This window comes from Lupinus angustifolius, chromosome LG20, assembly GCF_001865875.1.
Source record: "Lupinus angustifolius cultivar Tanjil chromosome LG20, LupAngTanjil_v1.0, whole genome shotgun sequence".
In the NCBI taxonomy this organism is placed as follows: Eukaryota; Viridiplantae; Streptophyta; class Magnoliopsida; order Fabales; family Fabaceae; genus Lupinus; species Lupinus angustifolius.
The window spans coordinates 19514921-19587009 of NC_032028.1; the positions used below are offsets into that span (position 1 = coordinate 19514921).

Here is a 72089-nt window from a genome sequence, read left to right on the forward strand (position 1 = left end):
CAACTAATTAACCCCCTCTCAATTAGCATGTTAAACTTACAAATTATGTATTCAAATTAGTTGTGACAGTTTGTTATAGTGAAATTCTCTTTATTTATTGTTTAATTGGATATTTATATAATAATAAATTTTTATATTTGTGATAAAAAATATTATATTATTAATTTATTAGATTTTTTAATATAAACTGAATCAAATAATCCAACTACTAACTTACTAATCCAATTACTAATCCATTAACCAAATATATTAACAATTTGACATATTAAATGAATGATATGAGTTTAATAGCAGTGTTTTTAATAGGGCTTGAAACAAGCCGAATTGAGTCGAACCAGAATTCAGCTCGGTTCAGCTCGATAAGGATTGGTTCGGCTCGAAACTCGACTCGAGTTCAATATGAGTTATTTTTTTAGTTCGAGTCCGACTCGGTTGAAGTTCACAAACTATTCGGTTTAGTTCGAATTGGTTCATTTGTACAACTTAAATAGTTAATTAATTTAAAAAAAAAATACACCAAAATGTAAACCAAGTTTATCGAGCTAAATAACGAATCGAGTTTTGAACGAATACCGAGTTGGTTCGGTTCATTGTCGGCCATAGTTTTCAACCTCTTCATAACTACTTTATAATCACAAAAACAAAGTAGCCAAGTAAAGCATGAGGGATATAATGAAACGGTTTCTTGAATACATAAGCAATGGATTACGTGGTGCTTGCATGCAAAATAATGTGAAGAAAGCAATTTTCGATCAGTGGGACCCACACTATATGTTTGGACATCCTTGTATTTAACTTCCTTTTTCACATTAATACAATAACCAAAAACTTCTGTTTCCAAAAAATTTTGTTTCCATATTTCAATTATTCATATTCCATCAAATAAAATAAAAATATTATTTTATAATTTTTATTTTATTTTTAAATATATGACAACTTTTCATTGAACGAAGACACTTGATATATAGACAATTTATTCCCATTTATTAATACAAGGATATCATAACTCTTAACTCATTTCTTGCTGTTTTCACTCCTCTTTTTCCTTCATCTCTATCTTTTTCGTTTATTTTCTTCCACAAATGCTCCCCTGTTTAAGTCATTTTCTTAAAAACTTTTCTATATGAGTCCAAGAATCACAGAAAAACTCCTAAATCACAACTCATATAGTGTGAAGTTTTCTTGAAAATAGAAGAAAAAATGTTTGTATGAACAATAAGGACATAAGACTTTTTATATACACACGGTACATGTTGTGTCTTTTTATTGAGTTTTATTATTTCAACATCAAAATTTTATCATTATATATTTTTTTTACTATAATCAAAGATATCTTCTACACTATAGGTAGAAAATTAATCTTTTTTGGACATGATTATCTATTTCAACAAATATTATTCACATGAATTAAACATTTAATATTTGACCTAATACGATACATGATGATCCAATGAAACCTCATATCACTATATTAATGTTTATTATATTTAATATCATATATTTATATCTTAATTTCGTTTATTTTTTTCGTTTTGTCTATACACATTTCATATAAGAATGTCATTTTTAACACACATCAGCCACTTTCCTTGAATAATATTAAAATAATATAATATCTATGCACTATGGGTACTATAATATATTATCTATTATTAATTTATATTAATTTAAAAAAATCAATAAAATTAAACATAATAATTGATAATGTAATGACAATGTATAAAACACATATAAACTGTGATTATACATTTTTTCTCATATTAAAATGTTTGTTTAATGAAAATGTAATAGTAAGTATGCAACAATAAAAATAAAGTATTAATGTATACCAATATAAAGACATTATATATTGTATGCAAATATAAGTGAATTAGTCTAAAAACATTATATATTGTATGCAAATATAAAGAAAGTAGAGAAAAATTGTATATATTAACAATATATGAGTTCTATATATTATCATAGCATCGTTCATATTTAACCATTGAATATTAAAAAAAGTAATATAAGTGAATAGTGAATGATGTAGTAACTATGTAATAATCTTTATACTATCAATACATAAATATTATACTCAGTATCCATAATAATTTTTAACTATTCAATATCCACTAGAAAATGAATTTCTTTATTTCAACATTAAAATCTAAATTAGTAAAATGTTAAAATAGTAGTCTAAAACCTTACTAAATCCTTCATACTAGGCTATCAATTCCTTAATCAACACTTGTTAGAAGAAAAATCACATACTTCAAAAAAGATTAATCTTTTACCAATAAAATAATAGAATTACTCCATTATACCAACATCAGAATTTAATATCCTAAACAATTATTTATATCTTTCACTTATGATTTATCTTCTTTACCCATGTTTATTACTAACATGGAAAAGGCAAAAAAAAAATAAAAAAAAAGAACACCATATGTTTAAATATAATGAAAGTTTTTACTTTTAGATACAAATACAAAAACATTAATTTGCCATATTAAGAGGTTTCTTTCCCCCATATTATTACATTATCTACAATAAATAAAGCCTCATATACAGTTTCACCTTATTTGTAAGTATCATCTTGGTCTTTCTTTCACACTACAAATGAAGAGATCCAGAACTAACATCTCCTCATACTCATCATACTCTTCCTCCTCCTACAATAATCTCTGGAAAAAATTTGCATTTGGGGTTGAAGAGAGCTCAAAGAATGAAAAGAAAACCACAAAAACACACCACAAGATAGTGCAGAGAGAGAATGGAAGATGTGAAATTTGTTACGAGATAGAGAAAAAGAAAATGAAGTTGAGCTTTGAGGCGCAAAAAGTTAAGGAAGAAGAGAAGCAAGAGGTCATGGAGAAGAATGTGAAAGTGATCATTGATGAAAATGAGGATAAAAAAGTGATTGAGGGAAAGAAAATGGAAGAAAATGTAGTGTTGGGTATGGACAAAGGTGAGTCCAAAGAAGTGAAGAGAAAGAAATTGGAAGAAATAAAGGTGGAGAATGGTGAAGTTGAAGAAGGGAAGATAGTGATAATAGATGAAGGTGTTGATATGGAAGCTTTATTAGGTTATAGTGAAGCTGAAGAAAATGGTGATGGTGGAAAAGTGGTGGGAGATTTGATTGAAGTGAAGAATGAGGATATGTTTTCAGCTGAAATTACTAGAGAATGTGACAAATTTCCAAGTTGGAATCAATGGAAGTTTGAAGCAGAACAAGAATGGGATTGTAGTTATCCTTTTTGGGAGACTGAGAATGGTGCTTTCAACTTTTGGGATGTTGAACTACCAACAAATGACTGGGTTGTAAGCTTGTGGCAGCTTTGAATCTTGTGGTTCATGCATGGCTTCCATCACCTTAGTTTCAAACTTTAAAGTTTTCAAGTTTTAGGTATGATTTGGAGTCAATTTGTGCTTATTTTCTGTAAGAGAAGTCATGTTATTTAATCAGTTTATTGCATTCAAACTTTATCTTATGTTATGAAGCGGTTTCGCATCTTACATATTATCCTTTTCTGAATCAAGGTCGCGATTATATTTTGTTTATTGTAATTGCAAAAAATTACGATGAATGATGATCGTGATTGATTGCAAAATACAATTTAGATTATAGAACGGTCATTTTATAATTTAGTTATAATGTAAGATGAATTGTTATGTTGATCGATGACCTACAAATTCAACTCCACTTAAACTAGGTTTTTTAAAACTTTGTTTGGTTGTGTATAGAATACCTTGTTCAAAGCAAAAACATGGCAAACCCTAGCAAGATTTGTAGTCATTTTTTCTCAATTTTGTAATTCAAATTGCTTTGCTACTCATGGGTCAGATGGTAGAGAAATAGGAAGTTGCATATACAAACCAAATGATTCTATTCCAATTGAAAGAACATATATTTGTTTAAGTAAAAATAAGAAATATTGGATTATCATTTAATCATTTTGGAGAAGGTAAAGTCACTTTTTTCTCCATAAAATGGAACACATCACAATTTGTATTGTTCTTCGTTTGGAGAAAATGGCTTTTCTGAAAGAAAAAATTAATTTAAAAGCCAAATGATAATTGGAAAAGCCAAATGAGTAAAAATAGGATTGAGAGCAAATAACATAATATGTAATATCTATCCTCTTTCAATATAAATATTTCAACATAATCAATTCACATACTATTCATTTGTATTTTTTTGAATAATTAACTATACTTAAATATGAATAGTAGATGATATAATGATATTTATAAAACTCTTGTATTGTCAATTCATTTTTCTCATATAATATTCAAAATAAATAAATAGAAAAAAATCAAATAAGTATATAAAAAACACCCCTTAAAAAACAAAGTATATAAAAAACATCACTAAAAAAACAACAGAAAAGAATATAAAACTCTATCCTTGTACATGAACATGGATTCTATGTCTCAATGGGACGTTGTCTCCATATACCATCTAATAAAATTACCTCAAATAATATAAAATATTATTTTATGTTTCCGTAAATTTTCTTTTAATTAAATGACAATTTTTTATTGATCCAAGATTCCATTGAGATACTAAAAGATATAACATATCTTCATTTCCTTGTATATAGTCCTTGAGTACCAACAGATATCCCCTATCCCAAAATGATCATATCTCCATATCTCATTCAATAGAATTACAATAAATAATATAAAATATTATTTTATATTTTTATAATTTTTAGTTCTCAATTAAATGATGACTTTTAATTGATTCCATAAGAGACATCAAAAAGGACAACTGATCTTCATTGCTTATGGATATAAGAGGCATGAGCTTCATATATATGCTATTACATATTTATTCATTTAATTGTAATAAAATAATATTTTTGTTAGTGAAGATAACAAGAATTCATCTTCCTAATAAAGGATTCTGGTTCATAGCACTTGCAATCACTAACCATGTCTAACATAAAAAAAAAAAAAAAGTTTATTCAACTAACACCACCGATCCTAAAAATAAAATCAAAGTAAGGAATCTAAAAGATTGCCACTTCTTTAGATTTTTGCTCTACTTTTGTGTGTGGCTGATTATATCATTAATTTTTCATAATTCTTTGTCTGAATTCTTCTAAACACATCTTAAAATTAATAAAATTATTATTAATTGCAGACAACTTTGCAATTGAAATTCAAGTCTAACTTTTAAGTTTTAATATTTTGAAAATTAAATTTACTAATTATTTTGTATTATTAATTATGGTGAAATTGACATATCAATTTAAAATCTATTTACTATTTCATCTCAGCCCTTATTCATTTATTTTTTAGTGTCTGGGAGGTATTTTTCAATGTAATTTTATTGTGTTCTTAACAGCAAAATAAATAATGATTTATTTGTGTCTAAAATTTATAATTAATCTAAAACTACATATAAAATGTATATCCAATTGTAGTTTATGACTCTTTTTTTTTTGATAATTAAAATTGCATTAAAGCAGCACAAGGGGTGCCCACCTAATACAAGAAAGAAATCGATAGTTGTTCTTTAAAATTATAAAGACCTTAAGCGTGTATCACACTGATACCAACTTTTACTATTAACTCTGATCTTTGAATTAATGAAGCAGGAAATATAATATTCTAAAACTAAAAATTTCTTACACACAAAAGTCTTTTATTTGTATGTGTAACAAATAAAGAAGAGAAAAATTATACAAAAGACAACACAATTATATTTGTCCTTTTTTGTAACACAAGAGACCTTTTGTTTCTCTCTCTTACTCCTTACTTCCTTTTTTTCACACATAGAACTAGAGATGACAAAACAGATTGTCCGATCCATTTTGTCAATGCCCATAAAATTAAAGTGGGCATGGGCATGCCCGTATTATCTTAATGGACAAAAATGGCATACTTTATCCTTTTAAAATGGGATAACGGGCATGTGGGTGACTCACGAGCATTTATAAATAAAAAAGATAAAAAATCACATTATAATTTTTTTAAATAAGGTAGTTGAAGATAATTTTTTTTAAAAAACTTTGATATTTATATGAAATTAAACATTATATCGTATTATAATTTTTGAGACATTATCATATTACATCATAAATTATTTGAATTTTCATATTTTTTCTCATAGAATATGCCGCGGGTCGCCTACATTGCCTAATAGAAATGTCTGCGAGCATTAAGGGCAAACGAGTAGAGTGAAATAGGCAAATGGACAAAATCTCTATACCCTACCCACAAAAATTATGGACTATATGTGTTGGCTCACGTTCTTTACTCATTTTGCCAGCTATATAGAGAACCTAGCATAGCCATCAATATATATATGTGTGTGTGGGACACATGCACAACTTTGTTTGGTTGAGGAGTGAAAAATGAGAGAAGGGAGAAAGGTGAGAAAGAGAGGGGAGAGAAAGAATGATATGAGAAATAGAGTAGATTGTTGTATTATTTGGTTTGATAGAAGTAGAAAAGAAAGAGAGGAGAAAGTGGTAGATATAAATTTTTAAATTATACAAATATTCACACAATAAAAATAAAAAGTAGCTTAAAATATACAAAAGCTTAGGGATAGTTTTGTCTTTTGATACCAAAACAACTTTGCCCCCTACTTTCTTCGCATCAATGGAGAGAAACAATTTTTGTGGGACCCATGCCACTTTTCTTCTCTCATACCACTTTCTTTGCTAAACCAAATAGGAGAAAATTCATATTTCTCTTCAAAATTTCTCCTTCGTTTCTGTTTCTCTTATATTTGTTCTATTCAACCAAATAGAGGCATAACCTTTCTTTGGTAGATGAGAATGAGAAGGGAAAGAAAATGGTGAGAGTAAGATTGAAGAGAAAATGAGAATTTCTCTTGTTTGGTTGAGAAGTGAGAAAAGAAGGAGAAAATAAAAAGCATGTGTGAAACCTACACAAAAATCTTTGTCTTCTCCTTTGGTGAAAAAATGAGAGGAGGTGAAAATTTTGACATAAATGCTCTTCCATTTTTTTATATACTTCATAGTTTTAAATACTACTAATATAAATAATTATTTTTTAAATATAAAAATATCAATTAAAAATGTTAATTGAAATTATAATAAAATATATAATTTAAAATTATAATTTTTATTTTCAGTTAACAATAAAATAATATTTATCTCTCTCATTTCTTTATTTAGGGATATTTTTATCATTTGAATCATAATATCATCTATTTCTTCTCATTTTCTATCCAACCAAACAAAAGAGAAAGAGAAGAAAATATTTATTTCTATTCATTTTTTCTCATTCTTCTCTTATACCAAACATTACTAAAATCTACTTTATTTCTCCTCTTTCTCTTTCTCACCTTTTTCTTTCTCATTTCTTTCTCTCTTCTTATTTTCCCTTTTGCAACCAAACAAAGCAGTAAACTTATTGCATGAAAAAAATTCCTTCCACCTTTTATACATGAAAATACATTTTTTTATTTTATGTGTATTGCATCAGTATTGGTTGAAATGTCATAAATCAAATACCATATATTATTTCAAAACAACACAATAACTCTTCTTTATTTTTCAACTATAAATAAATAATTTTAAAATTTGTTTTATTTATTATTTAATTCTTAGTGCTAGTATATAATTAAATTAATACTCCATAAAATTATTTATTTAATCAAATTAAATTATCTAATATAATTAAATTAATACTCCACAGTAAAGATTAGAACACATGTTAGTATATAATCCTGTAGGTTCTATACCAAACTAGTAGTAAATTAAAAAATTAATTTACTAATCAATGTTGACATCTACCAACAATCCTTAATGATAGTTAGCATGATGTACCATATATTTTACTTTGAAGAACCATTAGAAGATTAATTAAAATATTTCATCTATCTTTACAGCTCTAGACTAACTTTTAAGTATGTTATAATTGTCAAACTTTAATAAATTGTCATAAATACTCAAAGAAACTATTTTCTTTATTCGTTTTGATACCTTGGTCATAGTCTTATTTCATTATAGAGCTCAAACTCATTACTAAGAGTTTGTGAATTCCTTCTTAATTAATCATTAACTGTACAAACATTTCATCATACTCAACAGTACATACTCAACAGTACGCCATAATATCAAAACAACAACGCTTAAAATTGTCATTTAACAGCGTTTTTATGGCGATTTCTATGTGAGCGCAGTAGTACATAAGGTTATATTCAACAACGTTTTTTGTAGCGCTATAGAAAATAGACATTTAACAGCACTCACTGAAGCAAACGTTGTTAAATGTCTACTTTCTAAATAATACAATATATCTCCCAGACATTCTATCAAACACATGACAAGCATGTCTAACTCCACCACATTTATAATAGGTTTGTTAAATCACCAACAACTTCAACTATATTCAACCTTAACAGATTTCAATATTATAAAATAACACATGAGTAATGAGATCTTACGCAAATTGTTTATTCTTTCTTCTCCAATGCTCACCATAGGCAAAAACCAAGAACATCATAGCTACATAACTTCACAACAAATAAAGATCACACTATTATTAAAGAGAGAAATAGATGAGTTAAAATAAGGTAACGATTTACCTTATGTTTGAAGAAGAGAACAACCAAAAATCAATAACTTGCTTGAAGAGATAAACTAAAAACAAAAGAGAAAAATGTAACTTATGGAGAAGAAGAAATGTAAGAGAAATAATAAACTTAGTGAAATGTATTATTGTGTGAGGTTTTGTTTTTGAATTTGAAAAGATCCCCGCTCACTAAAACAAGCACTTATTGAAGAAGTGCTGTTAAATATATGAAGCTTTAACCGCGCTTAATTGAAGAAGTGATGTTAAAGATATGAAGTATGGTCTTTAACAACGCTTTCTTTAATAAGCGTTGTTAAAGATAACACCTTTAATAGTGCTTGCTTAAATAAGTGTTGTTAATTCTCTTCCGCCTAACATTTAATAGCGTTCAATACATAAGCGTTGTTGAATGAACGTTGTTAAATACCAATTCTGACGTAGTGAATATTCATTCCAATAGTGTCCTAAAACATTATATGTCCAAAATCAAAATATAATAAATAACATGTTAATTACTATGATAATCTTAGATAAAAGGAAATCACTACATTTCTACTTGAGAATTTCCTATTGACAACTTAAGGTAATCTTTAACCTTTAGGAATTTCCTATTACAAATGCATCATCTATATTAATGTGTAATTTTAATAAATGAGATATATTAATGTTTATACAATAAATATTGTCATACATATATTGATCTATCTAAGTCATTGATATTTTATTCTCAATGATTCTATGATCAAGGATAATTTAGATTAAAAATTATAAAAAATATGATTCTCATTATTATAACATCTATTATAATAACAAGTCTGCAATTTTTCTTCAATATTTTGTCATATAATATGTTTAATTAAATAAGATAAATTGGATATTAAGAATAAATATATAAATTTACAAATATATTTCCAACACTTTTAGCACTAAGACACTACACTTCCCTAATTTTTTTGCAATCACAACAATCTCCAAACCTAGTTTCAATAATGTTACATCAAAACAACGTTCCTTGCATTTTCCCTATCATCCACATTCTCATCCTTTCACTCATCTTCCAATATGTTAGATGACTAATATATGATTTTCTTCATTTGAGTGTCATGTAATTTACTATTGTTCTTGATTTTCTTCTTTCCCTCAGGTAAGTACTCATTATGCAAATTTTAGTAATTGTCATAGTATATGCCAGATATCGTAACAAACAACGGTCATTCAATAGCGCAATTTTGAACGATTTTGTTGAAAACGAGGCGGAAGAACATCAACAATGCATATTAAAGCAAGCGTTGTCAATGTATGTAACTTCAGCAGCACATTCTTGACACAACGCTGTTGAACATCAGTAACGTTAGCGCTGACTTGAATGAGTTATGTTTAACAATGTATTTGATATAAAGTGTTGTTATTGTTAATCAATTCCACAATGCATAAATAAGAAAGCGATGTTGAAGATGACATAGTAACAACGTTTTCTTAATTATGCGCTGTTGATTTTATACCACTTTTTAAGTTGTTATGCGTCTCTTCATTTGTTGAAATATTAATGGTTGAATGATTATGCGTCTCTTTGTTTGTTAAAATATTAATGGTTGAGTGATTATGTGTCTCTTCATTTGTTGAAATATTAATGGTTGAGTGGTTATGCGTCTCTTTGTTTGTTGAAATATTAATGGTTGAGTGATTATGCGTCTTTTCGTTTGTTGAAATATTAATGGTTGTTCATCCATAAATATTGTGGTCCACTTCATGTTCTATTTCATCAGTAAAGGTATATGTTTCTATAGGAGTATGTTTATGAAGATATGAGGAAGAAAACACAAAGTAACCGAATAGAGAGCAGACAATAGATCTGAACAACTTGAAGTGTTAAAGGTGCTAAAGTTTTTTTGTTGTTTTAGAATCATGTCAATGAGGTCTTTAACATCTTTTGATTTGGCAAAAGAACTCATATTTCATAAGGAAAGTGGTTTGTATACAAGATTTGCGTTAGATGAATATTTAATCTGCAAATTATTTTGTTCACGCATCTACCAAATCTTTCAGTTCATTAATTTCATTCATTGTAATCTACCAAATCAAGATTTCAAAAGGAAATTAAAGTGACTATTATACAAGATTTGCGTGAGATGAAAAATTTATTTATAACTTATTTAGTTAATCGATTTCTCTCATTCATGTCATTAATTTCCTTCATTGAAATCTTGTTAAGGAGATCGTTAACATCTTTTGATTTGGCAAAAGGACCCAAATTTCAAATTTCAGAAGGAAATTAAAGTGGTTGTTATACAAGATTTGTGTCATTGATTTTCTTCATTCGGTTCATTGTAATCTACCAAATCATTTAGTTCATTATAATGTATGTTGCCTCTTTGAATGAAAAATGAGAAAGTATTTTGGATGTTAATTTCTATTTTTTGTTATTTATTTGAATGATTATTTTCTTTAATACTTTTACAGTTCCATATTAATAAACACAATAAACAAATTAAAAAAACTTAATAAATACAAAAAACAAATTAACAAAACTTAATGTTTAATATTTTTGCAGTTTCATATTAATAAACACAATAATATAGTAATCTACTTCATGACAACTTCATGTTAATTAACTTATTTTTATGTTCTATATATTTTATCTGTTATGTAAAATATTAAGTTAATCGCGCATAATTAGGAATACATTATTAATTTGGAATATGAGTTCTGTTTAACAACGCATAATTAAGATAACGCTGTCAATAGATTCTATTCAACATGTCATCGTCCAGGAAGCGTTGTTGATGTATTCAAGAAAATACAATAGCACTACCGTTAATATGCATTGTTGAAGATGTCAATACAACAACGCAACCGTTAATATGCGTTGTTAAATTGTTATTACAATTTAAATATCTAAAACATGAATCTGTTCCCTCTACGCTCTCAGACTTAATCGAAAAGAAATCCTCATACTCTCAGCAAACCCTCATACTCTCATAAACCTTCATACTCTCATAAATCTCAAAAAACTTCATCACTGGCTTCCCAAAGTGGCGATCATGGTTCTCACAGTGGTGACGAAGCTACACCGACTCCACAAGACAAGCAAATCATTGTTAACAAACAAACTCCACGTGGAATGACTTCCATGAAGAATGTCATTTGGTTAAGAAGTAAGGATGTGAAGATAGAAGTTCAATGAAACTCTAAAGGCCAACCATTAAACTCGAAGGGTGACAACTTATTGGTTAGCTACATTGAGGTTGTGGTTAGGTAGAATGCAATGCTAACATTCAACAAATGGACTCATGTAAGAAATGTCGTGAATGAGCATATATGGAATGAAATAACTTTTGTCACCCTACACATACAAGATGAGTCTTTCTCGGTAAAATCATATTCTTTTTATTGAATGAAAAAACAAACAACATTAATATCAACAATCATATATATATATATATATATATATATATATATGATTGTTGATATTAATGTTGTTTGTTTTTTCAGAAATTAAGTAATGAAAACCACAAGATGACATCCAAACCTTTATATTCATACCAAAACTTCTCGAGCGGGTTATAGAGGAATCGAGGAAAAAATTGTAAGTATTGTTAATTTTTAAATACATTAATTGGTTATGTTTTGTATGCATATATATCTAATTATATTATTATTGGTTATGATTTGTTAGTTGGAGAACAAAAGTGATACACGTATGACTCCACATGGAGTAGAACTTGATGTTCTATGAGTGGATGCCCGTAAGAACAAGGATGGTTTCATCGATAATGATAAAGTTCAAGAAGCGGCAAGACATATTGTAAATGCTCATTTTTTAATTATACTTAATTTCCATACTTTATTTATCAAAATGTGATTAATTTACATTATGTTTTTTTCTTGATTTGATATGTTACCCTAAAAGAAAAGGAGGCATAATCAGATAGTCGCATAATACTTGATAAGACACTAAGACTGCTTATCTACCCTGGTTGGATGACCTCATGCAATATTTCAACGAATTTGAGCAATCAATGGAGGTGAAGAAAGCTGAGTGGCAACGACTAGCTAGTGTTGTTGGCAATGTTTCTTCAACCATCAATGAGAGTTGCACACTTGCACCTTACAACATTCTCATTCTGACTCTCATTCACGAGGTAATTTAGTTAACTTATTTTAATTTAGTCGTTAACTAATTATATGTTTTAACTTACGTATAGAGAATTAGTTCTTGCAAACTTTTCTTGGATAACTAGCATAGTAGTGGGTGTTGGGAAAGTGCACAAGTCGACCGATATTATGCTGCATAATGCATGTATCCCACACCATCATGTGAAGATCTCGATTGACATTGCAATTGATGATGATGTGTTGCTATCAATTCCTTTCGTCAATGATATCTTCATAGTTGGAGGGGCTATATGCACTTTTATGGCTTGGCCAGTAGACCTTGTACAAGTAAAAATTCATTCTAAGGTATAATTTTTCACAATATACTCATTCATACTATATATATATATATATATATATATATATATATTAATATATAATTGATATGTTTTTTTATTGAATATTTCAGGAAAATGTACACTCCACCCCAATAGCAACCAAAAGACTAAGCCATCTACGGGGATGTGAGCTCGATGCCATCTACCGAAGATGTGAGCTCGAAGCCATCTAAGGGTGATGTGAGCTCGAAGCCATCTACGAGGGATGTGAGCTCCAAGAAGACTACCAACTACTGCACTTAGTTGTTTGATCATGTAGAGAAGTTGCAAGATGATATAATAATTATATCAATTTCCAAGGAAGTCTTCAGGATTGATGTTGTTGAATACATTAGCATTAATGAAGTTCATGATGTATATAAACATGAATGGATAGGTGCAACTGCTATATGTGTATATATGAGGTAAATTATGTTTTCTTAACTTCTCATTTTGCATGACAGTGTGTTATAATTAACTAACATTTGTGTTATATATATTAGGTACTTGTATGAAAAAAATTTGTTCCAGTAAATAAGAAAAATGTGATATTCATATCTCCACATGTTACTGCTTTGGTGTCGAGTGACAAAAATAAGATTGAGGAATATACAAAACAAATTGCAGATACCATCCTCATTCATAAAGAAGCTGCAAATTTATTTCTTGCACCTTTTAATATCAGGTGAGCATTGTTTAATTGTGTTTTATATTTTTGTCTTTAGTATGTTTGCTATGCTTAACATTTCCTAACCATGTCCATATGTTTTGTTATGCAACATTGGCTTTCGGGTGCCATCAATCGGGTCATTGAAGAAATATACTACTTTGACTCATTGACACATGGTGATTCGAACAAATACCCTGCTACGAAAGAATTGTTTTCTAGGTAAGTGAACTACTTATTTAAACTTTTAGTTACACTTTCACTTTCCTAGTTGTTTAGTAATTAAGTACATTTTCTATTGTTTAGTGCAGTGAGAGTTTATAGAAGTTGTAATCGTCCTAGAAACAAGTTACTATAACACAAAATCAAGTGGACTCATATAAAGGTATTGACACAAATCATCTCAAACAATTATATGTGTAGTGTATTCATATTTCAACTAAGGTTATCCTTATATGTTTACTTTATTTTAATTATAGACCCATTGTCAAACAAATGAGGTAGATTGCGGCTATTGCATGCTGAAATTCATGAAGGAGATCATTCATGAAGGAGATCATTCAATAATGGTCAACTAATGAAATCAAGTTTATTGGGAAATCATATATAGATGGCTAAGTCAACCAGATTTGAGAACATTGGTCACAGTTTGTACTTAGAGAAGTTTAGGGAAATCAATGTATAGCATATGTATTGTAGATTTTTGCACATATTGTAGCTTAGGGAATTCAATTAATATTCAATGTAATGTATATGTTTTGGTTTATGTAGTATATGTTTCTATAACATTACAGAGTAATTAATGTTCAATATACAAATTCAGTTGTGTTCATATAGTTGTGATTTGATGTTTCTGTATGCATTCAGTTTGTTGTCCTGTTATGTTTATGTATGCATTCAGGTTATTTTCTATTGTGTGCTTAATTGTGTAGAATTAGGAATAATGGTCTACAACAATGTTTTTTATGAATGCATTGTTGTTATACATATACATTCAGGTTATCTATTGCCATTATTAATTGTTCTATATATTTAATTAATTGTCATTAATCGAATGTCATAATGTAATTACTAATTTGAATTTTATTAAAAAAAATAAGTTAGTAAAAAAATTATTATATCTTCCACAGTGTTTCCTTCAGGTTGTGCTGTGGAATACTTACCTTCTTTATATTTGAATGAGGAGTTCTTCCACAATACTATTTGTAGGAGGCGTTGTTGATTAGATATTATTGACAGTGTCATCTTCATTATGCACTGTCGAAAATACTATCAGACCCTAAAAAATTAGGTGTTCCCGCATTCTCACACATTCAGAAATCCCAACACTCATTTACTCAACAACGAAACTCATTTACTCTCAAAATCAACCTCAAAAATCATTCAACCTCATCATCATTCACTCATTTAACACCAAAAATCATTCACCCATTCAACACGAAAATCATTCAACACCGAAAATCTTTCACTCGTTTAACTTCAAAATCATCATTCACACATTCAACACCAAATTGCAAGTGAGTTTTCCTTATAGTTATTTTCCTTTTTAATTACATTATATTTAGCTCGTGTTGTGTTATAAATATTTTCCTTATAAATGAGTGAAAGTAATTTCACTCATTTAGCTTGTACTGAGTTGGTGTTTCTCAGTTCTGATCATTACATTATGAGTTAGGGTTCCCCCATTTTAATTACATAATAATATATTTGTTCTGCTTGGTGAGCTTAACTCCAAGCTTTAGGGATTTACGTTCATTATATTTTTTGTTAATAGAAAATAGATAAAAAATGTATGAGTGTCAATTGATTGACGAAGGAGTATGAAGAAATAATGAAATCATTTGTTAGGTTTGCAATTGAGAATGCTGAAAATCCTAATAAAATTATATGTCCTTGCTTAAGATGTTGTTACTCAAACCGAATTACTCCAAATGAGTTAAAAGTTCATTTAGTGTGTCATGGTATTGATCAAAGTTATACATGTTGGACAAGACATGATGAGAAGAGAGACATTGTGGATTGTGATGATGAGATGCATATGAAAGACAACTACACAAATGCATATGAAGACGATCGTTTCGAGGAAATGGCAAACATTGTCGAATAGGATCTTCAGGATTGTCCTGAGATGTTTCAACAGTTGATAAGTGACGCTGAGAAACCATTATATGATGGTTGTACTAAATTCTCAAGATTGGAAGTGGTGTCAAGCTTGTATAAGTTAAAATCCGTTAATGGATGGATCGGTAAGAGTTTCACCGACTTGCTTGCAATTCTAAAGGATATGTTGCCGAAAAATAATGTGCTCCTTTATCGAACCTATAAGGCAAAACAAATGTTAGGCTCAATAGGCATGGACTACACTAGGATACATGCTTGTGAAATTGATTGTATCTTATTTTTTTAATGAGTATACTTCATTAAAGTTTTGTCCTAAATGTAATGCGTCACAATATAAGAAGGAAGACTCAAATCCCAAAAAGGTTATATGTTATTTTCTCATCAAAGCAAGATTCAAGTGTATGTTTAGCAATGCCAAAGATGAAAAGAAGTTGAATGGTATGATGAAGAAATGATTAAAGATGGCAAGTTTCAACATCCAGCAAATTCTCTTCAATGGAGAAAAATTGATCACGACTATCATAGTTTTGGTCAACAATCAAGAAATCTACGCCTTGCATTGTCAAGGGATGGAACTAACACTCTTAGTGTTCAAAGTTGCTCCCGCAGTAAATGGCCAGTGATGTTGGTGATATACAACCTACCTCTTTCTCTATGCATGAAGCGCAAGTATGTAATGTTATATATGTTAATTTCTAGCCCTAAACAACCAAGAAATGACATAGACATATATTTGGCTCCATTAATTGAAGAATTGAAGCAAATGTGGGAGAGAGGCATAAATGTATATTATGCGTATAGGGAAGAAAGCTTCAACTTGAGCGCTTTGTTGTTCGGCACAATCAATGATTTCTCTGCCTATGATAATCTGTCTAGATATAGTACAAAATGACATTTTAAATGTCTTGTGTGTAAAGACAATAATCATTCAATGAGGTTGGAACACTATAAGAATAATGTCTTCCTTGGCCATCGTAGATTTTTGCATTCAGATGGTCGTGCTCCTTTGTCGTTGACAAGTGACCAATTTTTTCAATAGCTAAAAAGTTTGAATAATAACTTTGGTAAACCTTTTGTAAAAGCAATTGTCACAAATGGGTGTAAGAAAAGGTCAATCTTCTTTGAATTGGCATATTGGAGTTCATTATATGTAAGACATTTCCTCGATGTTATGCATATTGAAGAAAATGTGTTTGAAAGTCTCCTTGGTATCTTACTCAATGTCCCTGGTAAGACCAAAGATGACTTGAATGCAATGTTGGACTTGGTTAATATGGGAATAAGAAAGGAATTGGGGCCAATAATGATGGGCAAATGTACATTTCTACCTTTAGCAACTTATACTTTGTCGAGGAAGGAGAAAATGAAATTTTGTAAATTTATTCATGGTGTTAAAGTTTCAGAGGGGTATTCTTCCAACATTCAGAACTTCGTACCAATGAAAGACCTCAAGTTAAAAGGTCTTAAGTCTCATGATTGTCATGTACTTATAGAGCATTTCTTGTCTATTGGAATATGATCAATTCTACCTAAAAAAGTTCAAGGAACCATAACTAGGTTATGCTTCTTCTTCAAGGCAATTTGTAGAAAAGTGATTGACCCTGAGAAATTATCTGCATTGCAAAGACAAATTATTTTAACTTTGTGTGAGCTTGAAATATATTTCTCACCTTCTTTTTTTGACATAATGGTTCATCTAAGCATTCATCTTATTCGAGAGACACAACTATATGACCCTTCCTATATGAGATAGATGTACCCCTTTGAACGTTATATGAAGATATTAAAAAGATATGTGAGAACCGATCAAGACTAGATGGTTGTATTGTCGAGTGATATGTCGTTGAATAAGCTCTTGATTTTTGTATCGGTTACCTTACCGATGGTGATTTCATGGGCATTCCAAAGCCTCGATATGCACACAAAAAACATTTGGTGAATATATTATTTGGAATGAAATATTGACTATAATAAGAACTGAATTGGAGCAAGTGCACTTATATGTTTTACATAATGCGACGAGGTTGAGCCATATGTTGAAATACACAAGGAGATGCTAAGGAAGTCTTACCCAAGTAAGAATGAAAATTGGATTTCCAAATAACATAATTGGTGTTTCATAAAGTGGCTAAAAATCATATTGATGATGAGTTCAATATAAATGCACATTCGGTTTCCGGAAGATTGAAATGGTTAGCCAATGGTCCAAATATTCATGTCTTATCCTACACTGGTTACCTAATTAATGAAAAAGATACAAACCCAATATATGTGAACATGTCATACTTTGGAGTTATTGAACGAATATGGGAATTGGATTACACAATGTTTTAGATGCCAGATTTTTATTGTATGTGGGTTGATAACAACAATGGCTTCCGAGTTGATGAGTTAGGGTTCATGCAAGTAGATCTTAATAGACTAGGATATAAAAATGAGTCATTTATTCTAGCATCAAAAGCTCAACAAGTATTGTATGTTATTGACCTAGCTGATATGAAATGGTTCATTGTTCTTTTAACTAACAAAATAATCATCAATAATATTGATAAAGATGATCATTTTTTTGGGACATATCAGTCGCGTGAGAGCGAACCAACTACAGATGATGATTTATATACAAGAGATGATCACGATAAAGGGTTTTAGGTAAATTAATATGTTCCTCCAAACAAGGATGACCTTACAAGCCAAAAACATTCAAAGAAATGGAAAAAGTAGATGCAAGTAGTCTTTATATAATTATAACTTAATTTTGATTGTTTGTAATTTGTATAATTTTATTTCTTTGTAATTTGTGTATTCTTTTTATTTGTAATTATGTACTATGTCAAAACTGATATATTTATTGTTTGTAGTTTGTATTATATTGATGTTAATAAAATAAACTTTTGGCCTGTATTAATGTGTTGTTGTAAAGTATTAATGCAACAATGCTTTTTATAGACAGCATTGTTGTACATGCTTAATACAACAACGCTATGTGTATGTTATATTAATGTGTTGTTTGAGAATATTTATGAATAATACAACAAACACTTTTCTGTTAATGTGTTGTTATATATGAACTACAACAGCGCAACAATAAGCATTGTTAATAAGACCTATAAAATGCATTGTTTATGTAAGACCTATATGACGTCGCTTTGTGGACGATGCGCTGTTGTATTTATGCATTATATGATAGCACTTTTCGTATGATGAGTTGTGGTATATATTCAATACAATAGTTTTTGAGAAGCGTTGTTAATGATGACAATATATTAATGTGGTCAAACAGAAAGCGCATGAAAGCGCTGTTATACATCTAAAATAAGCGTTGTTGAACTGCAACTCTGACGTAGTGTATGTTTATGTCTACCATTTTATTTTTAGGGAAACACATTTGGAGAGATATATGTTATGATGTTACGATAATCTATTTTTTTAATAGTTTTTGTTCATCTTCGATGTGAGACAAGATTTATAGAGTTCAAGTATAGCAAAATACAGACAAACCTTACTAGTAGTAAAAAATGAAAATCAAACCACAAGCCACTAGATTTAAGTAACTTTAGTCAATCATACAATGCGACAGAGAAATTAAGAGAAACGTAAATGATATACTTAAGCGAGATGAATGAAATAACTAAGTACATCAAGTAACATAGAAATGTTCTATTCAAGCTCAAGTGAAAATTTTACCACACAACTATAATAAATCATTAAATGATGTAAAAAATTATACATTTAATTTGGCTAAGATAATCTCATTTAAGATTATCAAAGGGATGTAAAAAATTAATACATTTGACTAAGATAATCTCATATAGTGCACATCAAAAATTAAATTAAAAAGAAATGAAAAATAATGAATGAATGGATGAGTAATAAATAGTGATATAGTTGGAAATTAAAATATAAATATTTAGGGAGTTTTTAAAATAAAAAAATATAAAATAACATAAAAAAGCTAAAACATAAAAAAAACAAATGGACCGAACCATATATATTTTTGTTTGCACGTGGTGATAGAATTACAATAGACTTCAATGTTTAAGTTAGTATAAGTAAAGGTATATAGAGATCATGTAAAGTAAAAGTATACAAGAGTAAGTAAGTCTTTCTTATGAGGGGTTCTTCCTATTTATAGAAAGATTGAGTGAGGTGTAATCTATTGTGGTCAGTGGCAAATCTTGATATAAAGTTTAGGAGGAGCAACCATATAAGATTAATTGAATAACAAAAATATAAAGAAGTATATATAATTATTTTAATGTTTCAACATAACATATTAATTCTAAAAAGTATAATTAACAATTAAACACATCAAAGAAAAAATGTGCATTTATTTAAAGTGTTGCTTTTCGTAAAGACTTCAACTCACCAATAATTAAATTAAGAGTAAAATTTCCAACTATATATTTTCAATATAAACCATTATGTTAACTACAAGAAATTTGTCTTCTATTTTACTACATAGTTTTATTTGGTTGTCTTCCTTGCTGAAAATGATCTTCATGTAGTAGCTAAATCATAATATTTAAGATAAGATGAATATCGATCAAGCAAATAATATGCACTCATTTTTCTCGACTCATCAAAGTTACACTTAATTTAGAGATGATTGAGAGTTTCTCAAACATGAATGACTAAAAATATCAACAATAAAATGTTGAAATTTACATCTCAAGTAAATTGTCTTTTAATCGCATTGAAATCGATAGGATGAAATTTTTGCATAAAAATACATGTTATCAATATTAAATATTTTATAAAAATCTATAAAAATTTTAACACTTTTGCTACAAAGTTTTCCAAAGACAATATCTAATTCCACAATATATTTTATAAGTGTAAAATCATTATGAAATCAAATGAAATAATAAAATTATAAGGAATGTCAATATCTACACATTGAAGATAATTTTATTTATTATCTATAATTTTTAAAATGACCGTACAATTTGTAGAAGGTAAAAAAATATATTTACAAAATTTAATATAAATATTTAAGAAAAATTAAAATAAAAAATCCAGGGGCAGTTGTCCCCACCTATCTCCACCAACACCCGCCCCTGATTGTGGTGTTTTAAACATGATAGGTTACTCTAGCATGTTTTTGTCCAAACTAGTAATGAGTGTTTTAATCATAACGGGCCGCCCTATCACGTCTTTCTCCAGACTGGCAATGAGTGCTTTAATCATGGTGGGCCATCCTACCATACCTATGTTCAGATTGACATAGTGGTTTTGCCAGGGTGGGCCATCTGACTTGCCTTTTGTTCAAATTGTTGTAACTACAGACCATACCTACTTCTACCATGTGACAAGTGGTAGGGTTTCGTACTGCTCAAGCGATATGATCAGTCCTATAGCAGGGTTTTACAGCTTTATAGGCAATGACTTGGTTTTATCTTGACAATATTGTCATTTTCCTTAACTACATAGATCAATAGGATTTGATCGGTCGTCATGTGAATCATATCTTATTTGTTCGATATTGACTTGAGTTCTAACAGCTTAATGGTAGTGACTCATTGCAAAGAACGTCTATAAGTCTATGAGGTCATAAATTTGAGTCGCAGAAACTCTCGTTAAAAAGAATAAAATATTGCAGAAAGTATTTAAGCTTAGAGGATGACACACTCAACACATAGCCTGAAAGTCACATATTATATGGTTGGGGTGTTACAATGACTAGGACCTGACACGTGGGATGGAACAATTCCCAACCCTTGACCAATATAGTTGAAATGGCAAAGAAAGTGAACAAGACAAAGAGGAGAGATATAATGAAACGGTAACTTGAACACATATGCAATGGGTTAAGTGATGCTTCCATGCAAAATAAGGTGAAAAGGCAATTTTTGTTTACTTTCTCTATTAATAAAGAGACAAATACTTAAATAGTAAAAAAAAACATAACATAATAAAATATTTTTATCATTTTATATATTATAGAATTACACTTTATCATAAAGAACAATTAAAATTAAGTATTTGTCTCTCCTTTGGATTCTTATTCCCATATACCTCGACCTTATTTAACCAAAATACATCTAGTTGGTTAGTGGGACTCATGTTGTCTGAGATCCTTCTATTCCTCATGTTTGTCCTCGAATTAATACAAAGAAAACATAACTCTCACATTTTTAATTTCTAACTATTTTCACTCCTTTACCTTCTCTTTTCCCCTTCATTTCTCTCATTTTCATTTTCTTTTCTTCCACAAACTCTCCTTTGATTTCTATGTGATTTCTAAAATCAAATAAAAATCCCAACTCATATCATGTGATGTTTTCTCGAAAATAGAGAAACAAAAATGCTTTTATGAACACTTAGGACCAAAGAACATATGTATCCATCCTTTAAGTAAAGTTTCTCTTTCCTAATGTATTTTATTACTTGAAAAATATACATAAATATATAATATAATAATATTTCTGTGATGAAAAGTTTAGTAGTTTTGTTTGGTGAATATATCATCACAACTCTATGAGCGTTTAAGGAGATACTTACAAATTATTCATCAAATAAATTATTATATCTACAACAAAATTTTAACTTACAAATTCATTATTATGACCAAATTCCACTCATCTAACTTTATATTTAATACCATGTACTTTTATTTCTATTTTTTTGGTTGTTAGTTTTTTCTATATATATATATATGAAAAGGATTTCCTTATTCAATTTACATCGAACACTTTCCTTTTACCTAAAAAAGATTAAAAATAAAGTATCAAGGTTTATACCAAAAAGAATAGTATCAATGTTCATTTTTTTATAACATTTTTTTCACACTTCAAATACAATGCATGTGGAATGAGTTGTCAATACTAGTCATTATTTAATTTGTATGATTTATATATAATTTGATTCATTATATTTATCTAAACAATTCAAATTCAAATATTGAATTTGGCTTGCTTAAAATATGTAGTTTGAGCTGGACTCATGCAAGTATTTACTAATTGTTTATTTTTATAATTTATTAAATTTGTCCATGAACTATTTTTCACTATATTATTTCAATTCTTAAAATATGAAATAGAATAATAAAAAACTCTAATTTTGTGTTGATAATTCATTATATAAATATTTCATAGCTTTAAGTTATCACTCTCTAGGTAAAACACATATGCACCATCTATTATTGTTATGTCAATGGAGCTTTGGTTTGAGTTATTTGAATTATCAAGCGTAAATTCATTCTCAAGATTATTTGTTTTGATAAACAAACGATCTTGGTGGAATATTTGTTGAGTCAAATAATACTTTGCTTATAAAAAAATTGGAATATATTAATTTAATTATTTTTAAAAGCCAAATAATTCATAGCTCAACTCATTTGTAATTCGTCTAACATTAATGATTCTAATAAAAATTATTATATAATGTATGCTAATTTAATGAAGTATTATCTAAGATTGATTTTTTAAATAGAGTAAATTACACTGACACCCCATGAGTTTTAGTGAAATTACACAAACCATCCCTCACTTTTTTACACCTATACAAACCTCCCCTAGTTTTATATTTCATTACATGGACCACCCCTGCATGAGAAATAAGTGCAATCTTTTAAATAAAAAATGTGATAAATGTAATTAAATTACAAAACATGATATATTGTGGAGACAAGTCCAAATAATATATGAGTCGGTACCTCTTTATTATTTTTGGTTTCTTTACGATATAGTATAAGAACAAGTTAAACAATACCTCTTTAGAATTGTTGATGCATTTTGTAATAAAAAATAATAGAGATACATTGATTTGTATTTTATTTGGATTTTTTCTCATAGTATACGTTGTTTTTTCAACTTAATTGCATTTATCACATTTTTTATTTAAAAAAATAAGAAAGTATAAAACTAGGAGATGTTTGTGTAGGTGTAAAAAAGTGAATGATAGTTTGTGTAATTTCACTAAAACTCATGGGGTGTCAATGTAATTAACTCTCTTAAATATGTACATTTATGTTTAACATCTAGAAAATAATAGTGTGAGATTTTTTATATTGTCATAGTAGAATTCGTTTGTTAACTATTATTGACTCTTAAAAAAATAAAATTAATACATGACCAATAAATGATACACTAACTCTCTAAAAAAAAAATTATGTTAGCAATATATATATACTAAACTTTTTAAATATTATATGATTCAATATCAATCAGAAGATAAATTAGCTATTTCAGTATAAATATATATTTATGTCTATCTCTCATTTACATTACTCATCTTCACACATGATTATATACATGGAAAAAGACAAAATACGTCCTAGGTTTTAAAATTTTGATGTTCATAAAATATTTACCCATAGAATGTTTTTTAGTGGACCATGTACACGCGTGTGTGTATATATAAATTCACTCCTCCACATTACACTATCTACAGTAAATAAAACACATACAATTCTCTTCTTCTTTTATAGTGTCATTATAGTCATGGATGATAACATGATAGAGATTATTGATGACAATAAGGGGAAGATGAAGGAGTCTTTAGAGAGAGAAATGGTTGAAAATGGTGAGGTTGAGGGAGAGAAAATGGATGTTATGGAAGAAAATGAAGTGTTGGGGATGGAGAAAAGTGAGGTTGATAAAGAGAAGAGAAAGGAAATGGAAGAAACAATGATAGAGAATGGTGAAGTAGATGAAGGGAAGATAGTGATAATAGATGATGGTGTTGATATGGAACCATTATTAGGAAATGGTGATGATGGAGGAGTGGTGAGAGATTTGATGGAAGTGAAGAATGATGATATATTTTCAATTGATAATGAAGAAGGTGACCAATTTCCAAGTTGGAATGAATGGAAGTTTGAAGCAGAACAAAAATGGGATAGTTGTTATCCTTATTGGGAGAATGAGAATATTGATTTCAACTTTTGGGATGTTCAATCACCAACTAATGATTGGGTTGTAAGCTTGTGGCAGCTTTAAACATTTTGGTTCATGCTTGGTTTCCATCACTTGAATTTTGGAAATTTATGTGTCTAAGTCTAAGGTATGATTTGTAGTCACCTTTTTGTGTATAATTTATGAGTAAGAGTTTTTCATAATTTATCTTATGTAAGAAGAGTCAACTCAGTTTATAGAATTGTGAAAGAACTAGTGTGAGTACATGAGTTCACACTCTACTTTGAAGATTATATTTTATGTATAAAGTTATTTTGCTTCTAAAAGTTTTCTTTTTACATTTCATATTAACTTAGATTGATAAATGTAAAGCCACTTTATAGGCATGAGGGAACAACAAAAGATGTCTCATTACCTTAAAAACAAGAACTTATATGAAATATGGTATTTTGTTATTCCTCCAAAGCAGAAAAAAAAGTAAAATGGGTTTCTTCAAAAACCATGAAAATGGGTTGTGTTGTAAGATCAATGGTTGTCTTGATCCATGCCCTACCACTTCAACTCAAGATCAACCTTCAGTTCTAAAATTCTTGTTTTGTCCATTTTGTAGTTCAAATTGTTTTGCTATATGTGGGTCAGATAGTAAACAAATTGGAAGTTGCACATAGAAACCAAAAATATTTTATTCTAAATGTGTAAAGTTCACATTTTTATTGTTTTATGGTTTGGAGATAATGGATATATATTCAGAAATTTCTCAATTAAATTATCAAGGAAGAATATGGTGAATTGAAAAATTCCAAATTAATAGATGGGATAAAGAATATGTAATGAAATAAAATAAATAAATAGAAGCACATACATATAAATAAAAAAATAACACAATAAAAGAAAAGAAGAAGAAACTCTCAACCTTATACTTCAAACATGCTCTAGATAAGCATATATAAACTAGTTAAAAAAAGAGTAAGTCACACTCAAACCTAAGTTTTAGTGAAATTATATAAATTATCTTTATTTTTTTGTCTCTCTATAAATTATATCTAATTTATATACATACATTACGGTGATTACCTCTGCATGCGTGATAAGTGTAATCTTTAAACAAAAGAGTGATAAGTATTATTAAGTTAAACAAAATATGATATATTATTGAGACATAACTAAATAATATAAGAGTCAATACATCTTTATTACTTTTGGTTATCATAAAATAATATAAGAGTGACTTAAATAATATCTCCTTAAAATTATATATGTAGTTTGTAATGAACCAAAAATAATAATGACACATTGACTCTTATATTATATGGATTTTTTTATACAATATATTATATTTTGTTTAACGTAATTACATTAATCACACATTTTTTGTTTAAAAAATTACATTTATATCTCTTACAAAGATAATCAATGTAATATATCTATATAAATTATGGATGTCTGTTAAGTATAATAAAGAAAGTAATGTTTTATATAATTTCAATAAAACTGATGCATGCAATGTAACTATTATTTACTCTAGAAAAAGTAATCAACTTATGTACAATATGAGAATCTAGATACCAATCCATATAAAAAAATTAAAAGAAAAAAATTAAATGCTTACTTCTTTAGAATTTTGCTCTACTTTAATTTGGTGTGGTGGGTGGTATCTTCTATAATTTTTCAGTACATTTAAAAGTTTAATTTTTTTTTAAAAATATTTTACAATTAATGATCAGTATTTACTATTATTAATTATAGTCAATTTTCACATAAGAAATTCAAATCTAGTTATTAAATTTCTTATTTTTTCAATGATTTTAAAATAAAATTTACTATCTGTTTGCAATTACTAATTACGGTCAAATCTGCATTTTTAAATTCAAATTTATTTAGTAATTCATTCCCTTGTTCTAGGCTTGTTTATTTGAGTTGAGGGTCATGCTTTTGTGGGAATTATTTTTAACTTCAAACTTCCTTAATTTTTCATAATTCCAAAAATACTCATTTATTTTCTAAACTTTGTTTCATTGTTACATCAAAACAGTGTCCCTTTCTTCCCCTCATAACCCCATTCACCACATTCTCATCCTTTCACCCATCACCTAATATGTTAGACGATTAATGTTTTTGCATTAAAGTTTTCAAAAAATTATTATTTATTCTTGATTTTCTTTTTTTGGTAAGGTAATTAAGTACTCATTATGTACTTTTTAGTAACTATTCTATATTTATGTCATATATTTTTTTGGTACTACTAAGGGTATCTCTTCATCTTTTTGGGTAATAAGTAACTAATCTCTTTCGAAATTTGTAGTTGTCTCTCTTAACAAGTGTCGCTCTTACGAAATATATTTATATCATATGGAAATATTTTGTGGACATATAAATTATTAAGCTATGTTAATACATTTATTACATCTAGATATATTATTTTTCACCAGAAAACATGTTTCCAAATACATTTCAGTATTTTTTGTTCCTCTAAGAACACGTTTCAACCAAAAAGCTCCTATGAAATAGAAAGAACACTACAAATTAAATAGTTACATCAACCAAGAGCTACCTCAAAAAAGGAGGTTGTAAAAAAGGTGCAGATCAATATAGTTGTATAAAAAGAACACTATTTCAATGTTATTTTAGCTGTAATTTGTTTTCTTCAAATACTGTTCACCAACTACTAACAAGGGTTGAGAGTCAAAAAAAATTTCGACATTTTTTTGGTACTACCAATGATATTTTTTTATCTTTTGGATAAAAAATTAATCATTTTTTGGGTATGTGGTTGTCCATTCTAATAAGTGTCGATCTCAGGAATCGACTTTGACCTTTTAATCATCGTGAGCATTTAGTGAGACCTTATATTACTAAACTGACATTTTGAAAGTGGAAGTTAAAAAAAATCACTTCAGAAAATCAGTTGTTGGAACAAAATTATACATTTCAACAGTGATTTGTCATAATATATATTTTTTGTTTTAAAAAAATATAAATTCTAACCCTAGTTTCTCAAAATGTATAATTAATTTTAAAATATTAATAAAAAAATTAATACTAGGTGGTTTAACAAGGTAGCAAGAGAAGCATGCAGCAGCTTATCCTTTTTTTAAGACATGACTCAACAGAGAGCACTTGGTTTTGTCTCATGTGAAACTTCTGTTTCCCATATATGGCTGTGTGGCCCCACCCATTTTTTGTCCTTTTCTGTCTAAACCTTCAGTTTCTCCAATGGTGATGATTATAAGGAAGAATCAAACACCCTACATTAGATAAGGGTATAAGCGATTGTAATTTAAACTGCGAAACTGATTAAAATGCCATTTGATCCGATTTTACAATTCCAGTAGATTTTTTAAGAAACTATTTAAGTTTGGTTTGATTCATGGTTTTAGAAATTTAGGAACTGTTAGAATCGAATGGAACTGCATGTTAAAGAAAAATGTATTAGGGAGTGATGTATTATTGTTTACAACTCTTCAATCAATTTTGTAGCTTAAATTTATTAATTTTGTATGAATTTAAGCATTATATATGTTACTGATTGTTATTATGTTAGTGCTATATATATGTTATTATTTACTAAATTGTTTCTGTGATGATTTGGAACATATATTCTAACTTTTGTGGTATTGAATTTGAAACTAATATATACCACAAATTATTATACATGTATTATTGTGTTACTAATTGTGAATGGTAAAGTTATATATTTTACTAATTGATATATGATGCTAAATTATTATGTATGTTATATATTACTAATATACATATGTTACTGATAAACAATTATGAGTTTCAATTTTTTTTACTCATTTATATATGTTTTTTATAATAATAATATTTTTTCTTTTGAACTTTCAATTGATGCAAAAAAATTATAAAAAAAATAAGAAAAATTGTGGAATCATATGTTTGTGTTCGATTCGGTCATTGAAATATACCAAAAATCGAATTGAACTGAATTTTTACACCCTACACAAAATTCATGCATCATACAAACTGGTATCACTGCATCACTGATTGCAGTGGTTAATATTTTGTGGGCTTGGTGAGGAAAAAAACATAGGACCTTAATTTAATTATTTGAAATTTGAATATCAAAGTTTGGATAAAATTGAGGAATTACAACAAATTGTGATGACAAAGTAAAAATAAATCACATTGTATATCAAATCATTTAATCATATAATATTTCTATAATAGATTTTGAACAAAAGAAATCTTATATAAACTGTGAGATGTAAAATACACTTTTTGGATTCAATTATTATTACTTAGTCAAGATTTAATATATACATTATTTATTAAATATTATTGTTAATGAGTGTTAGATTATTTCATATTTTTCTTCAAGATCATACTCTTATTTCAAATATATGAAAATATAAAGTAATGTTCATTATAAGCTTATAACCAACAAATTATTGAACAAATTTATACATAATCTAATAATAATTGAGATCTTATTTTTTTTTATTGAGTAAAAAGAATAACAAACTTGCCATATAAAGATAAAATGAGTTTTATAGATAAAAAAATATATTTGAGGCCCCATTAATTATGAGTCCTATGCAACTCATTTGCCTCACATCCTTACAGGCCCACCCTAATTTCACTTAACCCATTTTGACATTTAGTAGTTGGAATATTTATTTTTATAAAAAATAATTATTTTTTCTTTAAAATTTTCACTTCCAAGTTCCAACTAACAAGTGCTAGAAGTGTTTTTAACTTTAGAGATTGATTACTCAGAAGTGAAATGTTATTAAGGAAACAAAAATATTTGAAAGGACAGAAATGAAGATGGGTATTCACGAGAGCACAATGCTTGTTGGGATAAACATATGCCTTTCTCGTGATCCTTTCTCAGATCGGATTCTTTCTCAGATCCGACTTGGTAGGAGTCTCTTGCACTAAGTTGCTTTTTTAGCCAACCTCATTGTCATATAGCCATGTATGTTTAAAATGCCTCTACAACTTACTTTAAATGGTGTTTCATTTTCATTGTATAAAAAAATAGATTAATTTTTATATACTCAAATAAACATCATATTCATACCTAAATCATCCAAGTGATGATTTTAGTGGAAATAGACTAATAGAGGATGATGGGTTGTCTCTAATCAAGGATAAATTTTTGCTCAAGTCATACATATTTCAATCATAACTACAAGTATCAACTTTTCTAGTCAGACTCTACTTCTTCAGCTCCAAAGTCCAACCCTGAGATTCTCATCTTTCCAATGTTAACTGCACAATTGAAACCAACGACTATTTAACACAACTTTGGAGTAAGAGAAAATATTCAAGAAAACAGAACCTTGAAGATTATTTAGTTACAGAACAGATTTAGGATGTAGGGATGGAATAAAAAATTCGAATATCAAGTATCTGGTTGCAATTACATGCCATAACATGGTCATCAAAATATCATCACCATCAACCATAACTGCACTAGAACTAGCAAGTAGAAACCACCTAAGACATTACATATTTAGATTTAATCAATTAAAAAACCGAAAGTGTAAGTACTATATGATGATGTATTCTTTTAGCTAAAGTAATTCCAAGACTAGGTACCACTAAGAACACATTACATATAAAATCCGATGAAGCACGGACACTTCAAACTAGTCATCATGTGTGTGGCAGCTCTAACTCTAGTGTACAACTTTTTGTTACTTCTTGAATTTTTATATCTCCATAGATAGAAATATGACGATAATTAGATAAATGTTAACATTTTATGTATTTACAATTACTCATACTAACGTTTGAAACATGGATTTTTGTATCTTTTATCATAGTTGTGTCTGTGTCCTATAATTTTTAAATTTACCGTATCCCTATGTCCGTGTTATGTTGTATCCATAGCCCGTGTCTTATCCGTGATTCCTAATTAAAATCTAAAGGGATGTAATTGTAAAAGTGCAGATATAGTTGAAACCCAGGCATAACTTAAACCAATCTTCTGCATCTAAATTAAAAGACAAGGGTGGAAGGTGGGGAACTATATTGTGTCACATTCACATACCAACAGCATCCTCAAGTCCAGCTAATTTTGGCATGAACTGCCTGATGTGATCTTCGGCTGCTTTATCAGCTTTCAGTGTTTCACACGCAAATGAAACAGAGATTCTTTTCTTCCCGTCATTTTTTTCAACCATTCCTGTGATATCCTTGTCCCAGCTGTTCAAAGGTGAATGAAAACTATGAATTTAACATTTCATCAACATTACATGATGCTCACCAAAATGAAGAAAAATGTAAATGAACAAGAACTTCAATTTATGAGGAGAAAGAATGTCCTGAAATAGAAATAAATGTGTAAAATCAAACTATTCGATTCATTATAGTTAAATACTAGTATAGTCCAATGACAACGGTTGAATTTTTCTTGCCAAGACTACACTCCAGAATTTAAATCTAAGCAGTTGCATCTTAATAACATTATTCTTGTTGTCTACTACGAAGATTATACATATTACGAATCAAAATATCAATTCATAAAGCCAATGTAAGCACAGAAATACAAATTTCATGAAAACGCCATAGTTTAAGAACTCTAAAATTAGATCGTTATGGTTTACCCGTGAGCATGATCAATGCTGCTGAACCGAGCAGCATCATGGCCTTTGCACTCTACAACAGTGACTTGCTCTTTCTTTGTCTGCTTCATCAAAACCAAATATGCAATCAAGTACAACACTATAATGAACAGGAAAAGATAGAAACCACAAAAATCACAGTAAGTACATTGAAATCTGTGATTGTGAGTTTGATAAGGCGATAATCCTCACTCCTACTGCATTCCCTTTCACACTCCAGTTCTTTCACAATGAATAAAGATGGAAAATAAAACATATATAAGTAATTACACAAAACATTAGTTAGTATAATTTTGTATAAAATAAAGAGTAAATACATATCTTGGTCCCTTAAATTTCTTACTAGTACCAATTTGGTCCCTGAAAAAATCCAAAATAGTCCCATAAAGATCAACTATGGGTCAAACTTATCAAATGTGGGTAAAAAACATAACTATTTTGACTTATATTCGCAGTAACTGAATACTAGTTTGGATTTTATTTTTTTCGGGATCAAATTGGTATACAAGGATTAAAGTGAGTATTCACTCTAAAATAAAAGCACACAAAATATACCAATTCCATGAATTCCAAAGCATATAGAATTGGGAAGTTGAATGAAGTGTCCTGAGATAGAACCACATGGGAGCAATGCAATTGATGCTACTCCTTCCATCTCTTCCTCTATCATCTTCCCATCTTCTCTCTCCTCTACCAAATAACATAATTTCACAAAAGAAATGACAAAAATTAAAGAAATGAAAATGGGTAAGTGAAAAAAGATGTGGAAATCAATTTGAAACAGAAAAGTTTCAATTTTTATAACCCATGGTTGTGCATGATGAAAGGGGAAAAAGCTAACCCATGTGTTCGTGCGTGTGTGAATGATAAGTGGTTCGGTTTTGAGACAGTGAAGGTGCAAGTGAGGATGAAAACGTTAATGGAATTAGGAATTGGAGATGGTTAGGTTTGGTTTGCTAAATTAAATAGATGTTCAAGTTGCTCCTCAAAATTGGGGAAATGTTTTTTTTTTTCAAAATTAAATGGAGTTGTTTATAACATTTGTAAACAAATTCCTAAAATACCCTAAACTCACTTTTAAGTTTTAACCTCTCTCTTAACCTATTACACCATAATCTCATGGATCGTAATTGATCAAAAAATATATTTAATTTAAAAGTTTAATAATTAAGTATTTTTTGACTATTTATAATTGGTGACACATGAAATGATATACTTTTTAGAATGATAGATATACTCATCGGATAAGAAAGTAAAATAAAAATTAGATGTAATGGAGTATTTTAGATTTAGGTGGATTAAAAGATATTAAAATAAAAATTAAATGTAATAGGTATTCTAGGATTTTTAGAAAATAAAATATTGGATTTAAACAACTCCTTTTGGTGTAAAAACATTATTGTTTATTGGGAAATAATGTGTACATTTGATCTTCTTTTGAAAATGAGAAAAACTTCTCAACTCAAACATCAATTAAATTATATTTATATAGACATATTAATACATTTTAATTTGACATAATTTTAGTTTTATATGTGATAAAATTATGAGTGATGAATGAGAAATATAAAGATGTGATAAAACTAATAGTATCACCCCTTATTGTACCAACTCTACCAAGAGTTGCACTATGGGGTCCTTTAGAGTTTGTAAAACCTACTATGAAACTCCATCTAGGATTCATAATTGAGAAGCTAACCATTGAATCTATTAGGTTACTTCAAAGTTGTGAAGAGTGTAGTGTTACCATTAAGTGGGACATTATAATTTAAGTCAAAATTTTAAGCCAACAATTTTATGAATATTGAAATTTATAAACTTCTCATCTTAAATAAAGTAAGACTTTTGCTTATCACTCATACTTAAATATATTCAATAATCTCCTCCCTCATATACATCATATCTTAGTCAAACCATTAACTCCCTTAGATTAACATGATCTAGCTGAACGATCAACTCTAATTCCACTATTAAGACTTGCAATATGTGAAGCTCCAACCACTAGGACGATCACATTACTCCAATGTCATTGGAAGACTGTATAACCCTTTACAAGTAAGACAACACATTTTGAACCAAAACTTATAGTTCTATGAGCTTACATTATCCTATCCAATATGAGAAGTCCAGTTATCCTTACACTCGAATTTAACTAACATACCAACTTCATTTATCAAAACAAATTTTAACATCTATAAATGATAGAATCCATAACATTTTTTACTTTATTATGTAAACATTGGCAAAAAAAAAGTGTTTATACTAACATTGAGGTCTTTAATTAATTAATTATCACAGTAAAATTCAAGTTATTAATTGACAAATATTTTTCCTTTCTCGTTCCAGTTGTTTCTTTGCTTTCCTTTGCCCTGAACCCCCTACTAATCAAATGAACTTTGGCTGTTTGAGCAACATCAAGTTTAGAGGGCTTTAAGCTTTATATTTCATTGTCATAAAGAAGCATGTTACATCACATGCTGTATCCATGAAATTAAGATTAATGTACCTCATATTGCATACCATTTTATTAACTTATAAAAAGTATTAAAGAACTATAAATTACATGGAAGCTGTGCACAAGACTAGAGTTACACTGTTGGCATAAGAAAATGATGTATACTCAACTTGTATAAAAGCTTTTTTCACGTGGAGAAGAACTAAGCACTAAAAGGAATTCACAAAATCTGTTTAAAGCTTTTCTCACTGTCTCTGGTGGTAGATTCTGAGTCAGTTTCAAGTCTCCTAAAAGATAGCTTTTGCTGTGGAAGTTGACCATTGGAGAATGCTGTGACTTCTGTGTCTATTAAAATTGTGTCCTCATCCTTAAAGTCTCCTCTAAGAATACCCTTGGCAAGTTCATTCTCTACATTTTGCTGAATCACTCTCTTCACTGGCCTAGCCCCATAGTTGGGATCATACCCCAAATTTGCAAGAAGTTGGGTAGCAGCTTCTGTTACTTGGATTTTCATCTTGCGATACGCGATTCTCGTCTGTACGCGCTCCAACTGTAATAAACTTACAAAAGTTAGTTTTGCTTGGGATGTGAAATACCATGAAACAGTTCCAAAAAATCATGCTAGAGTACTTGGGGTGCATTTGGGTAAAGAGCTAAATTAAATGCTTATCATATGAAAGCTTATAAGTTATAACCTTCTATAAGCTTCTCCAAAAAATTTAATGAAATAAGCTAAAAAGAGCCAATAGGAAAGTCATTGAGTATTTTCATAAATTCTTTTTAACACCTGCTTATGTGCGTATATGATAAAATAAATTCTCTATAAACTCTTCCAAATGCCCCATAAATGAAGTTGACAAGTTTCTTATCTAGTAACTTCACAATATTGTAGAATATATGGTAGAAAGCATGCAGATAAAACAAATCACACTTCAGTAGGAACTTTACAGTGTGAAGTTCAAGCTGCACTTTTTTTGCAATCAATCATCAATCAATTAAATTTCAGACTAGTTTTTCGAAAATGCAACTTGACCCGCCCATCCTGAATTCATAAACTCCTGGATATTCTAACTAGAATTCTCAATGGTTTTCTTCATCAATATATGAACAGAAGTAAATTTTCAGCAAAAGAAGAGTTGGGAGAACTCTTATCAAGAATGTATTTAACAAGTTGGGAATGAATTACCTGTAACCTCACAATGCTACTTATTTGGTCACGGTCTAGAGGCTGGAAAACAATGTACTCATCAACTCTGTTCATGAACTCAGGCCGAAAGATGGATCTTGCAGCATCCATTACCCGCTGCTTTATAGTTTCATAAGCTAACTCTTTGGGCACAGTATCATCATCTGTATTAAGAATGTACTGTGATCCAACATTTGAGGTCATGATGATAACGGTGTTGGTAAAACTTACTGTGCGACCCTGTGAATCAGTTACTCTTCCATCGTCAAGAACTTGAAGGAATACATTGAAAACATCCGAGTGTGCTTTCTCAATCTCATCAAACAAAATAACAGCATATGGCCTGCGGCGAACAGTCTCTGTTAGTTGCCCTCCCTCTTCGTACCCAACATATCCAGGTGGAGCCCCAATCAATCTTGAAACCGTGTGCTTTTCCATGTACTCACTCATATCAATTCTCACAAGAGCTTCTTCGGTATTGAACAAGTAGGAAGCAAGGGCCTTAGCTAGCTCTGTCTTTCCTACACCCGTGGGTCCCATAAACATGAAGCTAGCAATTGGGCGATGTGGATCTGAAAGACCTGCTCTTGAACGCTGGATAGCCTCAGCTACTGCCTTAACAGCAGGATCTTGACCAACTACACGATTATGGAGCTCTTCCTCCAAATGCAACAACTTCTCTCTCTCCGATTCTTGAAGTTTCGAGATGGGGATACCTGTCCACTTGCTTACAATCTCAGCAATATCACTTCCAGTAACTTCCTCTCTCAGCATAGATTTACCGGAGTTCATATATTCTTGTAACTCTTTCTCCGCACTTTCAAGTTTTCTTTGCAAGGAGTTTAGACTGCCATATTTTAATTCAGCAGCACGATTAAGATCATACTCCCGCTCAGCCTGTAGGATTTCAAGATTCACCCTGTCTATCTGCATATATAAATAAAATGATTAGTATCAGATTTAAATCTTCCACTTACCACGAAATCATTTTTCATATAAGTAAATTTCTATTGATCATGCACAATTACAAAATTAACCTCTGCAGTTTAACTACCTGTTCAATGTGATGAAGACACAACAAAAAAGGCTATCTTCAGACTACTGATCCTTAGCAAGTTCATTTTATTTAAGGGGATGAACAATTTTATCAAAATTAATAAAAAATCTGTTAACACACCTCTTCTTTGATCGATTGAAAACGGGTCACTACGGACTTTTCATGCTCCCATTGCTGAGTTAGTTCATCCTGTTTCTTTTTTAACAGAGAGAGCTCTGCTTCAAGACGATTTAGCCTATCTTTAGAAGCCTTGTCTGTATCGTTCATGAGAGAGAGCCTCTCCATCTCTAGTTTCAAAACTGATCTGTTAATTTCATCAAGTGCAGTAGGTTTAGAAGTAATTTCCATTTTCAGTTTTGCAGCTGCTTCATCAACCAGATCAATAGCTGCAATTCATAAGAAGCTAGTATCATTAGTGCTTTAAGAGCATTATTTGAAAATCAGTCAAATTAGTTCAACATTTTAACAAAATAGACTCTTGTCACATGGATTCCCAACAGCAGGAAAGTGCCACATCTTTAAACATGGTAAGCTATTCTATAGGCATTGCCATTTCATGGTTCTAGGAGGAACTGAAATCAAATTCTGCAAGTGTGTGTGCGTGTGGGATAAATAGAAGACTAGAGTACCCTTGTGTCTTTTACAATTTTAACATGTTGTTATAATCTTAACAAATTAATGCCTTTCTATAAATGCTAAATCAAATTAACATATTTTCATACTGCATGCTCAGGTAAGTTAGAAAATGTGCTAGTGCAGAATCTAAACCTCATTATTATAAAACTTGTAAGGTGTTATAACACTATAATAGTAATTATTTACGACAGTAAAGCAAATGCTGAAATTACTCAATTTTGTAGAACATTCACCCTCCAAAGCAACCAGTAATAACTAATTTACTACCTTTGTCAGGCAAAAATCTCCCACTTATGTATCTATCAGAGAGAATTGCAGCTTCCACAAGGGCACTGTCAGAAATGCGCACTCCATGATGCAGCTCATATCTTTCTCGCAGTCCCCTTAGTATTGAAATGGTATCTTCAACTGTAGGCTGGTCAACATATACTTGCTGGAAACGACGTTCAAGTGCTGGGTCCTTCTCAATATACTTCCGATACTCATCTAGTGTGGTTGCACCTATACATCGCAGCTCCCCTCGACCAAGCATAGGCTTTAAGAGATTACCGGCATCCATAGCACCATTAGTAGCACCTAGCATAAGATAGATTATAATTATATTCAAATTCAACATCCAGCACTTTTTCCAATTTGTGGGCTGCTACAAACATATGTAATATTTTAAGAAAAATATATGAATTGAAATATATGATCATCATCTGAAGGGTTTTCCAAAGAAGCCAATTATGTATCAGAGAAGGAAAAACAGAAGTTTTAGAAAATTGATGACATTTATCTAGACCCTTCAAACATATTTTACAATTTACCTGCCCCAACAACTGTATGGATCTCATCAATGAAAAGGACAGTTTGACCATCAGATTCTGTTACTTCTTTAAGAACAGCTTTCAGCCGATCCTCAAATTCTCCCCGATACTTTGCTCCAGCAATAAGTGCACCCATATCAAGGGATATAAGCTGAATAGAGAGAAGTGTATCAGATCAATTTAACAACTCATGGCCAACACACAATTTTGAAAATAAGATAAATATTGCGTACATATAATATAAACCAATAGACCTAAGACTAGGATCTGCAGAAGGTGAAATAAGAGATCAATATAGTGAAATAGTGAATATATGGTAACATCTTAAAATGCAGTTATATTATCCCGTGGTCCCATTGCTGTTCCTCTTTCTTCCATTTTCAGCTTTATCAAGAATACTATAAATCTGCATATCTGGATAAAGCCCATACCTTCCGATTCATCAAAGCTTGAGGAACATCTCCTTGAACAATTCTCTGAGCAAGTCTGTTTCAAAGGGAGAGTTAAGTCAATGTGGTTAACATGTCAATGAAAAGTAACAACAGCATCCACACAAGGTAAAATCAAGTATTTTAATCTGCTATTCTCCCAACAAAATTATGAGAAAACTTGGACTTGTGGTTCTAAAAAAATACTCCAATTGGAATTATTGTTCATATACTAAGTACTAAGCATGGTTTCAAATTGAGAACCGCATCACTTAATGCAGCAACAATTTGCAGTTTTGGAACCGCAACCACATCACCCTGCAAATTTTGGGTTTTCTTCACAATAAAAATTGCAACATAACCACAACTTAGCAGTTTTTTTTTAAATAAAAAAAGTAGCTTACACAGGCAAATAAGATAAGAAATAAATGAATAATGGTATAAGCATGTTAAATTTAATTCAAAACATATTTTAAAAGTAAAAATGCTGAACAGCAACACAGGGAATGGCTAGGAGGACGAACTTAGTACATACCCTTCAGAAATTGCCGTCTTTCCAACACCAGGCTCACCAATTAGCACAGGGTTGTTCTTCGTTCTCCTGGACAGAATCTGAATGCACCTGCGTATTTCATCATCTCTTCCTATAACTGGATCAAGTTTTCCTGCTTTAGCCATTGCTGTCAAATCTTTTCCATATTTTTCCAAGGCCTCATACTTCCCTTCAGGATCTATAACAAATTTAAATTGAGGCTTAAGCATTGCAAGATGTTTTGAATGAAAAATATAATGCACAGATCTTAACACCCCGTGGAAAAGTCAGCACAACCTGAATCTACTAGTTCACAATACCATCCAAACTCCAAAGATACTTATGTTTTCAATAGGGGAGAGATTTAACAACTCTAGCTCCTCCTCCTCAGAAAGAAAGGGGGTAACAAGGGGGAAATAAAAAGACAACTCGGACAGCTATATATTACATATTACACGATATTATCATTATAAAAAGCTGACAAATAGTAAATGACCTTGGTCAATAACTGACTGGCGTCCCCTTATGGACTCTATGGCAGATTTTAGAGCTTGCTGAGTTATTTGAAAATCTCTAAACAATATCTTTCCAAATCGTTTATCTTCGGCAAAACCAAGAAGCAAGTGTTCAACTGACACAAATGAGTCCCCGTATTCTTTCTTGAAGTCCCTGGCTCTCTGAATCAATGCCTCCAAATCACGCCCCAACATCGAACCACTTGAATCCCCTAGGACCTAACATAATTGAACAAGAGTTAAACAATCAGGTTCTTGGACTGCAGAAATGAGTTGAGGTTTAATCAACTAGAAAACAAAAATACAAGTTCCATATTAAAAGACATCTAAACAATGTATTTGCTCCATTTCATTTGCACTGAGCATCTACTCAAAGCCATATATACACATCTAATAGTGAATTTGGGAATTCAAAACAAATAATCCAAGAATAAAAATATGAAAGAACCATCACAAAGATACAGGATCTCAATTGCAGTCAACAGCTGTAAGAATAAATAACTTTTTTTTAACAGAGAACCATAAGTGAAAAATCTAAGCAATTGTAGGTCATACTGACTGGGGATAAAGGAGAGATTCAACCCACGTAAAGTAGCATCATTGGAATGAAGGAAAAGTTGAAGTGTACAAATTGCATATCACCGTCGATTGACCAATAGGATCAAAATTAATTTTGTATTTTATTCTTGTCCCTTTAATGTTTGTTTTGAACGAGAGCGAGGTTTCATAAACTTTGAAGATTTGTCAGTCAGACCATAACCATATGACGTTATGGTGCCGTGTCAGTTTAATCTGAATCATCTCAATGTTAAGTCATTCCAAAAACCAAATTCTATTGCTATTACTTCCCCTCAAAGCTTGTATTGTCAAGCTTACATTATTACTATTTCCTTCCAATTTCATTTCAAGCATCAAGTTTGTAGCTAATACAATTTTTATTTCAGTAAATCTTAAGAAGAAAAAGCACGCCACTAAGCAAAGTTGCAAGAGAATAAACCAATAAAGTCACCCTGAAAGTGAATGCCAAAAAGAAGAAACTCAAACTACAATCTCATGCTAAAGATATAACTATAAGAACCAAAGCATATTCTAAATGAATTCAACCTATTTGATTTGGTCAATTACCTTTGGTTGCCGCTGAATGTGCTTGTCAGTAGCCTCTAGAAGCCGGGTGTTATCTACCCCAACCTTAGAAAATATCCGGCGAGCAAGCCCATTTCTTTGCTCTAATAAAGCTTTCATCAAGTGCTCTGTCTCCACAATCTGATGCTTGTTCTCCTTTGCCACTTCTGGTGACGAGACAATTGCTTGCCATGCCATTTCCGTGAACTCCTGCTGTGTGATCTGCCATTACATCAAAAGCCAAAACCCAATATCAATCATTAGACCTCTCAAGCCCCAACACAGTCCACGATTACAAACAACCCATATTGCCACAATCACAAAGTAGAAAGTACAAACAATTATCAAGTATGATAACTGGGCCTGTTTGCATTTCAACTTCTACACCATTTGCAACTAGGAATAAATCAAGTTGAGCCAAGTTAACTGATTGGCTGGTAAATTCGATAAGAATCCAAGTCCACTTTTTGTCTAGAACTCGATTCACCATAATATCAAAAGCTGCTCATTTTCAGTGAGCTAATATCGAGACTTATATTAATTGAGCCTTTTACGTTCAAAAAATTAAAAAGCTTGACTTTTAACATGATAAACTCTACATTTCTACAAATACTTGATCAAAAATTATTTAGTCGCATCAAAAATAAAATCTGTAATAATAATTATTAATATCATTATCATTATTTTATTTATTATTAGTTTAATTTTGAAGCATGGTCAGTGTAAAGTGTTTACTGTTATACTTACACACCAAGTTACCAACCAATAATACATCACTGCATACATATATGACTTTTAAGATAGTCAAACATTCTTATAATGTAGCAACTAGCAATTCATAATTGAATCAGAGTGTGTAAAAGTATATACAGATTTTACACTGACATATTATTCAAATTTAACCTTTCTTCTAAAAATTGTCATCACTAATTATAAGTAGTAATTATGATTAAAGAGCCAAAATGATAAAAGCTCAACTTGAAAGCCAATTGTTATCTAATTGAGTTGTTAGTGGACCATGTCTATTTGCATTGCATTCAATGGTACACTCTCAAAACTAGCTAAACTAATTCTATCCCTCATAGCAACTAAAAATATTAACCGTAGTCCAGCGCACAAGGCACTCACTTAGTGGGGTGTGAGTAGGGTAGATGTATACAACCATTCCCCGTATGCGAAGAGATTGTTTACAATATTCGAACTTGTGACCTCATGATCATTAAACAGTGACCTTGCCATTGCGCCGACACTCACCCTAAAAAATAAGATACTAAAAAGACCAATTTAACCCTCATTTAAATTTTATGGAGACCATTTTGGTTTTTCGACTTTTCAGGACAAAATTGGTACACAAAATTTTCTCAAAAAATAATAATAATATGACCTAGTAATTGATTGAATTATAAATAATAAGAGCAATAATACCAATAAAACAATATGAACAATTATAAGAATAATGAATGTGGAGGATGTTTTGTATTGTGTGTTACCTTTCCGTTTGAAGCAGTTGCGCAGAGAACAGAGAATTGTTTGGGATTTCTTCGAATTCTATGAAACCCATTTGAGAAAGGTTCTCTTTTATTAAACGGCACCGTATTTAGTGTCTTTAGGGAAGTGGGTTTGGAAGGAAAATGAAGAAAAGATTGAAAGTGAGAGAATCGAGCATCGTTTCTGTGAGAGGAAAGTGGAAAAGTGAGACGTGAAAACGACGTCGTAGAGGCCATGGAAGAGAGAGTGAAGAAGGAAGAGTTGAATACGCAGGGTGCGCAATGCGCGCTAGCTTCAGCAGATAGTAACCAAACTAGTTAAGATAGGAGTAATGTGAGGAACTCAACGTTTGGGACATGAATAAAGGTTTAAATACCCTTTTCCTTCTTTATCTTAGTTTTAAGATAATTTCCAAAAATATTATCATTTTAGTGCTTTATCTTTTTAAGGTTTATCAATTATACATTTCTGTTATTATTGGAATATATCAAATGATTGTTCCAAATTCTATGTACTCATCAAAATCTTAATTTTTCAAATTTAAATTAAGTTTGTGATGAAGATGATAAACACAAAGAAATTATGAAATATTCTCATATTAAATCTTCTATAAATTTTTATACTAAATATTCCTACAAATTCTCCTACAAATCATCTTAGATATATTTAAATTAATAAAATATTATTTGTTTAGGATTTAGTTAGTTTCAAATTTATTTGAGTTTATGTCTATCTTATTAATTATTATGTAAATTATTGTTATCTTATTCTGTTTGCTAGTTTTTTACTAATAGTTATCTTCTCAAACTCTTAAAGATATTACTTTTTTCTTATGATATTGGAGGATTTGAAGAAGGATATACGGTTTCTCATTCTAAAAATAATATATGAAAATAGAGATAGGAGAGAGAAATAAAAATATTTTAATTTTCGATGTATAATCTTATTTTCATTGTGGAGAAAGAAATCTTCATATAGAATTTGGTATATTCTAATTAAATATTGTTATGAAAGAATAGTAAATTTGATAAAGATTAAAAATATTGAGGATTAAATTGATTGTTTTTGTTAAAAGACCAGAGTGAAAATAAGAAAATAACTAATTAATTAATATATGACTCATGTTGGGAGATCTTTATTTTATAATATTCCTCTTTGGGTCAAGTGAAAAAAGTATGGAAGTGGGCTTGACACCACATTTTGACCCAAAACCTTAAGGTATTAGGTCTATGGGTTCATCTACTTATACGCTCTTTAACTTATCCATTTTTAACCGATATCAAATTTCTTCCTTCACACTTGGAATACCCAACTTCATTCACAATCAACTAACATTTTGAATGCAGAATCAATCACATACTTATACTTACATTATTTATGATCCATATCATTTTACTTGCCAACTTCTAAAGATCTACAAAAAAAAAAAAAAAAATGAATTTTAAATTGGAAAAATTAAACTTTGAAATATAAAATAATTACACATATTATCTCTTATTTTATAAATTACATCAACATCTATTGAGATTTATAATACCGTTACATCTATTTTTTTAAGGAATAAGAATTGAAATTACAAAAATAATAATACATGTAAGAAAGTTATAGAACTTTTCCTGCAAAATTATTTGTATGCTAATTGTTCCATCCCAGTCATCTGGGTATCTCATCTGCTCAGATAGTTCTCTTTCCTAATCGGTCAAGATCTGAACACACCAGTCACTAGATCTCACATGCCCATCAACCGACTTCAATGGGTCGATTCTAGGACCATTTTCGTCTGACATGCCGCCAACAATCCCACCTACACCTACCAATATGACAAGGATAGACTACAATACGACTATTAGACCTGCCATATACTATAAGTTAATTATGCACAGATTACGACCTGCCAAAGTTGCCTGACATGAGAAAAGCAGCTCCCGACAGGCTAGAATGGTCGGCCATGTCAACGCCTCCAGAGCTTTGTCATCCACCTCAACCACTATAAATAGGGGTCTCCCCCCATAGGAAGTATTATTATTCCCTCATAACTTATCACTATTCCTCTCTACTTACTTCTTGCATCTCATATATTGCTCACGAGCATTACCTCTCAAATCTTACTGACTTAATCGTCGTAGAACCTTTTCAGGTACCTCCATCAGCAGGTCCAAGTTATCATCAACCCAAATACCAACAAAGAAACCTTACCCGGATTTCCAGTCCGACCAAACCGTTCTTCCACAAAGGAACACTAATGACTTTCTTTTATAAAAAAAATCAGTACCATAAATCCTCCAATTTGTTTTTTAATATCTTCAATCATTTTATGTTACGCATAAAATCTTTTTAATTGAGCAATAATACTTTGTCATGTTTGAAAAATGAGTATATTAAAACAATGTTAAACACATTATAAAATTTAAACTCTTAATTTGTACTCAAGTGACTTATGAAAGGAAAACATATAAACCTTAAAATCAAGAATTGGTGCATAAGTTTACAATAATATAAAGTTAAGGCCATGAAATTTTCAATAGAGCAATATAAGTTCTATAACATGAAAGTGAAATTATAAGACACTATAATCAAACTTCATAGTTGAGTCATGAAGTTAAGCCACTATTTCCTCAACTTGTGTACAAGAGTAGCTATATATGGTACCATATAAACAATAAGCACATTCAAACAAGTTTAACTCCTGAAGCATTTTGCATCAAGCATAAGAAAAACACATACATAATTGTGAACTAGTAGAGTTCATTTCAATCAACAAGTATACCAAGTGGAGAATGAGGCAACAGCTAGATGCTTAGATCAGCAGAAAGCATCTTTACGCGAAAATTGTATACGAAATCCGGCGCCGCAAATAAATCAGGAAACTATTGGCTTCATGATCCTTGGCAACTCTGGTACTCTTGACCTGTAGTAAGAATAAGGCATGCAATCAAAGAATTTGTGTATGAGAAAATCTTGGAGCCATAATGATGTATGCTAAAAATGGATACAAGTAGAAATTTTAACCACCTAAGCAGATGAGATTCTCTGCTCAATCCGGATCCTATAATATTACACAAACACATTTGTTCTGCTTCGCTTCATCTGCTACTTTCTTCTCTGTTACAAGAGGAAAAGACGAGATCAGATAAGGACGAAGATGAAATGAACTCGAAATTGTTCATACAGAGCTGCAGAAGCTATGATGTACGAATACTTCAATATCCTTCACGCATTGGTATCCTTCACATATCTGATAGTGTTAATCTCTGATACACCGATATGGACTCATGCAGTATTGAAATTATTTATCAAGAAATAAATAAATTATAAATTGGATACTTTCCGGATACTCTCTGATATTCTTCATCACTCAAAACGAAAATTGATTTGGTAAGGAATTACATATCTAGATTATAGAGTGCCGAAGCAAACATTTAAATTATGATATGAAGAAAATGAACTATTTCTACTAGCAGGATAGGATGTAATAAAAACATGTTTTGCTACTATCAATTAGAGGAACTTTGAAACTCCAGTTAACTAGACAAATTTTAAAATGAAAATTTTATGTTGAAGTTGTTTATGCACAAAAAGCGAACAGCTATTACAGGCAGCTTTTGACATTTCTCGGAATAAATCGCTGACCTTTCTCTGAGCTAGGTGGTTGCACAACCACATGCATTGTTGTAACTCCACCAGGGAGATCACATAATGGGCTCTGACATTCCCCCACTGTTCTGTTGTTCTCCAATATTTTTCCCGCGCTAATTAACTTCACATCTTTTACGGTTCTTGGTCCATACTCTTTGTCTTCAAAACAGATACATAAAATTACAGATCTCATATATAGCTAAAAAGCATGACAGAGGGTTAAGCGAGACATCATAAAGGTAAACTCGGTTCTTATTTTTGGTGAAAGTATGCCAGTAATATTGTGTGTGCAAATACATGCTATTGAAAATTTACAAAGGGAAATATGTATTTGACTCAATACTATCACATATAAATATATCCTTGTAAGGGTACTAACACTTAATAGGCAGAAACCATGAACCGCTCGAGGATAAACAGGCAGACAATATGTGATAACGGATAAGAAAGAAGAAATTTGAGTTTAAGAAACTACTTATCAAGGGACGTATAACAATTATCTTCCACTTTTATAGTTTATGGCTAAATCCAGATCTTGTCACCTTGGATTCTGTTTTTCTTTTGCAAAACTTGTTGCCATAGATTATTGATGCAATTCATGAACTCCTAGACTATGTCTTTCTTCAGGAAAATGATTTGCTATCATGTAAAGTCTCTTCAATTTCCGAAGGAAAGAAGAGACCAAATTAGACCATGTTCACAAGGAGATGTATGCAGCACATCAATGGCATGCATTGGAAGTCACAATATTGCATTTAAAGGAAAGTTCTTGTTGTATTGAATATAGCCTGCAACTAGTTCATTCTTAGATCTAAAGTCTCAAACCAAGTATAAACTATATCAGTAGAACATCATCACAAGCTCGATCTGCACCCGAACTCTAAAAGTAATAATAACTATATTTAATATATCCCTTCTATAAATTAATGCATCCAATCACCAATAAAAACAACAACAAAAAGTCTTTTTCATACTAGGTAGGGTCAGCTACATGGATCATATGCTGCTATAAAGCTCTATCCTAAATCATGTCTTTAGACATATCATTGACCTTTAAATCCTTTTTAATACTTTCACCTTGTTGCAAAGCTATACGTAGTTGGTCCTGAGCAGTAAGCCCAAATAAAAAAGTGAAGGTTGTGTTAGTCGGCCGACAATAAAAGTAAAACTTTGTCAAATCTAAATAAAATGGGTCAACCATGTTGTAGTACTTTGTAATGACAAACAGGAACAACATAACACCTACTCAAATTGATATCTTAGTCATTAACATGAAGACAAAAAAGAGGGGCAAAAAAATGAAAGAATACCACACAACTAACTAACCTTTTGGCCATTGAGCAAGAATACTTTCTTTCAATGTTGCAATACTAGTAGCAGGAGGAAAACTTTTGGGGCCAATATCCGAACCATCACTCAGTCGAAACTTGATCTCGAACTGATCTTGGCTCACTGCCATACTCCAGAAATTCAGAAATCCAATAGCTTCAGTTTGGACCTCAGACTAAAAGGAAGAACTAGTCCAATGAATCAACTCAATTTTCCTCAGTTCATGAATAAAAGGAATACAAACAAAGCATCTTACTCAAGAATCCTGCAAAAAATTGATACAGAAAAATAATCTGAGTCCTCTCATGCCACATTCATACCTAAATAACATGCAGAATCTAACATGTGCAACCAAAGAGGACACAAAAGATTAAGAAGGGTTTGAAGAAGGTTAACAAAGATGCTCTAAACAAAATTCCTTGCTTAAGAATATGATTAAAGAATTCAGAATAACAGAGCTGAATCTATCCAAAGAAATAAAATAAAAAGCAAACAGAATAAAATGATTAAAATCTATCCAAAAAAAACAAGTCATCCTTAAAAGGAAAAAAAACATCATGACAGAATTCAACACACTGACAAAGGAATCTAACACAGTTACAAACTAAAACCAAGCCAATACTCAAAAGGGCATGTTTTTCTAAGTAAGTGGAGAGAGAAAACCTTCAAAGTATATATTTTTCTAAGTTGGATCAGTCACTGATCAAGGTAGCAATTATATTTGTCAATCAAAGAACATATTTGCAACAAAAAAAAAGTAAGTGGTGAATTAGAAGATAAGAAGTAGAAGATGATGAAATAAAAGTGAGATAGGAAATGAAGAAAGGGAAAGGAGGAAGAGGGTTTGAATGAAAATATGTGGACATGTCAATGATTGACTCCATTAATTCTTGTTATTCCTCCACATGTCACAAACCTATGGGAAACCAAACATGTTGTCATTTTTTTCATCACACAGTCAAAACAATTATATTTTCTTTCAGGCCTCACCAACCAGATATTATGGCCTAGTTGTTATTCCAAATTAATATATCAACATGGTTTAGATTATTGAACTTGGATTATATAATATATTTTTTTGTATCTTTTATGGTTATGTATCCTCACCATAGCTAATGAAATATTCTCTTTCGGAATACATAATTCTTCTTCCAATAAATGTTATTCTCGAAAATTGTACCTTTACCTTTTAGTTATTCTGGAAATCCACTAAATCTTATACTGTTGGATCAACCATTTGTTAATTATATGTTTATCTATGCACTTAAATAATAGTTTTAAATACAATTTTGGTATCTTATTTTTCTCCATCTGTCTGAAAAGGTAAAAGTTAAAAAAGTAGAACAAATAATAAGGAAAGATGTTTTTAATATTTTGTTTAACAAAGAATAAACATGTTATTTAAATTTTTTTAAAGTAAGTTTCTTTACCCTATTGGAATTTATTTTAAATGTGAAATACTAATGTGACAATATCTTAATGTATATTGACAACATTATCATAGACTCTCAGAATACCTACAGATAATAGAACTGGTGTGTAAGGAACCACTAGGGTCTAGGGCTGCATGCTACATTCCAACATAGATTTTATGTGCATATTACACAGTACTAGAACAAGGTTGTATTAAAATGAAATAATTCAAAGTACAATGATACTCAACATGCATAAATGTGGTGCCACTTTTTCTATTTCCCTAGTACTATTTTGCAAGATCACATATATGAGCAATTCTAAATGAGGCAAACTTGTAGGAAACTTGGTCTTAAGAAAAACATATATAGTATATATTATGATGAATCACAAGGATGCAGATGAGGGAAAAAATAATTCTCTGCACATTTGCAATGTCTGGTAATAGTACACAATGAATAACAATATATGTCCTACAAATAGTTCCCCAATTGAATGGACCTGTAACAAAGCAATCTCATAAACTACTCCTACAATTCACCATCTTTATATCAAATCCAATGGGGTGAAGATAAAAATTGATGCTAACAAAAAGTAACAAACTAAAAAAAATGATGGGGGGAACCTCACAAATTAACTGCTCTAGCAAACTACATTGACGACACAGGCGTGACACTTCTATCTTTCATCATTTAGTTTATTCTCCAATGTTCAGTAAAGAATTTTTGCTATATTTTCCCCATGAAAGAATAATAGTAGTATCTTTTCACCAACCAAAATATAGACGACGTGTTTATATGTCATAAGACTCGATGGTTCTTCAAGGCCATATCAGGATGGCGCGACCATGTCTTCAAAAATGTAGGGGATGGCAGCAAATCCAACCACCATGTCTTGATCACTTTGCTGTCTCAGATCAATTTTATACTCATCTTGAAGAAAATCTCAACACCAGCCGCAACACAAAAAAATAAGATGAAACCTGTATTTACTCATTTCTTTCATACTATGCACCGTCGTTGAAAACCATAGTGCTTCTCGTTGGCAGACTATGATTCCAAGATATGACAGGTCCTAACAAAATCATTTGAATAATTGACATACTTTCTCCAAAATGGTCTAAGATGTTCAAAGCCAATTTCCAACCAGGGTTTTGACTGGCCATTGTAATGAATAACAGCAGCATTTTTCACACTCTCGATATTGGTTTTGTTCTGATAACCCAAGCCAAGCATGTGCCAAGAGGGGTCAATCGGATGAACATGGCCTCTAAATGCAATCAAAGCGGGGGGTAGGGTTCCAAGCTTCCACATCGTAAGGTTCGACTTCAGATTCTGCCATAAAGAAAGTTGTCATTAATAACTTCTTCCCCAAAAAAATGAAGAAAGAACAAATGCCCAAGATTTTCCAACCCCAACCCCAAACAAAAGGGGAAATTTCCAATAAAAAGACCACAACATAAGAAACTCATACGTCACTTGCATTCTCACACTACCTAAAAAATATGTAAAGCTGCTCAATCAGTTGCTGTAAGCAAGATTAATCTCAAATTTAGAATTTACCGGAACTTCAAACTATAGATGAATAGGGAATGATTTACATTTTTAAATGACTAGATTGTATTCATCTTAGTATAAAATATAAATGGACTTTTACCTCTCTCAGCCAGGAATGATATGTCTCTCTTATATTTGTTGTTCTCCATGCATGCAGATCGAAGACATTCATTCCATAAGCCCAAGCACACTCTTCCGGGTCCAAGTGTGCTGCAATGAGGGGATGGGAAAAATTGAAATAGTTCCTAAAATGCTTAGACATTACCCACTTATCTTCTCCTCTGCAAGTTTCCACAGCTCCATTTACTTTTCCGTTCAGATCAATTTCCCAAAGTGGAGACAAGTCACGCTGAACCACAATATCGTCATCCAAAAAGACCACCTTCTCGAGGTTTGGGTACAGCTGTTCAACACGCATAAGACAAACAAAATCAGCACGAATAATAGTTACCAAAATTAAAATGTTCCAATGTTTAAATTGGCTCACTAAAATTGGTATGTAAGTCCTAAAAGCTATTGAGAGCAATGCAAATATGCAACAAATTACAATTATGTACTTGCTTGTACAAGCAAGTAGATAACATCATTTCGTCCATTCAAGCTGATTTGGGGGAAATAGGCAAACGTTGTAGTCAAAATTGTTCAATATAATTTTTATCTTTGATCACATGGTTTTTATGTTCTCTTTGATTAGTGTTATTCATGAGAAAGTGATATCAGTCGTGACCCGTCACTGTCTTAGTCTTAATCATTCATTTCAGATTTCATTCACTCACAATATATATTCTATCAAAAATCAAATAGAATATAAGAATCTTCACTAAACCTAATGAAATGCACTATTCCATGTTCTAGTCAATTATGGTTTGAAAAGTGAGAGACGGAGAAAGAAAACAGGAAGAGTGATCACTGTTGAGTCCAACTAACCTCGGGTATGTATATGCGGAGGTGGTTGAGTAAAGATATGTACTTTGGACTTCTAGCCTGCAATTTAGATGCAAATTTATATGGATTGGTATCAGCGACATTGGCTCCTGAAACATGATTCCCATGGTAGTAATTCCTGATCCCGTTTTGATTTTCTACAGCTTCAAGCACTGGAACATTTTCTCTAGTCAACCAATCAAACTGGTGAACACCTTTGACTTCAACTATGGCAGGGGAGGCAGAATTCAGTGCAAACCATGAGTGCATACCCGCATACGTTTTTTTATCGGTGATGACATGGAAAACTATCTTCTCAGGTTTATGAGATGACTTCACAGCAGAAGTAACAACTACTGAAGCAGCCAAGATGTTATCAGTTGATAGAACAAAATGTTGGTAAGAATTGTCAGACAGCACGGGTAGTAACTCGGGAGGAGGCAGTTGTTTACGTGCATGGGCATTTGATGAATATTCATCAGTCAAACGTAAAGACAGACAATGAATCCCTTTAGGGATAGAACTTGCTGCAAAGTGCTTATTCGTCAGCTCTGCAAATTTAGTGTCTCTAATTTCTTTCTCAAATTTCTCCATCTGTCCAAAAAAGCATCACAATGTAACAAAGATCAATACAGTTACCATTTGCCACCACTTTTAACAAGAACTGCAAGGTTATTGCATTATAATAATTGACTAAGTACATGAACATGATAACAGTAAGTTTTCGGGGAAATTACACCGACCTTCACTGAGGTTTGGCTTTTTCACACTCGACACCCCTCTTGAGATTTATGTTATCGTCACATTTGCCTACCCAAAGGCTGGTGATTGAAATTACATTGATATCATCTACGGGGAGGTGAGTGTAACTTTTAGAACAAGATGGGGTAATTAAATCAAACCTTAAGGAAGGTCAACGTAGTTTCCCTAAGTTTTACACTGTAGTCTTGCATACACACCACATAATAATTTCTTAAACTCCTAATAGGGATGCATAAAGTAATAGCCATCATTCATTAATAATTAAGTTGCAGTAAATACTGCATTTCTAATTACAGTAAATATGTAATTGTCAACAGTCTAGTGTCTACTTTAAAATATGCATTGGAATTCTTAGTTCAGTGTAAGATTTTTTTCTCTTCCTGATGGAACCTGAAAATTCAGATAAATTCAACCACCATGGTACATGGCATTTTGGCCATGCTGTGAAATTTCTACTTCCTTTAATCGCTTTTTTTACTACCAGAAAGAAGCAGGTTTGCACTTGGCTAGATCATAATACAAATTTAAATTTATATTACAATTGTTTGGCCAACATTTCAAAATATATCTTCAAAGAAGCATACACTACCAAAATAAAACAGGGCCATTTGTTGTACAACGCTTTTAAAACTTATCCAGTTCCCTTAAATCCAGATAGTGGAAGACTGAATGTGAGAAAAAATGCACAATTATGATGATCTGTATAATGCCATCAAACACAATTTAAGTGACATTATAAATCAATAATTACGGAAGATGGTAATGACAAATATAATGTCTCGGTAAAACTAATCTGAATAATATAGGATTGATCTTGTTTGACTTCATTATGAGATTGCATCGCATAGTTAGAAGCAACACAAAACCTTTTCTTCATGCAATGTGTACAACAACAAAAACCTTTATTGAGGTGGAGCCGGCTACATGGATCAAACATTATTATGTATTTATGTTCTATCATAAACTAAGTGACTAAGTCTTCAAAAAGGCAATTTAGTTCTAAGTCCTTTTTAATGGTTCGATGCAGAGGTTTTCTTGGTCTCCTCTACCTCTAACTATTGAGTCATTCTCCATCTAATCAACTTTTCATATTAAGGCTTCTATTGGCCTTCTTCACATATAGTCAAATCACCTTAGGCGAGACTATCATTTTTCTCGATGGGTGCTATTTCTAGCTTTTCTGCGATGCATTCATTGATTTCATTATTCGCTTGTATAACCACTCATCCATTGAAACATCCTCATATTTGGAACACATACTCTTCTTGACTCTTTACCACCCAAAATTCATGCAACACGTAAATAAGAAGAAAAAACTAAGCATAAAAACAAACTTGTGCTCAAGAATTAGTTTTACTTGTCATAATCTTAGCTCCAAATGAAAAACATTACTTTCAAACAACACAAAATATAATCTAATGCAAGCAGAAGGTCATACAATGCAATAGGGTCGGTATACTACTAACAACAGAGAATAAAGCAAGCATAGCCATAGCCTTGTAGGTTCAAAATAAATATACAGACAAGAAGAAAGTCCAGAGATAACATAAGCTGAGCAATTGTATCTCTAAACAGAATATTGTGTCTTTGTTATAGAAGTTTCCTACGCTTAGATTCAAAAATAGTGCATCAGTTATTCCAAACCTCGATGTTCTATTATTCAAATTTAAGTAACCACAGATGCACTGATAAAAATGTGTTTTCATTTTAAGCCATGTGTTATAATTTAATAAGATTTGCAGACATGAACAGAATTCACTTTCCGAAAACACTTTCCAATCAACCAAGAAATACACAATATAAGCAAACCTAACAAACAACTTACCATTCCCCTTAACATGAATGCAAATGTTCTTGCATTATATTGATTGTTCTTCATATCAGATACCAGTTGATTAAATGAATCTGGCAGGTTTAGATCAGCAGGAATTTCCGCAGTGTTGACTTCGTTAAGTATCTTGTAAAAATCTCTAGCTAGTCTCTGTTGCACCATTACCATCATCACAAGAAGGGGTCAGACAATAGTTACTTAACCAAAACTTTACTAGATATGATAATGTGATGCAAAATCTATTTCAAGTAATATAAAAATTATTTACCCCTGAATCATCAACCCTGCCGAGAAGCCGTGGTCCTAATCGCCTACCAAAACAATCTGGAGCACAAAACAAATAATCAATTAAGGAGGCGCAAGGTGAGACATAAACAAATTACTAAACAACGAACTTTCAGAACCTAATACCAGTAACACGAGGAAAGCAAGATAAAAATCAGATGATATGATGTTCCGAGACAACAAAAATAGACACATCAAAACTTTTATTGAAAACTGACAACAGCAGAACTCAGATTTCATTTAGGCAGGGAAATTAAAAACAACAAATATTCACGCAGATATTATTAATTTCAGATAACACAAGATAACAAAGCATGTATAAATTTGTAACATCAAAGAATCAACACAACAGTATACAAATTTCAGTAATACATGCCATGAAAACATCATAATCATCACTCATCACTAATCTTGAGTTCAAGTGCGGTCAAACTACTGAAATGAAATGCTTAAATTACCAAGTCACACTTAAGATGCTGAAATGAAGATAAATGCTAGCCGGCTACAAAAGTTTCATAATGATAAGAAAAACAATTCATACAGGTATAAAACAACTACAACAATGACAACCAGGTCTTTTTCCACTACCTAAGATGATCTACATGGATCAGAAGACACCATAATGCTCTACCATAAATCATGTCTGTAGATATATCATTCATATCTAAATCCTTCTAAATAGTATCACCAATAGTTTTTTTCTAAATTAATCCCAGGCCTAGGCCCCTGATACATAAACATATCATAACCCAACATTTAAATTAGGGAAAAGTTCACAAAACCCCCTTAAACTTTAAATTGTATATATGTAGGGACCAATTTCACCAATAGTTAAAGTTTAAGGAGTAATTAGGAAGAAAAAATAGTTTTCAGTGTCTACTTGCAAAACACATAGAGTTTAAGGGGGTTTTATGAACTTTTCCCTTTAAATTAAGATGTACCTTAGAAATTTGTAAATCGGGGTGGTAACATCAAAGAATCACCACAACATTTGTGGCACAAGTTTCAAAAATACATGTCATGAAAACATCATAATCAATATGAAGCACCGATAAGGATACAAATATTGGATAGTGGATACAATATATATCCGATACGTTGTTATGTATATTCTTGAAAACATTTAGGATCCATTTGAGATGTGCATATAAAATATGCGCATAAAATTCATAAAACATAATAAACAAATAATTATTGTTATGAAATTCCAAATAAAGAACACACTTCTTAGATATCACTAAATACAAAATAAAAATCATAGTATGTTTCTCTCTTCTACTTGACTAATTGTATGTTATGCTTTTCTATCTTTTTCTCTCTCTTAAAATGCTTCTATAGGATATTGAAGTATCCATGTTTCATAATTTATCAACATAATCCTGGGTTCAAAAGCAGTTACAAACTAAGCTACACTTGAGATCCTGAAATGAAGATAGCTTGAAAAATTCCATGATTATAAGAAAAACAACTCCTACAACAACCAAGTCTTTTTTCACTAGGTGAGGTCAGCTACATAGATCAAAAGTCAACATAATGTTCCTAGTATCATAAATCATGCCCATAGCTGAATCATTCACATCTAAAATAATTCCAAGCTCATAATACATAAACATATGATAACCCAAAGTTCAAATTTGGATCTATCTATCTACATTAGAACAAATAATAACAATTCCAAATATCAACACGTCGTTGGTCCAGTGGTATAAAGCTCAGCTAGATCCAGGAAGATCAAAAAGTAAGAGTACGATTCCTGGGAGCACCACTTGTTAAAAGAGGCACCAACGCACCCCGGAAACTTAGTAGTACAAAAAAATAACAATTCCAAATATATGGTAAGTAATAAAAGGAAAGAAAGTTACCAAAAGAGGAGCAGTTATTGACACCTTCAAGGGTAACAACAGCAGTGAGAATGAAAACAAAGGGCAATAAGAAAGCGAGGATGAGAATTGTGTGAAAAAGGGTTCGATAAGAAATGTGGCAAGCTGCGACCTTGATCTTCATCAAATCAATAAACCCATTGTTGCTTGATATCGTGATGCTTCTCATGCTAGCCGAGAAGTGAAGCTGCATCGTCGTTTATGCACCCACTCAATGTCGTTTTGTTGCCACCACCACACCCCACAACAACAACAACAACAAAAACAAATCTTTTAACAATAACAACAACCCTTTTAGAAGTTAAACATGAATCAATCACCCTTTGCTTCAAAACAAACATCATCAGATCCAACAATCTGGGTTCTGTTCTTGTTCTTCAAATCTGAAAATCTCTTGGGTCTTTCTAGAAGACCGCATTTCGAAGATTTTAACAAAATGGGTATTCAGATTTTCAGCAAAAGGAATCAGCTTTGCTCCTCTTCTGGGTTCACATGTGAAGAAAAATTCCTCTCAACCATGGATCAAGAAGAGAGAGAATGTGGAGGAGAGAGAAAAATTTAGTGTTTAAGTTTTTTTTTTTCTTTTTGTCTAATTTTTCCTTTCTTTTTCTTTAGTTTTGTCCGAAGCTTTCTCATTGGTCCGATCTATAATATTTTTTCCTTTATCAGGAAAATAATTTTTATTTTTTATGAAAAAAAAAAGAAAAAGAAAAATATGAAAAGTTTTGGGAGTCAAATCCCAAAACCGTGTTGGGCTTAGAGAGAGGATGAAATGATTTGTTAGAGAAGAGAGAGAAATAAGGGGTGAGTGTATGTTTGACCTTAAGATTAGGAGTTGTGTCCTATGTTTAGGGCAAGTCTTAAAGGATTATGTGGATAGCATTATGATGAAGTAGTGATGGTTAATTTTAGATTTTTAGTTAGGGAAATGATGGATCACTCCTAAATGAACTTTGTATTAATTATATTTATCTCTTATTTTTTATTGGTGAGAAAAATAAAATATAAATTAAATATATATTAATTTTACATTTTATAATCAATGTGAAATAAGGAATACATGGAGTGGTATATATTTCGGGACAAAAGATGTGCTCCCGAAAATAATATATCGTTCTCTAAATCTTCTTACAAATCATATTCTTAAGAAATTGATAAATGTAAAGTGATATTTTATTTATTAATAATTGGTTTATAAGTAATATATGTAATTTTTGTCTATAGGAGAATTTACCAAAATAATTGTTACTCTTTATCTTTCTTATCTTTTATGCCTTAGTGGGAGATTAGAAGAAATTGTAGCTTAGAAGATGAAAGAAGTGGTTTGCAAAAAATAAAGGGGGTGCTATTTATGAAGGACCATCTCAAAGAAAAGAACTAAGTAAATTGCTATAAATGCAGAAACCATGACATTATAGCAGATTTACATTAATTGGAAAAGCAGCAACAAAACAAGTTTTTTTTCAAAAAGAAGAAAGGCAGAGGAATAAGAAAGATATGAAGTCAACTTCTATCTAATGACTAACATAAAATTTGATGCTGCTAATAGTGAAAATGAAATTGAGGTAAATTTTTATACACTATAAACTTTGAGGGAAGCTTATGATGAGTCTAGTAGCATAGTTAGATGATCTCTAGTGAACTAATTTTATTTGGGATGTCCATCCCAATAAATATAATTCTTATGAATCAAATATTTGATTTTTTGATCTTTCTAGACATTTAACAGGGCTTACAGTAATACATCAATGTTTTGTTGATATTTGATGTTGGTGTAAGGAGACAGATATTTCTTTTATTAATGTACTTAATACTATAATACTATTTATTAGGTTGTTATTTTTTAAAATATTATAAAAACATTTTTGTTTTTGGGTGTTTAAGTTAGTTGCTGAATGAAAAAAATAGATAAAATTGTTAGGAAAATAAGTTTAATATCATTAGGATGAGTTATCTAGCCTATAGTGAGATCTATTAGTTAACGTTAAGCACATTATCCTTAAATATTCTTTAACTTAATAATAATATGTTGACGTTATATCTAATAGACTTATGAGTGTATATAACCCATCATTGATAATTACTTCATATATGGATCTTGATCTCATGCTTTAGCCTTTTTTTTATTCTTCTTTCCATTGTCCAAAAAATATATGTCCACATGCTAGTGTGACTAATGATGTATTTGATTAGTCAGCTATTAAGGATGAAAAAATGTTATGTCAAGTTTTACTTTACACGAGTCAAATCTATAATATATTAAAAAATTAAATTTTGGATTTGTATTAATATATTTAAAGTCTTGTTATATAATAAGGCATTTAAACAATGAGTGTGATATGCAAATTTAATCGATGAGTATATTATTTATCATTTATTTATATTATTATTATTATTAAGTCAATAATGATTAAATATGTAAAATAGATAATACAATAATAGTATATAAAACTTATAAATTGTTATTGCATACATTTTTTCTTCTAAATAAAACAACATCTATGTCTTTAAATAGACTATTATACTTATTTTTAACTAAGTTCATATAACACTAACAATTAAATTACATATTTTTTTTTTGTATATGTTTTACATTGCATTAGCAAAAAGAGCTTTTATTCCTTTCATATATATTTTTTGATGTTATTTTAAATCATTTTGATATTTTCAAAATTCAATACATATCCATCCTCTATTTATCCATTTCTTTATAATGTAGTTTACGATGTGGATTAAATGAACTTGTTTTAGTCAACCATGTTAAATGGACTTTGAACAATGTGCTGAGACAAAACTATAACAATTTCTTGGCAAAAAGTACATCTACCCGAATCAACGGTCCAAAAATGCGAAAATGGAAAAACCAGAATTTCAAAAACAAAAATAAATTTATAGACAAATATAAATCTGGTATAATCACAAAAACTAGCCGTTACATCAAAGAGCGTTTAACTGTTATTCCTTAATTGAAAAAACAACAACAGAATTTATAGAACAAGATAAAGTTTGTTACAAATGTTCCAACCAGAAAAACTAGCCGTTACACCAAACAGTGTCTCCTTCTCTGTAATTCATTCTTCTCTTTTCGACTACTATGGAGAATTTGAATCCAAATGTAAATGTTTCTACTCCAATCAAATCTTCAAATGAATCTCAGAAATGGGTTTCTAAGAAGAATCCAATTGTTGCAATGAGGCAGAGAAAGTTCGTGAAAGTATCTAAGAACAAAACCGATGCTGCTACAGCATATGAGAATCTCAGAGCTTCTCAGGAAGAATTCTTCAAGAATCGTCGTTGTTCTTTGGTAGAAGATGATGTAATTGAAGAAGAAATCGAGGGGATTAGTAAAAGTGGAATTTTGAAACGAAAGAGGGAAAGGGTTTTGGAAGAAGCAAGGAATAGTGTACCTGAAAATGGTGTTGGGAGAGTGAAGCATTTTGTTAAGGCCTTTGAGAATATTCTAAGTATTCCAAGTTCAATTCATGAGAATCATCAGAAAGTGATGAAATGGGCATTGCCAGGGTTGCAGAATTCTCAATACAAAGCTGAAACTGATGCTACTGATTCTTCTATGTTTTCTGCATCAGATTTGGTTTTGACATCACATAACCTTGGCTTGAATCAAAGGGTTTTGGTTTCTTCTTCTTGGGATAGTAGTCATGCAAGGTTTGATTTTTATCCCTCAAAGTTTGATTCATAAATTCATATGCATTATTGTACACCAAATATTTCAAAATGTTGGTCCTATTTAATGTTACAATTGTGGCCTCCATGTGTTTGCAAAAAAATCATAATATTGTGCCTGCAATTGTGGTTAACTATCGCAATTTAAAACTCGGGTTAGTAATATCAACTAGACTTGTAACAAGTTTAGGGTACTAATGTCAGTTGTAATTACGTTGTGTTTACCACAATTACGAAAAATTGTGAACGATATTGCCACAGCATTTGCGATTGCAGAGACTCCCACAACAGCAATATATCGGGGCTGCAATTATAATTACGGACCATGAGTGTGTGATTTATTAACGGTTAACCAATAACATCATGCAACTGGTTGTTGACCAATTGTTGTTAACCTGTTACAAATTCCTAGTAACTGTGTGGTGCAGAGACTCATGCAACGATATAATTGTGGCCGCAATTATGGTTGTGGATTACGATTTAATACTATGCATGTTCCTCATAACTGATTTATTAACGGTTCCTAATAACATGTAACTCTAACCAATTGTGGTTAACCCTTACCACATTCCTAGTAAGCATGTGATTGATTAACTAATTAGTAATAGACTGATGAAATGTAACTGGTTAACCAAATTATAACAGCATAATTTCCCTTTTTTGAGATGTTTTGTTAATTTTTACTTTTTTTTTCAAGCTGCAGTGTGACTAGCAGGACTTCTTCTAGGGGTAGAAGAAGCAGGAGAAATGTAAGATTTTACATAATGTAATGCTAAGTACTTATGAAGGATTGTAGTTAATGATTTGCTCATGTTTTGGATTTTGATTAATGGGTTTTTCAGAGCTTGGAATCAGCTGTAGGAGGAAGGAGGTGGAAGAAGAAGAAGCAGTATCTAAGAACAAAACCGATGCTGCTACAGCATATGAGAATCTCAGAGCTTCTCAGGAAGAATTCTTCAAGAATCGTCGTTGTTCTTTGGTAGAAGATGATGTAATTGAAGAAGAAATCGAGGGGATTAGTAAAAGTGGAATTTTGAAACGAAAGAGGGAAAGGGTTTTGGAAGAAGCAAGGAATAGTGTACCTGAAAATGGTGTTGGGAGAGTGAAGCATTTTGTTAAGGCCTTTGAGAATATTCTAAGTATTCCAAGTTCAATTCATGAGAATCATCAGAAAGTGATGAAATGGGCATTGCCAGGGTTGCAGAATTCTCAATACAAAGCTGAAACTGATGCTACTGATTCTTCTATGTTTTCTGCATCAGATTTGGTTTTGACATCACATAACCTTGGCTTGAATCAAAGGGTTTTGGTTTCTTCTTCTTGGGATAGTAGTCATGCAAGGTTTGATTTTTATCCCTCAAAGTTTGATTCATAAATTCATATGCATTATTGTACACCAAATATTTCAAAATGTTGGTCCTATTTAATGTTACAATTGTGGCCTCCATGTGTTTGCAAAAAAATCATAATATTGTGCCTGCAATTGTGGTTAACTATCGCAATTTAAAACTCGGGTTAGTAATATCAACTAGACTTGTAACAAGTTTAGGGTACTAATGTCAGTTGTAATTACGTTGTGTTTACCACAATTACGAAAAATTGTGAACGATATTGCCACAGCATTTGCGATTGCAGAGACTCCCACAACAGCAATATATCGGGGCTGCAATTATAATTACGGACCATGAGTGTGTGATTTATTAACGGTTAACCAATAACATCATGCAACTGGTTGTTGACCAATTGTTGTTAACCTGTTACAAATTCCTAGTAACTGTGTGGTGCAGAGACTCATGCAACGATATAATTGTGGCCGCAATTATGGTTGTGGATTACGATTTAATACTATGCATGTTCCTCATAACTGATTTATTAACGGTTCCTAATAACATGTAACTCTAACCAATTGTGGTTAACCCTTACCACATTCCTAGTAAGCATGTGATTGATTAACTAATTAGTAATAGACTGATGAAATGTAACTGGTTAACCAAATTATAACAGCATAATTTCCCTTTTTTGAGATGTTTTGTTAATTTTTACTTTTTTTTTCAAGCTGCAGTGTGACTAGCAGGACTTCTTCTAGGGGTAGAAGAAGCAGGAGAAATGTAAGATTTTACATAATGTAATGCTAAGTACTTATGAAGGATTGTAGTTAATGATTTGCTCATGTTTTGGATTTTGATTAATGGGTTTTTCAGAGCTTGGAATCAGCTGTAGGAGGAAGGAGGTGGAAGAAGAAGAAGCAGCAGCTAAAAGTCACTAGCCAAAAACCATTCAAGCTAAGAACAGAGGTAATTTAGAACCAAAAATTGATGAACTTGTAAAATTTCATTTTATTTTGTCCTTTACTATGACCTTGTATAGTAAAGTTGGTAATGTCATGCTAACATAGTTATACGATGATTCTATATGGGTCGTCACTTTTTACATTATTATAAGACTTCTTTTATAACGAAACTTATATGTATTATTGGACTTCCGTAAAATTTCATTTTATTTTATCCTTTACTGTGACTTTGTATAGTGAAGTTGTTAATGCAATGGTAAGTTGCACACAATTCTAAGTGACTCGTCACTTTTTACATTATTATTATAAGACTTATTTTATGACGAACCTGATATATATTATTGGACTTCTGTAAAATTCCATTTTATGTTATCCTTTACTACGACTTTGGATAATAACATTGATGATGCAATGCTAACATGTAGCAAAGGGGAAAAATGAAGGAGGAGGAATTTATGAACAAAATACAACAAATGATGACAGAACAAGAGAAGCTGAGGATACCTATTGCACAGGGTCTTCCATGGACTACTGATGAACCAGAGGTAAGGTTATTTTGTTATATAAGTCCTTTGTTTAAGATCCATATGATTGTAGTGAAGTCCAAAACAAACAACAGAAAACAAAATTATACATCACAGACAAATCAGCATTCATGTTTGCACTTAATAAAGTGTTACTTAGCAATAGCTTTCTCCTGATTCCTACTGTGTTTCAGTGTTTGGTTAAACCTCCGGTGAAAGAAAGCACAAAGCTTATTATTGACCTGAAGCTTCATAGTGATGTGCGTGCAACTGATCGTGCTGAGTTTGATCATCAGGTGCCTCTTTCATCTATTCTTGTTTCTCTTGTATTCTTTTAAAGGCCGAGATCACAGGTTCAAATCCTGGAAGGAAAAAAAGCATCTTTGTTTGTAAGTATAAGGCTGCTTAATCTACCCTCACATACCTATTAGGTGACAGTCTCGTGTATTGACCACCTTTTTGTATTCTTTTAATGGCGGCTTCGGGTTCTCTTCGCTTCGCTTGTGAGTATAAATTCACTAGGTGACAGTCTCATGCATTGACCTTTACTTTTTACACCACATGACTGACTACATGATCATTCTAATACTTCTCTTTATGATTTTAACTGCTAAATTAAATTGAAATGCAAAATGTAGAAAACAGAAATGAAGCCTCATGAATGTTTAATTGTGTAGATGGCAGAAAAATTGAGCATGATGGAACAATACAGATTGGAAAGGGAAAGACAACAAAAGGTACACTATCTGTCAATCAGTGAGGCTTAAGCTGAATTACCATGTTTCCTTTTTTATCTACAAAATGCTCATGTTTTGTAAATCACTCCATTATAGTTGGAAGAAGAGGAAGAAATCAAAAGGTTGAGGAAGGAATTAGTTCCAAAAGCACAACCTATGCCTTATTTTGATAGACCTTTTGTCCCAAGGAGGTAAGATACTGTTTATCTAATACCATCCTTATTTTGATAGACCTTTTGTCCCAAGGAGGTAAGATACTGTTTATCTAATACCATGATTAATAAACTGAGGAAAAAGATCATATAAATTATAGGGTGAGATTGGTGAACGGTAAGATTGTTGGTTAGTCACCATGAGGTCACAGGTTCAAATGCTGGAAAAAGGTCTATCCACTTGCGGATCCAATAAATGGGAGCCTCGTGCACCGGATCGCTCATAGTTTTAACAAATGTTAGGACCTTATTTTGGCTTCCTTTGTTGAACATCTATCTCATTAATAATTTGTGTATGCAAGGTCAATGAAGCATCCAACTGTACCTAAAGAGCCCAGGTTTCACATGCCCCAACAGAAGAAGATCAAATGCTGCATGGAATGACATGAACCTATACTCCTCCTGACTCAACTAAGCTTTCAAACATTATTTGTATTTTGGTGAAAAGAATAAATGGTCCTTTTCAGTTTTGCATCCTCCTTTCTATGAAGAATATTCAATTTTGTGTATGGGCACAACCAATATATAGTAGCAAATTCTTGTTTGCTTTTGGTCAGTTATAGTGCAATGATTTTTTTACTGTGTTTTCAATCCAATGATGGGATGGACTTGGAATCTCTTCATCAAGAGACTCACAGAACTGTTCTCTTTTGAACATATTCATGTTGTTCATCAATCCTCAACAATCACCCTAATTTAATTAATGAGTTTTAGCTTTTCCCTTAGCATTTGCTAAATGAATTTAATATTTAAGTGTTTTTTACACTATCAGTAACTCGTTCATCATTCATATATTAATCATCATTGACCCTCAAACAAAAGTTGACAGTATAAAAAACTTTACACTCACATCGCGGAATACATAATCTTGTGAATCCAATAACATTTAATGGATCACATTAAATTAATATTTGCTAAATATTCATTTCATGTTAGTTGTTGGTTTTTTTATCTTGGATGAATGAAAAACTATTAGTGACTAATGAGCGGTGAATATTTATCTTTCAGCTAAATAAAATGAATGTATTGGACTCATAATTTATTATATACTTGTCATAAATGGCAACTAAGTATTATAAGTATATTACTACCAATTGTTATTCTTAATGATCACTATGAGTCAAATATTTATTTAAATATGACATACTTTTAAGTCCAATGTTCCTTGCACATAAATAAATACCTCTTTATATATGAAAGCCCACACACTTTTTTAAGTTGAACTTTCCTTAAGACATGCATACACATAAATATCTATTTAGATATGAATAAGCAAGACACTCAGATAGGTGGATTCAACAATGTGATGAACTGTTTTTCTCTGCCTTTCTAACTCACTAACTGTCTTGGTTTGCAAACTTTATTCATTTGGTGTTCAATTTTTCATAGTTCTATTAACCAAGTCAACTCTTTAGAACCTTTGTATACTTTTCTATTGTGCTATAGCTTAGTACAAATGTGTAATATGTGAAAGTTAATCATAGTCCTAAACAAGAGCTAGCAATAGCATCAGCAACAAGTTCACTATTCTTGTATTTGAAGTTTCATATAACATACTAAAAAACATGATCCACATCTATTTCTTCATAATATTTTATTTTGTATAACCAAGAGTATTCTCTTAGATTAAAGAATTAATCTCTTTCAGGTATATAATCATCTTTCCAACAAGTGTCATTCATAAAAATTGAACCTTTGATCTTTTTGTTTAGTTGGGGATATAACGAAGTCTTATACTATAAGATTAACAAAAATACTAGGGATACCCTTCTTAATACTAAAAAAACATAATTGAGCAATATAAATATGAGCAAGCTTTACCAAAAGCATAGAAATTTAACAATGTATGCTAATAGTAAGAGGTTTAAGTTTTTTCTGCTTCAGTCTATAGTGGTCGCTGAGTAACAAGGCACTATTATATTATAGTCACAAACAGCTTTGACAAAATCTCTTGCCAAAATCATTATATCATGTAATGCTCAAGCATGTATTTTTGCTTTATAACAACTATTGTGTGATTAGTATTGATCAGATTCTTTATACAATATTGAACTTAAGTACACCAAATTTTACAATTGTTAACATAGATGATATCAACAATGAACACCTTACAAAAAGTAAAAGCAAAAAAAATGAATATCATTCAACCAAATACAGTTGATTAAAACTTAACCAATGACTTAAATAATAAACTCCACATAAATATTCATGTTTATTACTGACTACTACCCTCCATGGCTCCATTCTGCTCTTCATTACCATCAAAGTCAAAACTACATACACCCAAGGAGGGGTAATACAATATTTTTCTTACCACATCATGTGAGGGAACAGTACAGAAGTTTTAATTTTAAATCTCAATTGTACTTAGGCTTATGAAATACACTTATGATTCTAAAGAAACCAACCCACTAACACTACCTACATTAATTCGTTGTCCATTGCTTCTCAACTTGTTTTCTAAAAAGCAGGTGCATTTAATGATCAGAGAGAAAAAATTCATTGTTGCAACCAGACAAACATCAATTCAGTTTCCAAATCTTTATAACATAAAAACTCCAAAATAGAATTAATGATAAAGATTAAACAAAACAAGTTGTAAAGTGCTCATCAAACTGGGCTAAACATGAAATACAGAACTATTGGTTATCACTAACAAGCATTCAAGGAGCGATCACAATTCGCCCAGCAACTTGATCGAGATCCCTTCGTCCATGAGAAGTGATTCTCCTACCTCTGCAACACAAAAAAGAACAAACATATTTGATGTGAGCTGATAATGTCTTAACCTTCTGTTGAAAAAACCAATGGGATGAAAAAATTATGCAGTGTTTCAATCTTCCATCTAACAATTGTTTTATGTTAGCAACAACAGCTTTAAGAATGCAAAAAGACTTACCCTTTGGGGTCAATCTCAACAATTTTGATGATTTCAAGCTGTTGAAGAATGTGCCGTGCAATACCACCACTGCTCTTGCAGAAATGTGAAGGACGACTTCCATTGCTCTTGCTTCCACCGTAGATCCTCCTAAAGGCACCAACGCCAAGGCCACCCCTCAAGTAGATCTTCCTTGCAATGGAGGCTGTATAAACAAAGGATGAACTTCATTAGTCCAAAAGTAAATATCATCATGAAAAAACATTAACAAACAGAATCACTGAATGACAAGTGCAAGAATTCATGAAGATCACCACAAACTCACCGGCTCTAATATAATACCAGTCAGGGTCATAGGGAGCCAACTCCTTAAACTTTGCAGTTTTAACAATATCTGTCCACTCTGGAAGCTCTATCTGTAGAAGAACCATGTCAAAATCAGGCAAACTAAAACCTTTACGCGGAACATTCAATAAATTGGTCTGTAGTTGTTCCTTCCAGTAAACACAAACATTACATTAATATACACTCAAAGAAACACCAAAAACAATGAATATGATGATTGAGATATAAATAAACAATCAAAAGATACATCAGCAACAATCATTCTATATTCACATACACACCAAAAGTTTAAAAAAATCAGACAGCATTTGGAGGCATCTAAAACCAGGATAAAACATAACACATGGATTCTATAATCTATTATATTATTGGTACCAGAACTTGACATGTGAAAAAGCGAACCCTAAATATATAAAAAAAACAAACTTTGAAAAAACGATCAATATAGACATGAAATTTCACATTTTAATCCTCTCAGTAATTGTTGGTATGAGAAATTCAGTGAATAACAATAAATCGAAGAACGCAATTTACACTAATCTACTTATCCATATTAACAGTATTGATATATATTTGATCTTGCCACATTTTGGACGAAAAAAAGTAAAATGAAAAAACCCATTACTCAAAAACAATGGATTCATTTAACACAAATGAGATTACAAAGATAAATGTATAAAAATTGAACCTTTCCAGAACGCTTGAGGTGAGCGGAATAAGCCTTGACGAACTCGTGAGGAGAAACATCTTTCACGGTCTTAGCAGTTGCCATGGCCACAAGCACAAAATGCTGCTGATCTAGATTTCACTATGGTTCGAAGAGGATTCGATTCTGTGGCGAGAGGTGAATATAAATTGGTGGCTCAAGTTCATGAAATTAGGGTTTTTGATTTGGTTTTGGGTTTTATCCAACCCGATTCTATTGGGCTTCACTCTATTCTTATTATAAAGTCCATAGTTGCCCAATGATTTTTCATAACTAAAATTTTATTATGTAATTTGCAATTCCACATCTTTGTCCATAATCTTTATTCTTATTTATGTATTCTTATTTATGTACCCAAAAAATGTTTATTCTTATTCTTAGATTACCACCATTTATTATTTTATTAGTTAAATTTTCACAAACACTATTGCCTTAATTTGTGATTCCGCCATTTAAGTTTTATCTAAGAAATGAAAATTTAGAAGAAAATGACTTTATTAGCATTATTAATTTGGTAGTTTTATAAAATCAAAAATTACATTTAAAGGTATAATTTATTAAGTGATTGTTTGGTATAGATAAAAGTTTTTAATTTTTGGTACTTTTTACCCTTCAATTCAACATAAATATTTTCTTATTTACTCTTTCATCAAACTTCATATTAAAATATATGTTATCGTTGTTTTTAAATATTGGTTTTTGTGTTATCTTTTATTTTAATTTTCTAGTCTTTGTCGTAAGTAATAAAACTGTAAAAAATATAATATGGTGAATATATAATGGTAAAAAAATAACATGATATCATTTTCTGTAATTATTTTATAAAAAACTAATTTATCCAGATTACTTAAATGATATAGATTAACTTATATTCAGTTTTTATTTAAATTCAAATATAAATAGATTTCAATCCAATCAAAATTGCTGTTTTCACCAACCCAAATCCTTTAATCCCAAATCCATCCCTAATTTTTTATGATTGTATCCGGCATTTAAATAATTTTAGTTGAATATAATTACATATTTTTTATATAATTAAAAGATAAATCCTAATTTTTATGTCAATCAACCACTTAAAGTTTTTACTTATATCCTAAATCAACTTGTAACCCAAATAACCACTTAATAAATATTATTAAGCTTTTCTCTTTTAAATTACTACTGATATATTTATTGTCTATTTTTTTTATTGGATATGGTTTCATTGACTTTGAATTAATTTTTTTGGAGTGTGTGATTATTCCTTTAACAAATATTGTTTTCAAAAATCAAATTATTGACATTTTGATCATTAAAGAGATCGAATAAAAACTTATACCACTATATCAATGTATTTATTACTATAAGATGTTTCCTATGAAGACAATGCAGAAATTAAGTTTTCTTATTTCAAAAACTAGAGATATTAAGTTTTCTTATTTCATTCCCACTTAATAAGGGATTTTATACATGTAATTATATGCCAAAAATTAAATAAAGCACTCTATATAGAATAGTAAGGATTTCACTTTCTCACGTATGTTTTTATTGCACATATACTCTTTGGTTGTTGATGTATATGTTGAAGTACAAAATTCCTCTACCAAAAACTTCAAGAAAGTTAAGATACAGAATGATTAAGTTTTTTATACATGTTTACTTTATTACGATATCAAGTTAAAATTTCATATTATAATCTGATATATTGTACTTATATATTCAATGCTTTATTATTTATTCTGAACTGCTATTGTTTGTATACTGTACATATAAGGCAATAATATTGAGTCAAATTAAATTTTAAATTACAAAACTTACAATTGTGAACAAATATTAAATGTATTAAAAAGTAAAATAACATGAGCTTAAAAGTCACATTGTATATAATCAATATATCAATTAGATAGTTTTTAAAAATAAAAAACATTACATAAAATTATATTATTACCACGTGGGCAATGCATATGATAGAAACTAGTTGTATGTAGAAAACAAAATAGTATATAAATAAGAGAAAAACACAATATCAAAAGAAAATAAAGTATTTCTTCATACATGGAGATAAATTATCCTCCTCAACCACTAAAATTATGATATGTGTTCTATTTAATTATTTTTTACATAAATATTTCCAAAAACTAAAAATGTAGAACACATTATCATAATTTTAGTAGTTGAATGAGATAATTTATGTATGATGAAATAATTTATTCTCATATTAAAAACTTTTCCTTAATCATTATAATGAAACACTCAAAGCTTAACAATCTTGAGCAACCAATTACATCCATCAACCACATTTTGGGGTGACGAGGACCTTATCATATTTGTTCATCTGGGTTGACTTATTTTTTATTGGACCCGTGTATGTTCAAGCTTTATTGGGTCTAGGGTTTAGTTTAATTTTAAAAATTAGACATGATCAATATTTAAGATCAAATAAGAGTTTGCTTAACACTGACTTCCTTTTAAATGTATTTGTTAAACTATGTAAGTAAAAAAACATCCTTTAGCTCATCATAGATAATGCATTGATTTAAGTAGCGTATCTCAACATTAGGATTGGCTAAGTTTTTGGATCTAGAATTATGTATATGTTCAAAAATTGACCCAATCAATATTTAGATAGGGTAAGAGATAAGTTTTACTCCCTAGCTATACTCACCATAGCAACAATTTGAACTGGTCATTCCTTGCTGGAACCAAAAGTTGTTATCGATGGTTGATAACAACAACTAAACGCCACTAGGTTTTATTTTTAGTTTTTTAGTTTTTTCAACAACTCAAATGTTTTTCTATAAACCTTCTTACCTACACTATTAGTTGGACCTTATATTTCGTTTTTTACATTCACATAGTATTATCAAACATGTTGGAGTGTATGTGCCATGGTCCTTCAAGGCTTCAACAAAAAAATCAAGGGAAATGCTGAATCCTCATTAATGCCTTTTGTATACAATGAATACACAAAAAGATGTTATATCACATCTCTTTGCATTTGAGAGCAATGACACTCCTTCATCTTCATCATCTTGTTCTTCAAATCCATACAAAACCAACTACATGCTACTTGGAAATAGACAATGAGTTAAGCTCCATATAGAGTTCAAAAGTGCTTAGTCATGCCTATTAATAATACCCTACCATGCATGTTTATTTCTATTGATTAGTTCCTATTAATACACAAGACTTTTCTTTTTATTTTGGATGCATATATGTGCTGGATGTGAATCTAAATTCTTATAAAGGTAAACAAAGGGTGGTTGAATCTACATCTTCCAACCTCTATAGCAATTTGATGGGCTTGGATGTAACATCAAATAGTAGAAAATGTTTTCTTTTATGCATCAAGTGTCAATCAAACTAATGGTCGAGGAATAGTCACTTTAGAGATGAATAGTTGTAATTCTATTATTGTTAAAATATAAGTTCATAGTAGTGGACTAATTCCATTAAACTAAATCAAAATGGCAATATATTTTGATTTTATAAATTTTACGATTATTTCTTTTTTTTAAAGTTTAATTAGGTGTGTTGGAATACATCTATGAGGGACTTATAAGTCAATCTACATATGGTGAATTTATTAATTTAGTGAAATAATGTCAATAACACATAATATTTTAAAGTCTACATCAAAGAAACCACACACTCAATTTGTGTCATTCATAAACATCATATATTGTTTCCTCTTATATCTTGGTCATGGGAATTACCTTTTAGTGTTTCACTTTTTAATGTGAGATTTGTTTTGATGAACTTAGTGTGAGCTTTAATGCATTTTACAATAAAGAGAATTTTTTTTTAAATATTGGTAGAGGAGAGAGAGATCTACTTAAATATATTTTCTAGGAGAAAGTGCTTTTAAGCACCTCCCTCTCAAATCCAAAAATCTTAATTCAAATCCAAAATCCAATTGGATAAAAGCTAAAGGCACCATTTAAGTCACATGCATGTTCAACCCTACACATGTCACACATGCCTAATAGGAGAATAACTTGAAAACCAAGCATAAAGATGTACCTCAATACACTATATATAGTTATATACATAATATATTATATGTTGTCTAGCAAATCGACTAATCATCATTAACATTAATTAATTGCATATAAAAGGTTAAAAGATGTGAGAGAAAGAGAATTAGTGGGTGCCACTTAATTAGTTCCATGCTTGGAATGTGGTGAACATGTTATACATTTCATGCTACCTCAATGTCCTCTCTTTCTCACATTCTATGCATTCCAAACTTCTCACTTCTCATGTGCTCTCCATGTGCTACTTTCTCCTTTGCATTACTCTCTCTTTGCTGGCCCATGTATCATCCCCACATGCACCCTTTGGGCAGCCACACTCCAACACAACTAGCTTACTACAACTATAATAGAGATCTCATCATGTTTTAGTCATGTCCCAACTCATTAATAGGTGTGGAAACATGCTAGGCAGATTATCAAAGGCTTATTACCTGACTTATAACAGGTTAGGTTAAGGTATACTTTTTTCGTGTATAGACTAGACTCAAGTTTTTTGAAAAACTTATTCAGTTTAACACATCAGACTTTAGGTTATCCAAAAAGCTTATTAAGCCTAATAGACCAGTTTATTTAGTTATATTTTGTAATAATCTTTATATTATACAATTTTAATATAAGTAATGTTATTATATATGTAATTTTAATATAAAAATGTACAAAAATATAATTTAATTGATATGGTTAGAAGAGTCTAATTAAAAGTAAGCTTATTAGCCTATTTAAATATGAACATCTTGACCTATTTTAAAATGATTTTGAATTTTTTTAGACAAGTCAAGCCTAAATTCATATATGTTACATAGGTTCGGTCTGTTTAAGGCAAAGTCTGACATGACCTAGCATATTCAATAATAATAAAACAATGTTAATAATAATCATCTTCACATGTACCCTCTAGGATAGCAAATATGTGTTCTACTACAACACCCTTTTTATGCTCTAACTAAGTGACTCAAATGCCCTCAATTTTGTTGCATAGTTTAGTTTTGAATGTAGAAGCTTCCTCTTGTTACAACATTTTTAATCATCATCCTATGTGATCCTTATCACCTTTTGTTTTAGAATTTGTCCTTTTTCAATAGTGCCATATTAGTAGCATACAATGTACTATACATGGTTTTTTTATTATCCCTAGTACTATTGATTTGTACTTTAAGTCCGGCTTAAATTAAACATATATTGATCTATATTTAACTTGTCAAACCTAAGTGCCATATTATAGTTCAGGATATATAGAATTTATAAGCAACGTGGCCATATCATTACATGTTTTCATGCATGTGCAAATATCACAATTCACGATAATTTCATATGTCATTTCTGTAATACACTTAATTTGGCCATGTTGCTTTTTTTATTTTTTTAAATATTAGATTTTATAAATTTTTATAAATATATTATTTCTTCTAAATGTGTTTCCCATAAGGGGATAACTTCGGAAAGAGGTGGAAAACATGCATGAATTTGATGAAGTGATAAATTACAATATTAGTTTAGTTCCTTTAAACTTATTGCTTGATAAAGTGATAATACCTTTTTATGTATGATAAATGACTCTATTGAAACAGATAGAGTTCCATCATTTTTATATCTTGAAATATTAATTA

At 30.6% G+C, this 72089-nt stretch overlaps 6 protein-coding genes across 8 annotated transcripts; 1 reads left to right on the forward strand and 5 right to left on the reverse strand.

The window, feature by feature from the left end:
• Window positions 29757–32217, reverse strand: LOC109336079. The gene is made up of 6 exons (XM_019572449.1): window positions 32088–32217; window positions 31802–31936; window positions 31395–31468; window positions 31229–31308; window positions 30673–30827; window positions 29757–29888 (listed from the first exon to the last, which is right to left on the reverse strand). The coding sequence occupies exons 1-6, from the start codon at window positions 32089–32091 to the stop codon at window positions 29824–29826; spliced, it is 513 nt and encodes a 170-aa protein (XP_019427994.1). The 5' UTR covers window positions 32092–32217; the 3' UTR covers window positions 29757–29823.
• On the reverse strand, window positions 33750–41814 carry LOC109336078 (chaperone protein ClpB3, chloroplastic-like). Of its 2 annotated transcripts, XM_019572448.1 has the most exons (11): window positions 41477–41814; window positions 39990–40208; window positions 38846–39083; window positions 38353–38548; window positions 37821–37875; window positions 37390–37540; window positions 36848–37156; window positions 36065–36330; window positions 34888–35814; window positions 33905–34251; window positions 33750–33865 (listed from the first exon to the last, which is right to left on the reverse strand). In XM_019572448.1, the coding sequence occupies exons 1-10, from the start codon at window positions 41708–41710 to the stop codon at window positions 33922–33924; spliced, it is 2925 nt and encodes a 974-aa protein (XP_019427993.1). In that variant the 5' UTR covers window positions 41711–41814; the 3' UTR covers window positions 33750–33865; window positions 33905–33921. The 2 variants fall into 2 exon arrangements, with proteins under 2 accessions (XP_019427993.1, XP_019427992.1); XM_019572447.1 differs by having other exon boundaries at window positions 33758–34251.
• On the reverse strand, window positions 44017–47254 carry LOC109336814 (membrane-anchored ubiquitin-fold protein 2-like). Its single transcript, XM_019573651.1, has 5 exons — window positions 47103–47254; window positions 46437–46704; window positions 45105–45269; window positions 44487–44576; window positions 44017–44382 (listed from the first exon to the last, which is right to left on the reverse strand). Exons 2-4 carry the CDS (start codon window positions 46567–46569, stop codon window positions 44521–44523), a joined length of 354 nt encoding a protein of 117 aa, XP_019429196.1. The 5' UTR covers window positions 46570–46704; window positions 47103–47254; the 3' UTR covers window positions 44017–44382; window positions 44487–44520.
• LOC109336461 (probable galacturonosyltransferase 14) lies at window positions 48645–55796 on the reverse strand. Its single transcript, XM_019573075.1, has 6 exons — window positions 55073–55796; window positions 53194–53249; window positions 52920–53075; window positions 50336–50926; window positions 49509–49811; window positions 48645–49186 (listed from the first exon to the last, which is right to left on the reverse strand). The coding sequence occupies exons 1-6, from the start codon at window positions 55281–55283 to the stop codon at window positions 48902–48904; spliced, it is 1602 nt and encodes a 533-aa protein (XP_019428620.1). The 5' UTR covers window positions 55284–55796; the 3' UTR covers window positions 48645–48901.
• Window positions 58011–63093, forward strand: LOC109336146 (protein WVD2-like 4). 2 transcript variants are annotated; one of them, XM_019572557.1, is made up of 8 exons: window positions 58011–58756; window positions 59478–59523; window positions 60976–61068; window positions 61490–61609; window positions 61783–61884; window positions 62266–62325; window positions 62422–62516; window positions 62840–63093. In XM_019572557.1, the coding sequence occupies exons 1-8, from the start codon at window positions 58185–58187 to the stop codon at window positions 62919–62921; spliced, it is 1170 nt and encodes a 389-aa protein (XP_019428102.1). In that variant the 5' UTR covers window positions 58011–58184; the 3' UTR covers window positions 62922–63093. The 2 variants fall into 2 exon arrangements, with proteins under 2 accessions (XP_019428102.1, XP_019428103.1); XM_019572558.1 differs by having other exon boundaries at window positions 58011–58728; window positions 59492–59523.
• LOC109336147 (40S ribosomal protein S19-1-like) lies at window positions 65021–66605 on the reverse strand. Its single transcript, XM_019572559.1, has 4 exons — window positions 66449–66605; window positions 65741–65831; window positions 65437–65620; window positions 65021–65273 (listed from the first exon to the last, which is right to left on the reverse strand). Exons 1-4 carry the CDS (start codon window positions 66530–66532, stop codon window positions 65201–65203), a joined length of 432 nt encoding a protein of 143 aa, XP_019428104.1. The 5' UTR covers window positions 66533–66605; the 3' UTR covers window positions 65021–65200.

Bases quoted from the DNA above. Each gene is read 5' to 3' on its own strand.
- LOC109336078 (XM_019572448.1), bottom strand. From the start codon at position 41,710: ATGGCCTCTACGACGTCGTTTTCACGTCTCACTTTTCCACTTTCCTCT. The intron at 37,157-37,389 runs GTAAATTGTAAA...ATCTTATGCTAG, and splicing joins CCATACAGTTGTTGGGGCAG to GTGCTACTAATGGTGCTATG. The intron at 35,815-36,064 runs GTGTGTTAACAG...TTATATATGCAG, and splicing joins TTCAATCGATCAAAGAAGAG to ATAGACAGGGTGAATCTTGA.
- LOC109336079 (XM_019572449.1), bottom strand. The intron at 31,469-31,801 runs GTATATTTTGTG...TCATTGTGAAAG, and splicing joins CTTTGGAATTCATGGAATTG to AACTGGAGTGTGAAAGGGAA. The intron at 30,828-31,228 runs GTAAACCATAAC...ACCTTTGAACAG, and splicing joins AGCATTGATCATGCTCACGG to CTGGGACAAGGATATCACAG.
- LOC109336146 (XM_019572557.1), top strand. From the start codon at position 58,185: ATGGAGAATTTGAATCCAAATGTAAATGTTTCTACTCCAATCAAATCT. The intron at 61,069-61,489 runs GTAATTTAGAAC...GCTAACATGTAG, and splicing joins CATTCAAGCTAAGAACAGAG to CAAAGGGGAAAAATGAAGGA. The intron at 62,326-62,421 runs GTACACTATCTG...ACTCCATTATAG, and splicing joins AAAGGGAAAGACAACAAAAG to TTGGAAGAAGAGGAAGAAAT.
- LOC109336147 (XM_019572559.1), bottom strand. From the start codon at position 66,532: ATGGCAACTGCTAAGACCGTGAAAGATGTTTCTCCTCACGAGTTCGTC. The intron at 65,832-66,448 runs GTTCAATTTTTA...GTTCTTCTACAG, and splicing joins ACCTCAAGCGTTCTGGAAAG to ATAGAGCTTCCAGAGTGGAC. The intron at 65,274-65,436 runs GTAAGTCTTTTT...TTTGTGTTGCAG, and splicing joins GTTGAGATTGACCCCAAAGG to AGGTAGGAGAATCACTTCTC.
- LOC109336814 (XM_019573651.1), bottom strand. From the start codon at position 46,569: ATGGCAGTGAGCCAAGATCAGTTCGAGATCAAGTTTCGACTGAGTGAT. The intron at 45,270-46,436 runs GTTAGTTAGTTG...TCTGTTTTGAAG, and splicing joins TCTTGCTCAATGGCCAAAAG to ACAAAGAGTATGGACCAAGA. The intron at 44,577-45,104 runs GTCAGCGATTTA...CTCTTGTAACAG, and splicing joins ACCACCTAGCTCAGAGAAAG to AGAAGAAAGTAGCAGATGAA.
- LOC109336461 (XM_019573075.1), bottom strand. From the start codon at position 55,283: ATGCAGCTTCACTTCTCGGCTAGCATGAGAAGCATCACGATATCAAGC. The intron at 53,250-55,072 runs GTAACTTTCTTT...TTTGTGCTCCAG, and splicing joins CAATAACTGCTCCTCTTTTG to ATTGTTTTGGTAGGCGATTA. The intron at 53,076-53,193 runs GTAAATAATTTT...ATGGTGCAACAG, and splicing joins GCAGGGTTGATGATTCAGGG to AGACTAGCTAGAGATTTTTA.